At 39.8% G+C, this 50,546-nt stretch overlaps 3 protein-coding genes across 3 annotated transcripts; all 3 read right to left on the bottom strand.

Moving 5' to 3' along the window:
• Positions 1 to 18,881: 18,881 nt before the first annotated feature.
• Positions 18,882 to 24,177, bottom strand: ccsapa (centriole, cilia and spindle-associated protein a). The gene is made up of 4 exons (XM_053477540.1): positions 23,841 to 24,177; positions 21,635 to 21,933; positions 19,664 to 19,839; positions 18,882 to 19,464 (listed from the first exon to the last, which is right to left on the bottom strand). Exons 1-4 carry the CDS (start codon positions 24,160 to 24,162, stop codon positions 19,404 to 19,406), a joined length of 858 nt encoding a protein of 285 aa, XP_053333515.1. The 5' UTR covers positions 24,163 to 24,177; the 3' UTR covers positions 18,882 to 19,403.
• A 2,245-nt stretch (positions 24,178 to 26,422) lies between these two features.
• Positions 26,423 to 30,311, bottom strand: acta1a (actin alpha 1, skeletal muscle a). Its single transcript, XM_053477744.1, has 7 exons — positions 30,233 to 30,311; positions 29,758 to 29,899; positions 28,721 to 29,045; positions 28,099 to 28,260; positions 27,812 to 28,003; positions 27,546 to 27,727; positions 26,423 to 27,046 (listed from the first exon to the last, which is right to left on the bottom strand). Exons 2-7 carry the CDS (start codon positions 29,884 to 29,886, stop codon positions 26,903 to 26,905), a joined length of 1,134 nt encoding a protein of 377 aa, XP_053333719.1. The 5' UTR covers positions 29,887 to 29,899; positions 30,233 to 30,311; the 3' UTR covers positions 26,423 to 26,902.
• A 4,632-nt stretch (positions 30,312 to 34,943) lies between these two features.
• Positions 34,944 to 50,300, bottom strand: nup133 (nucleoporin 133). Its single transcript, XM_053476438.1, has 26 exons — positions 50,039 to 50,300; positions 49,590 to 49,708; positions 49,382 to 49,491; positions 48,821 to 48,925; positions 47,883 to 48,014; positions 47,478 to 47,648; positions 47,216 to 47,371; positions 46,081 to 46,151; positions 44,597 to 44,744; positions 44,092 to 44,242; positions 43,831 to 43,988; positions 42,961 to 43,052; positions 42,698 to 42,861; positions 42,491 to 42,585; positions 42,179 to 42,403; positions 41,894 to 42,016; positions 40,805 to 40,904; positions 40,133 to 40,384; positions 39,293 to 39,426; positions 38,934 to 39,092; positions 37,572 to 37,707; positions 37,307 to 37,425; positions 37,097 to 37,177; positions 36,941 to 37,014; positions 35,257 to 35,345; positions 34,944 to 35,177 (listed from the first exon to the last, which is right to left on the bottom strand). The coding sequence occupies exons 1-26, from the start codon at positions 50,167 to 50,169 to the stop codon at positions 35,041 to 35,043; spliced, it is 3,432 nt and encodes a 1,143-aa protein (XP_053332413.1). The 5' UTR covers positions 50,170 to 50,300; the 3' UTR covers positions 34,944 to 35,040.
• Between the last annotated feature and the right edge of the window lie 246 nt (positions 50,301 to 50,546).

Below are 50,546 nucleotides of genomic sequence, written 5' to 3'. Positions count from 1 at the left end.
CTCTCACACACACACACACACACACACACACACACACAGCCTGATATCTATTTGTTGGTAATCAGTTTTGGATTACTGTGAATAAATATCGGATAAAATTTATATTGTGCATAAACTAAGTACACAGTTATGAACTAGGATGCTTCTTTAATACATTAGTGTGTGCATGTGTTTGTGCATGTGTGTGTGCGTGTGTGTGTGTTTGTGCGCGCACGGGCGTGTGCGCGCATGTGTGTTAGAGCGACGGCTGCCGGGGTCAACCCTGTCCTGGGAAAGTTGGGCTCTCCATTTAAATCAGCACATGCTGTGGCCTTCTGGTGGCTGCACGGGCCTGGAGAACGGCAGATGGCACCAGCCCATAACTATAGACTCACCACCATCACACCATCCCTCAGGGAGAGAGAGAGAGAGATAGAGAGATGGGGGGATAACAAAGGATGTGTGTGAACACAAAACAGGAGAAGCGTTTGTTTCTTTTCTCATTCCTTATCTGTCAGAGATTGAGTCGATACGCTACATGAGGCATGTTTACACGGGAATATTAAAGTCTCCTGTAGCGTGGTATTTGTGTGGCTGCGTCGCCTTGCACGTGTCCGGCTCCTGTTGTTTTCTCTGACACGTGCATCATGAAATTTTGCTTTCTTAGAAATCGTTGAAAGAAGCTACAAAAAAGTAAAAAAAATACAATGTTGCAAAAGTTACAATGTTGCTGTTTAAGTAACATAAACAAAAAAAAAAAAAACTTTGATGTTCAACTGTTAAAAATACTCACAATATTCCAGACTAACAATGAAAAAATATAATAGCCTACTAGTGTCACATTAGTGACATCATGTCATATTAGTGATTTTTATGTCAGGGGCGGTTGTTTAAAACATTTCAGTGCGTATCACGAATAAAATTTGAATTAAAATTTGTGTATTGTTCTGGTGTTTTGCCAAATTACACTGCCTTATCAAAAAATGCTACCATAGTGTGAATTGATTAGGTATAACAATACGTTTTAATAATTTATTCTAATTGGAGAATTCAGGGGTAGCATATTCTGATCCATCAAATAATGCTCCTGGTACATAATCAACAAACATTTCCCAAGATGGTTGGTCTTTGCATGCAAAAAACGTTAAGTAGCATAAAATGATATGTAGCCTGAATCAATCTTTTCTACTGTTGTTATAAGTGCTACTAATATTTATTAATATTTCTCAATAAAACCACAATAAACAGTTTATACACTCAAAATGTCCAAATGTAGCCTGTGTAACCTAAGTAACTGACTATCATATACCGCCCCACCTAAATAATAAACCCCATCATCAGACTTGTTTTTCAGGGTGACACTGAAGCCAACGAGCGTCCATGTCACGTCCCGGTCTCCCGGAGCAACAGGGCCTCTCAGCTGTCAGCGGCTCCCTCGCATCTCCACTCCGTCTGACACCGTTTATCATTTGACCCCTCATAATTTAATCCGGGATGGAGTCTGACTCCCTTCGCACATGTCTGTCTGAGATGCGTGGGAGGCTCCGGATCATTCCGGCAGATTGATATCGCGATGCTGTGTTCTCTACAGGCGTCTTTCGCCACATGCTAATGCATTCTCGAACACTAGCTGGCGTACCCACGAGTAAAAAAACAACAATACAAAAAATTTTTTAAATGACTATCAAAATGAGAAAAAACTTAAGTCATTAGATTCAGACTAGACACTACAGCTAATCGTCTGTGGGCTTTGCTATGTTAAACAAAACGCCTTCACTTGATTAAAGCTACTGTTGTAAATATACAACAAAAAGACTACATCATCACGTCACAATTTCTCCGTGACAACATGACTAGCTGAGTTAGCTTGTAAGGCATGATTGTAGCTGGCTAGCATAAACAAGTTTTTTTTCAACTTATAGCAATGGATTAGTGCTGATGCTAGCATATTAGCATTACACAGTTAAAGCTTAGTTAGCTAAGCTAATGATAGTGATTTTTCCCATCATTTCTGCAACAAATATAATTTTCTTTGTTTGTTTTTAATGTTTTTCATCACGCAATGCAATGGAAATTTGGCTTAATGGCCAATGAGGGAATCTAACATGACCTTCTTTTATGAGTGATGATGAGCAGCAGAGTAACATGAAATAAGCCACCAGAAACAATTAGGAGTGACACATCCCATTAAGCTATCATTACAGACCACTGGAGACACATTAAAACCCATTAGGAAACATCTATTATAACCTAGATGCTTGGGATTATTACCCTACATTCACAGTTGAACATGAGGACATGAGCTGCTTGTCACTGTAGTCGCATGTACTCAAGGCCTAGGCCTTTTTTCTTTGTTACGATGAGAAGTGGTATACGTACGGATCAACCACAATATTATGGCCATTAACGGGTGACATTAGCAACATTGATCGCCAACTACACAGCAGCAAACTAATGAAAGGATCATGTTCTCACCCATGCCCAAAGGCCAGCCTCTCTTGAACGATCCCACAGAAAAACTAGCATGTAGCATGAAAAATGTAAATGCTGCAAATTGAACACAAATTTAATTTTGCTACATTCCCTTATTTTAGAAGCTTTACGCTTCCAGGTTTCGAGCACTGCATGGCACGTAGCCACCTGGTTTTCGAAGCAAAAGCCGGCGCATTGTGATGAGCCAATTCCATCTCTTCCTTCTGTCACATGATCAGTGAAGCGAAGATACAGTACTTCGTGTGCAATACAGTGGCTGCGGTGAGTGGTTTAAATGTCTTCAAGGGTTTTTGGAGAATGGTGACAATGTTAACACATTAGCGGTAATGAATTACATATATGTGTCGCTTAACGTCCGCGATACATACAACAAAACAATGTGGGATTCTGTAGTGTAAGCATTGTGGTGAAGCTGAGAAATACCATAACATAACTAAAAACATGCACAAATGATTTGTTTAGACATAAGAGACATAAGATGCAGACTTTGTGTGTGGGAAGCTGTTGGTTAGCCTGGGCATACCTGTACCCTGATAATGAGCTGTCGTCATGTACTGAAGTAAAACTAAAACTGGTAGAGGAGTACGATAATGCTGTTTTTTCACATATGTCATTTCTCATGATCTTCAACAATCTTTGTAATTAAAAATGTTTTGTGTAAAACAAAACTTAAACACTTTTTTTGCCTAATTTGCTGCCACTACTTTCTGTTTGACTCACTACAAAAATCATAAATCAAAGCATTAATTTTCTATATTTTATATTAAATCTCAATGAACATATTCAATCTATCCATCTAGGAGCCTCTGTAGTCCACCTAGGGACCATGGAGGCCAGTGATGATTACCATTCTATTTATTCCCATTTGTACGACTCTGATAGGACCTCTGGTTAACATTCACACACTACTGGCAATTTAGTAAAGCCAATTAGCTTAATCTTCGTGTCTTTGAACTGTGGGAGGAAATCAGAATACCCGGAGGAAACCAACCAAGCGCAGGGAGAAAATACAAACTCCATGCACACAGACCTGAATCGAACACGGGACCTGAGCCATTCAATGAGCATATTACTGATACTGAACTGCAATCTTACATAAAAACAAGCAGAACTATTGATTTATCTATTGTGCCAAAACTGTGGGGGGTGGACGTTAATAGCGTTTTTAAAAATCTGACATAATTCACACTAATATAACCTAAACAATTTTGACAAAATATTTTGTGCTTTGTTACATCCGTGCTTTGTTACACCAGTGTGGCTTTATATATGATGAAATGTTTTTTTGGCGTGCATCTGTAGGGTTGGGGTTTGAATTTTGCATCAGGTCTATGTGTGTGGAGTTTATATGTTTCCCTGTGTTTTGTTGGTTTTCTCCAGGTTTGCTAGTTTGATTGGCCTTTCCCTTATTGCCCAGTTCGATTCAATTCCCACCTCAGGTCTGTGTGCATGGAGTTTGCATGTTCTCCCTGTGCTTGGTGGGTTTCCTCTGGGGACTCTGGTTTTCTCCCACAGTCCAGAGACATGCAGATTAGGCAAATTGGCATTCTCAAATTGCCTATAGTGTGTGAATGACAACCAGGCAAGCTGGCAACCTGACCCCTTAAGTAACTGCCATAGAAACGATAGCTACTGTATATCTTCAGGTTGTTGGATGGCATGTAGACAAACCAATATACCAAAAAAAAAAAAAAAAGAGAACGATTGGGTGTGTTTCTGTGTGCTTGCATAATAAGCAGTAAAGTCAGGGAGAGCTACATGTAACATGCTTGGGTTCATATTAGTTTGGTTTGGTACCCAACTTCATCAGTCATTCCCAAAGATGTTTACTCTTAGATGTTCTTATTTCCTTCTTTTATTTTTCTTCCTAATATCTCTATTCCTATTTAATGAGATGTCACATGTGATTCATTTAGTTGTTTACTTACGACATCAGAAGCTTTTTTTGTTGTTGTTGTATGTTTTTCAGCGTGAGGAACCAAGCGTGCCAGTTTTACCAAAGCGTCATACCAAATGTGCATAGATTTAAAGAATTCAGATGTTAATCGTGGCTGGAATCAGGCCTCCGTGTCAGACTGGTGGTGAGAATGAGTCTTGACCTGTCATTTTGTCGCTTGTAGTGTGAATAAAATATAAGGCTATTTAAGATCACAGGAAGACATGTGGGCGGTTCCCATTTGCATTTTCATGTTTATTCATAGTGCTTAGCCTGTTGGTCTGTTGCATTAATAAGAAGTGTTTATTAGTCTACATGGATTAATGGTAACGCTTTAAAATTACACTTTTAGAGCTACTTACAAAAAAAACCATACATAAACCTCATATGGTGGCACAGTGGCGTGGTGGGTAGCACTTCAGCCTTGCGCCTCCAGGTTGCATGTTCGACTCCTGCCATTGGTCTGTGTGCATGGAGTTTTCAAGGAGAGAAGAAGATATTTTGTGATAATACGTTTCAGCTCTGTGACATGGCTGGACAGGTGGGACATCCTCAAATCAGTCGCTCTCAATTGTTCTTTCTGTCTGTTGTTTTTGTACTTAAATTTCTGGACTAGTGTTGTGAAAAGACTTTGGATAAATGTGTATAATGGTAGATAACAAAAATAGATCTGCAAGTCTAAGCAAGAATAAGCAACGATAATATTTCAGGAATGGGCTGAGGTTGTAGGTAACTTGACCTTTAACTTCTCCCTGTCTCAGAGCATGACCTAAAGGGGTGTACTATTATTATTATTATTATTATTATTATTATTATTTACAACAACAACAACAACAATAATAATAATAAATTGAATTTTTATTTAAAATTATAGAAGTAAGTTTTGGAAGATTTGAGGAAATATGTAAAATTATACCTAATATACTGTGTGTTAAGAGGCTGAAAGTTCAGTGTAATAAAAAATGTGTTCAAGTTCATATGGAGTCCACTGTCATTGTTGGAGGCTCAGGGAAATAACCTGATTTGTTTGTTGGAATTTCAGTCCTAATCTATTGAGCGACTATAGTCACAAGTCATCAGAGAAAGTCCAAAACTTAGAGCACAAGGCGGGGTACAACCTTGACGGGGTGCCAATCCATCACAGGGCACACACACACACACTACGGGCAATTTGGGAATGACAGCCTAATCTGCATGTCTGTGGGAGGAAACCGGGGCACCCGGAGGAAACCCACCAAGCACGGGGAGAACATGCAAACTCCATGCACACACAGATCACAGGACGGGAATCGAACCCGGAACCAGGATGTGCAATGCAACAGTGCTAACCACTAAGCCACCGTGCTACCTGAGGCTAAGACCATCTTCATAATAAAGATACATTAACAATTTAAAACAATTTATAGTTTTAGCAACTGTAACTTCACATCACAGGCAGCAGAGGTCGCTAAAATTACCTACTGCTTCTTTTACATTGTAGCTTAAATACTGTTAAATGTTTGCACTTTGTTTTTTTTTTTACTTGAAACAAACTATAGTTCCACAACTTATTTTAATCTCTCTGGCGCCCCCTACAGGATGCCCTGGAGTGTCTGTGACTGCTCTGTTACCATTACCCTGACGCATCGTAAAGATCGTGCTCCTTCCAATGTGTGAAAGTACGATACAGGGCTGAGAATAAGTGAGATCACAGAGTGCTCAGGTTTAACGCAGATGAATCTGAAGAGGGTCCTTAGAGCAAAAGGAGGAGCTGAGGCAGAGGAGGAGGCTGATACCGATGGAGAAGACGTCTAATAAGATCTGACAACTCTCAGAGACCTGGTGAAGGAAGCTCAGTTGTTTTATGTGGGACTGTTTTTTTTTTCTTTAAAAAAGAAGTTTCACACACAAAGTTTCACACACAAACACTAAAGTGTTTAAAAATGGAAAAAAAAAACATCAATTCACTATTCAACACCATAAATATAGATTTATTTTGGTGAACGTGGTGAACTTGCAGAAGGACACAAAACGTTAAATATTACTTCACCTAAAATTGGCTAAAAAAAAACAGGTATGTGTGTCAGAGTAGCAGCACATTGGCGTAGGGTTCGATTCCCGCCTCGGGACTTACTTTCCTCCGCTTACTCCTCCCACAGTTCAACGACATGCAGATTAGGCGACCTGGCATCCCCAAATTTCCCGTAGTGTGTAAATGAGCGTGAGAATCTTGACTGGACGTCCTACCACAGTTGTACAACATGGGAATTAATAAAAAGGTCACCATTGGCCTCCACAGTCCCTAGTTGGACTACAGAGGTTTCTTGATGGATGAAGATTAAACCCCCTTGTGATTTATTGGTGGCTCAGTGTGTTAAGACTCTAAGTTACTGATTGGAAGGTCAACGGTTTGAGCCTCAGCCCCGCCAGGTTGCTGCTGTTGGGCCCTTGATCAAGGCCCTTAAACCTATCTGCTTCAGGGACGCCGTATAATGCGTCTAATATGAGATCAGCCTAATAGCAAAGCTGGTGTCAGACTGCATTATACAGCACCCCTGAAGCAGACAGGTTTAAGGGCCTTGATCAAGAACAAAGAACAAAGAATTTCAAAGAAGAACAAGGAATTTCACTATGCTGTAATGTATCTGTGACGAATAACGGCTGAACTTATTTATGTACTTATTTCGCTAAATTATTTAAATCATTCATTTAATTTAAGAGGAAATTGATGTCAGATTAATGATGTTGAGCAATTTCCCTCTGGGATTAATAAAGTTCTTTAAATCTTGAATTTTGAATTGAGATTCAAGAGAAGGTGCTTGTGAACCATTGGTACTGTGTTGTTTTCTAAATTTCAGTGTGTTTTTTTTTATTGCCGTTGAATTATGTAATAAAATAAAAATCAAGGCACTGACTCATTAAATTGACTTGATCTTCTAGATTGCCTTAGAGTGGTGGAACAGCTGATTTAGTCCAACACAGATCCAGACATTAGTCTTCAAACTTGATGAGACACTAATCAGATCCTGTTACATGAACCTATTAGAGCAGAGCAGGTTTGGAGCCTGACTTGGAAAATCAGTGTCGAGGACAAACACACTGTGGCTGTATAGTCGAGTTGTGTTTCTCAGATGTGACCCTGACTCAGGAAAGCGTCACCCGCTGCTGCTACTGCTGCTGTACGCTTCGTCCTGTAATGGAAGCAGACAGGGGCCACCTGGTGGGAATTAACAGACAGATGGTGGTTTGGTTTTCCTCTGGAAGGATCTGTTAACCTCGCTCTCCACCTGTTCCCTGCACATTAAGTCTGACTCCAGCGTAAAGTCAACAAAGAAGACTTTTTAACCTACATCGAAAAGGCAAAGCTTAACAAGTCGCCAGGTGTTTAGTGATACAGATATTCACCAAGACTAAAGGTTTAGGGTCTCGATGATGTAATTGTCTAAGGACAGGTTTTCAGCTACAGGTCACCTCTGGTAGAGATTACGAACACCAGGCTTTCATGAGGGTTCAAAAATTGATAGAGCACAAAAATATACCTAACTTTAATCCTCTTTATAATCCCCTGAAACACTAATGCATTTATCCCTGGATTTCACTAGCGTTTGGTTCCATCAAGAGAGAAACTTTTCTCAGCTCATCAGACTGTCTGCTTCACATGACCTCCCAAGAACTCCTTTGCTGGCTGAGATAAAGTGCATTAGTGTAGCAGGGGATTATAAACAGCAATAACTCTCAACATTCTGCTTTGCAATTGATAAACAAGTCAAGAACACATAACGAGGACCCGAGGAGAACATATCTCTTCTGGGTGGTTTGGTTAATAAGCTTGTGACGAATTAGCCTACAGTGTAACAGCGCACACATTTGTTAAACATGTTGAGAATACACAGGGCTGTATCTCCGACACCGATGTGAGTCAGTCTCTCTTATGGGATTTCATAATGGCAGCAGCTGTTCTTGGAAAGGTCCAGAGCATATCACTTACTGTTGACTAATTGTGACAACTGAATCCAAATGTATCAGTGAAGTTTTACTAAACGTCTGAATAAGGACATTAAAAAATAAAAAAACTATTCCTGGTGCAGGATTTATAAAACAGGGTTGTGTACTTTTATTCGATTTATTTGAGAAAAAAAAAACATAAAAGGTGAAAATGAAAATTATAATTCTGTAATATTTGGAGAACAATATTATTAATGGCTAAAACCATCTTCTTAAGGTCTCTTAATGTCTTTTAAAGACATTTTACAGTACAAGTGCATCAAATATCGAACAGCTCATATTTACTTTAACATTCATGCAATAGATAAAAATAATAATGTTCCATATCCTCTCCATTCTCTCGATATTATGATATTGTGCAGTACAGGGGTGGCTAACCCAGGTCCTTGAAAGCATGTATTGCAGTTATCCCTGCACTACTCACTGCTTATTACCTGGATAAGGTGTGTACAGCTGCCGCTATAGTCAATCAAATCAAAAGCTAGAAGATACCATCCGCTTTTTCTTCCCCCACACCGCCCTCATCTACAATAAGCTTTTAAAGCTTTTAACTGACTGAACACACCTGATGCAGGTAATCAGCAGTGAGCAGTGCGGGAATAACTGGATAATATGCAAAGCTGCAGCAAAATATGTTTTTTAAAAGATGAAAATGGCTTATAACATAGTTTCTCACAGTGAGCTTTAGAGGCCCTCAGGGGTCCATGAATCATAGCTACAGGATATATGTTTGTTTGTTTGTTTGTTTGTTTGTTTTTTACGGTAAACAGCACATTCAAGATTCAAAGATTCAAAGAACTTTATTAATCCCAGAGGGAAATTGCTTTTTTTTTTTTTTTTTAAGATAAAGCACATCTTACTTAATTAACATTATTATATTTAGGGGTCCAAGCACCAATGACTAAATATGTACAGTATGTGTTTAACTGGAATGGAAAGCTGCATGTTGTTTGGATTTTTTAAGAATACTGTTAATTAAAAGTTAAAAGTTACCCACACAACTCTCTTATTACCCTTTTAATTAACTTTATTAACTTTTGTCAGACCATACATTATCCTGTGTATACTGACGATATGTGAGATATACAGTGTATAATCACATCTACAACCTATCTTGTTAATGTTACTGTCTCTTATGCTGCTGGATATCTGGAATTTCATTTATGATTAAAGTATCTAAAGTAGCTAAAGTATAGGGTAAGTATAAGATCTATCTATCTATCTATCTATCTATCTATCTATCTATCTATCTATCTATCTATCTATCTAATTTAATGAGTATATACTGAATGAGTGTGTATTTTATGTATTCTTTCTAGTGGAAACCAATAATATGTAAAATTAAATACACAATAATAAAAGGTGCATATTGTGTGTGTGGTGATGTTTTACCTCTAGAGGCTGCTGATGTGTTGTTCTTCAATATCAAGCTAAAACACTACAGCAGTGTTTCCCAGTGTGGGTCTAAGGGGCCCTAGTGGAGCATAAGAGTACTGCAGGGGGACCAGGAAAGGTCCCTCCTAACAAATACATAAAAGGGTTTTAATTTTCAGTTCTGTGTTGTGTGTTAGTAAGAGGTGAGACAAAAATCTTTAACAAGTTTTCTTGTTTTAAGAAGATAAACCCAAAGATTGTTTACAACAAACTCAAAATTATTTCTGCCTTTATATGTGCATTGTGGATGGGGCAGTGGATACCAGATAATCTTATAGAAAATGGAACTGAAATGACTTTAGGAATAATATTTGAAAACACACAGGTTGGTAAGAATTTTTCTTTGTGCTTTATATAGTATCATAGTTACAGTACATATTCACATCTTCCTTATACAGTCTCTCATTGTTCATGAATCACTTTATCCTTGTCATGATCTTGTCAGGATCTGGAGGCTATTTCTGAAACAGCCAGGAGTACACTGATTCTTCAGGAACAGGGTTGAGAACCTCTGCTCTACACTCTGCCCCTACACCGCCTGGTTAAAAATAGTCACCACTCGGATTTAACTAAGAAAATAATTAAGAGCCTTCCATTGGATAATTAGTGCAGTGATTAATATGGCTCAGCTGGCAATAAGTTAGTTATCCCTAACTGATGCAAACAGAATCCGAAGACATATCCTGTGGCCATATAAAGAGGTTACTTTGTTGAAACTAAGACAAATAAATGTTCTGCATCAAGCAAAGAAAACAACATCTGAAAGGCTACTAAGAGGTAAGGTTACTAAAATTGGGTTAAGAACAGTAAAACCTATTATTAAAACATGGGAGAATAGTGGTGAGCCATCACCTTTGAGGAAGAAATGTTTCGGAAAATGATCTTTGTAAAACGTTTTGTAAAAAAAAAAAACAGCCCATGGCTATGCTTATTAGTGAAAGTAAAAGCATTTCCACAATTACTGTGCAAAAGAACTCCAGGGAGTGAGACTAAACAGCGGTGTAGCCTTAAGAAAACCACATATCACTGAGGCTAATCGGACAAAAAGAATGGACTATGGTGCACTGAAAAAGGTCATGTGGTCTGATGATTCCATATTTACCCTGTTCCAGAGTGATGATCAGGATGTGGATCAGGATACGAAGAGAGCCGGATGATGCACCCATAATGCCTAGTGCCTATTATATAAGCCTCTGGAGGAAGTGTTATAATCTGGGGTTGCTTCAGTTGCTCAGGTCTTCACTCAGCAACATGATGTGGCCAAAAAATGAAGTCAGCTGACGACCTGAATGTATTGAATGACCAGGTTGTTCCATCAATTGATTTTTTCTTCCCTGACGTATAACAAGATGACGATCCCAGGATTCATCGAGCTCAAACTGTGTCAGAGTGGTTCAGGATGCATGACATCATTTTCACACATGGATTGGTCACCGCACAGTCTGGACCTTAACGCCATTGAGAATCTTTGCGATGTGCTGGAGAAGGCTTTACGCTGGGATCTGAACCTCCCATCATCAATTAAAGATCTTGGAAAGAAATTAATGCAACTCTGGATGGAAATAAATGCTGTGATATTGCATAAGGTTATCGAAACGATGCCATGGCCATAATCAAAGCAAAATGTTGTCTAACAAAGAATATTTGACTGTGCTCTAAACTATATATTTTTCTCCTTTGAGGCACCTGACCCATTTTAGAATGTGCAGGACAGTGAAATAAACGAAAAAGGAAAAATACTCACTACATTCCAACACATCCCAATAATCTGAGCCTCCTCAGTGTCTGACAGGTGTATGCTTGAAATTGAACAGATTCTACATAATCCGTTCAATTCTGTTGCACTCACGGCATCTGAAATGCAAATCGTCAGGTGAGAGATACAGCACTGACGCTAGTTTATACAACAAAGACCTGTGGAAATGTTCGTTAGCCACTGATGCTAAGGATAACAGTTTTTTTGTTGTTGTTGTTTTAGTCTTTTTATTTTGTAATGTATCAATAACTGAGGAAAATGTTGATATTTTTTATAAGAGGGAAAGAAGCAGCGGTGGGCTTGCTAGCTAAACAGTTATTTTTTTGTTATTTTTATCTCACTCATTAGCTAGCAAACATTTGGCCCCCATATTTCTCAGTTGCTTAGCAACAGTGTAGTCATGTGCTCATGAATTAAACTTAAGAAGTCATGTGTTTATCATGCTCTTGGTAGTCTCTGGAATGTTCTGGAATGCTACAGAATTCCTAAAATCTTTCTTTTATTTCTGAATCTAGAACTGGAATAAGGGTTAACATGACCTCTCACACACACACACACACACACAAACAGAAATACACAAATTCATATGTTTACACATAATTTCAGAAGTAACCCAGGAGACACACAAACTGCAGAAACATAATATAATGTGTTTAAACACTAAAACGCCTGACAGCTGGTGGCAGTGAATCCCGGCTGAGAGGAACAGGTGGAGATCCGCTGGCCAGCACGGCTCCATTCAGACCAGCCTCATGATGTATACCCTAGATCTCTCTCTCTCTCTCACACACACACACACACACACACACACACACAAGGGATTAACATAATGAATACAGTGCTGGCGTGTGTGTAGCGTGTGGTGAACAGCTGGACGGCCGCTCTCCATAATCCAGAGGTTTAAGCTATCAGCAGCTGTGTGCTTTCTGACCTCCTCAGTGATGAAACACCACACGCACACACACACACACACATATATAAATACCCGTTTAGTTCCAGAATTATTGGCATCCTTTATGTGAGCTAAAAAAAAAAGACGATATAAAACAAATAACAGCAGATGCGATGAGTGTTACTTCACGCTTCGAGCACCATCTGTCGCTTTTGTGTTGGTGATGGATGACCAAGAGAATTTATAACCCAGGGAAACATAAAGTTGGTCAATGGAAACAATGGAATTTCTGCATTCTGACAGGTTCTTCTTCTTCTTCTTCTACTTCTTGTTTTCAAAAAAGATCATTTTTGTGATTTTTTTGGGGGGATATCTTTTTTTTCTTATCCTTATAAGAATAAGAATGGCTCCACATGTATACGGGCAACTCCATTACCCATAGTTATTTGCACCCTGAATTGAAATGAGAAATGTAAGAAATGTACCAAAAGTATTTTTTTTTATGTAAGAATAAAAGTCTAGTAAAAATACACCCAACAACATACTGACTATATCTGGGTCAGGGCAAAAGTAATTTTATATACATAACAAATCCTTCCTGTGTTAAACTTGTTACAACAATTCTATCTCATCTATGATTGGTTGGATTCTTTTTTTTAAAGAGCATGAAAATGTGATCCAATCCTACAGCAGGAAGGGGGGACTTATATAGGTGGGAATATATATATATATATATATATATATATATATATATATATATATATATATATATATGTAAGATTTTTATTAAGGTGTAACTGCTTGTTCCGCAATAAATGACCCAGACATATTATATATGAGTATTATTAGGACTGTATCTAGGTCAATCAGGTTTTATGTGCTCCCCTACAAAACCAAAAAATCTTTTCAACCATGTCCCTAAAATGTTATGGTATATTATAATCTTTCTTTTTGCCTTACTTCTGATGGACACCAGTTATTACTCTGCATTTATTATTTTTCTTACTTACTTTTTCTTTTTTTTAACATTTTTTTTCTTTCTTTCTTTTACTCTTTCTCATCATAGGTTTCCACACAAAAGGAACTTAAAAGTGTCCTAAATGCTAATAAATATTAGTAAAAAAAAAAAAAATCCAATTCAAAATTCTGATTTCCAAAAATACATAATGTTCATACTCTTGTATGTCATGTATGAGGCTTGTTTTTTCTTTTTCTTTTTTGCATTCCTTCATCAGAGGGATTTTTCTTTTCTTGTGTGAAGAGATGAGAGCATCTGTTCTTATCAGTTTCCACCCCCTCACACAACACAGTTTCGGCCAATCAGAGTGCAGTAGGCTTAGCCGGTGTCCAATCAGGTGTGAGCCGTGCAAATCAGCTTCACTGAGCCAACAACCCCTTGCAGAGCGCGCATGTGTGTGTTGGGGGGGGGGGGGGGGGGGGGGGGGGGGTTAGGAGGGGGGGGGGGGATTTTAATCTATGTGGTAAATTTTAAACTAGGCCATATTAGATACATGTGAACTATTGTAAATAATAAATATAATAAAACAACCAATAAACTAATAAATATGGCTTTGCACATCATGTACTCTGTTCATTTGATCTAAATGTAATAAATCAGCTATTTATATAAGTTTTAGTGAGCGACAAAGTTGCTTCACTCCAAATCTGCATTGTGAACAGTTATAATTCTCATTATGAAATACGTATCCATTGTAATATACCTCCATGGTGACATCAATTATTTAAAGATGCATTCAGCAGATAAGATTTTCATGTCTATGGGTGTTCAAGTCAAACCGGGACTTTTGATTAAATTTGTTCTGAAGGCGAGTTCATGAGTGAAAAATTCATATTGCATAATAAATTTTCCATATGATAATATGTAAATGTAGAGAAACATTCCTCTACAGAGGAAAAACAGAGAACGGAAAAAAAAACAGAGAAAATATTACAAAAACATCATTTTTAAGTAATTTTTAAGCAATTACACATTTATTGTGATTTTTATTAATGTACAGTATAATCAGAATGCATCTATAACATATAAAGTCACATGGTACAATATTACAATCTACATACTGTATAATTACATTTTAGATTCAGATTTTTGGAAGGAATGGCTTTGGGGCGCAGTGAAACCAAACATGCCATGCTACTTTAGGACTTGACAAAGCATCAGGCTAGCAGTCCGTTTTTATCTACTGTACGTGTGTGACACGAGGAAGTAGTGAAGAGACAGTGAGTCTGCTAACGGAACAAGAATGGTAGTGCTAACTCTAATGTGTACCATGTCAATTAAGCAACTCAATTTTCACACTAATTAGCGCATAACTTTACTGAGGACGTTAGCATGAGAAAAACTTACATTGCTTGTTAGTTACATAAGCTTTGATTTAAAAAACAAACATCTGAAAAGAAATGCGTCTTGGCTGATTAGTTATATTTAAGTTAAGAGGAGAAGATTTTTCATTTGAACTACTTAAAACCAGTTGAGCGAACACAAAATTCAAAATCAACTATTTCAACAGCTTTTTGGCGCATGCACACACAAACACAGACACACACACACAGAGAAAAAAAGGCAGCTGTCTCTGTCGACAGACAGGTGACAGGTGTGCACTGACAGCTGTGCTTAAAAGTCCAGCTGTGCTAAAAGGTCTAAAAGTCTCCACCTTCATGTCATGATCAAACCAAACGATGCATTGCCCGCTGTTCAACCACCTAACAACAGATTTGCCCACATATCTTTCACTGTGTGTACATTTACAGCTCTTTTACAGAGTCTCTGGTTACAAACTGAGATATGATGGAAGCCATCTTGTCTTTGCTGTGATTAGCAGTTAGCTACTGACACAGCTAGCGCACCAGCATCATTACTGGATATGTGAGAAATGCTACACTCATACACAGAAGAATATTCGCATAGAAAGCAGTAAGTAGGACAAAGTTACGAGAAGATCGCTGGCATATTATCTAGCACACTCAGTAAGACCTGTTGTTTAACTGTACACTGCTGTAAAAACTGCTGTTGTTGACTGTCTTTATTTTATTAATCTGTAGTTCTCTTTATAGAAGTTTCTTTTTGTCAGGGTTAATGTACAGTTAGACGCAAGTGCAGGCAAACAAGACTAGATTTATTTCTCCAATTACCAAAACAAACATGGGCAGTCGATGGGTCGGTCGATCTGCAATACATGTACCTGTACACTAGGGCAATCAAAACTCGGACTGAAAATCTAACTTAAATAAACATGGCTTGGTAACGTCTGAAAACACTCATGGGAGCAAATACTTCGCAATGTTTCTCCATACCTGGGTCCTATTTAAGCACCCAGGTCATTGGGTGCAGGTGTGCTTAGAATTCAAGTGACATGGAATATTCTTCTGGAATGTTACTTATTAATTCATTTTTAAGTTATGTTTGGAAATATTGAATGGTTATGTCCACAATAATGCAGACTCTTTAAACAGCTATAACAACATTTCTACTAAAGACGATATGGTGCTTAAGACGTTTGCGCACAGTACAGTATATATTTACTAACAAAAGTCTTCAGGTTGCCATGTCTTGCAAAATAATAATAATAATAAAATGTCAACCATTCATAAAAACACGAGACAGAAGTTGCTTGATCATGATTTATTAACACCAATGCTCCAAAGTGAGTTTATTCACAGACAAAAAATAGATCTAGTTTTGCATGTTTCATTTAGAGTTTTAAAAATGTAAACATTGTTGCAAAATAAACAAGTCAATCATGAGAATAGATTTCATTCATTTTACAAATAACATTCTCGATAGTATTATCTTATACAATAATAGATTTTCTTTATTTTTCTTAATTTTTTTAAACCTTTTTTTTTTTTTTTTAAGTACAAGAAAACAAACCTCTAACAAGCAAACTCCAAATCCAAACCAGTTATCAGGAAAATAAAAAAAAATGATGAAATCTTGCTGTGTATATTAATTAGTTTGCTGTTTGTTGTGTAGGGATGGGCAATATAATTATATATTATTAATATCATGATGAATCATTCTAAAATATAATGTTACAATATATCAAAAGGATAATATAGCTTTGTACTATACTTTAGGTGTACGAATGTTTATAAGAAATTCGGTCATGAGATTAAAATATAATTACATTACTTTTTATTTTCTTATTTATTACAAGTTTTTAGATACAATGTTGCTAATTTTCAATTAAATTTTATTTCAAAATTGCTTTAATGGTCGCATAGTAGCTTTACAGGAATACAAATTTCTAGCTATAATTTTTTTTTAAGAAATAAAAAAAATATATTTATAGTTTAAGTATATTTTCTGTATGTGTACATTTATTATAGAAATTTATAGAATTATCAGGATATTGATGCTTTTCTTATTTCGCCCACCCCTATCACTGTTGGTCTGATGGTCTATCAAAATCTTAATAATAATTATAACCAAACTTAACACATTACACTGTGAATGACAAAAGAAAGCTTAAATAATTAGCTTTTTATACTAATATTGTTGCATTTTGTTTGCATTGTGGCTGGTGATCTCTTCATCTAACACTGCATGCAATCCATGAGATGAAAACATTTAACATTGTCGGCTTTCCATCGAAAAAGGTTTCATTTCAATCACACATTTAAATAAGATTGAAGTATAATGAATCCGTGAAGAAATACAGTCCATTTACAGTAGTGTAGCCATGCAGAGTGAAAGTGAGAAGGCTTGCACCAAAAATTAAAATAGATGAATGAAAAAACAATTTCACAATTTTTACAATTTCAGAGTTAATTGATTGTTGGGGGTAACATTAGCTAACTCGACAAGTTTCCGGGAGGGAATGTTACATTCCCTTCCTGATCAGTAAATTCCATGAGTACAAACAACTTTCTCCCATCTGTGCTTACTTTCACTCAGGCTCTCTAATTAAGGAAGAAGTGCTGGTTGGCTCACCAATACATATGTACTAAAGCATCTAACCAATCATAGATGAAAATGAATTCTTCTAATCAATCAGTCTGTCTAACAAAGGGTGTTGTGCCTTGTTTCTAACCAAAAAGCTAGAAGCAGCCAGAAAACACAACTGATTTAAAAAAAATGATAACTGAAATAAAAAGTATTTTTAAAGGAAATGAATTAAAAAGTTAAATAGACATCAGCTTTGCTAGCTATGAGTCATTCCTATATTTATTAACATTAACTTTCAATATTAGTAGTTGATCCGGGTATGATCTTGTGCTAATTTTTGATGGCTTTTTCAGTACCTCATTACATTGAGTAATCAGAGCCTAGTTTCAAGTGGTCAGTTTTATTAAACAAAAATTCAATAGGACATGAGTTAACTCTTATTTCACCTATAGTTTTCAGGTAATTCTGCACCCAAGTGACTTACTTTAACTTCACTTACTTCATTTACTTAGTTAAGTAAGTAGAATTAGGCAGATTTGGCCATCAATTGGAAACATTTCCTTATGTAAAAAAGATTTAGTTAGGATTAAAAATGCTTAATATTAATGCTGATCCCTATACAACATTAGTCCACGAACTTGTATTCAAACCCGTGTAACTAGTATTACAAATGTAGACTATTTGGAGCAAAAAGAAAGATGAAGAAAAAAATAACACCTCACCCTTTGCAGTATGCTGGCTACACCCTGCTACATCTGTGGACTGCGATCCAAAATCTGTCTGTCGAGAACACTGTGCACACCTAGTATATTTTAAAACATATATTTTAAGTGGTACATATTTCTTTCCTATATTCAGTTCAACCCAACACTACATCACTGCAAGAAACTCACAATGCTGGTGTGTAAAACTCAAGGTTAAAAACAAAAATTACAACAAACACACTATTTTGAATCATTCAAAACCACTAGATTTGACATTCAAGAACTTGAACTTGACCAAGCTCCAGAGGCTGAGAGCTGTCCAGTGGGAAATAACATCAAGAGACAAATTTAACAAAGTGAAGAAGTCATTTTGGTCCACACAAATATTTAGCAGCAAATCTTCGAATGTTGAGATTCTATATGTTACGCATTTAAATAATCCACCGATACAGAACACTGAACAAACCACCAAAAATCTCAGTAAATATAATATTTATATTAATTATTTTATGTTGGAATTTTCTGTTTAATTGTATCTTGGTTATCCCTGAAATGTAGCTTTTAATGAGTGTATGCTGATAGCATGATTCACACACTGTTAGTCACAAATTCTGTTAAAACAATCAAAAGAATACAAAACATTAAAACTGCAATATCTTGTAATAAAATACAAGACAATATTTATTGAATATGTTTTTGTTATTTCTTACCTTCCAATGGAATGATTTTGAAATGGAATATAAAATAAAAAGCTCAAGGATTAAGTTTTGTTAAAAAAAAGTTTGAAACATTTCCTGATGCTGGTTTTTGATCTGATCCTGCAACCCGTAAAAGTGTCCTCATGTTTTATCTTAAAAGCGGTCTTCTTGAGTTATTCTTGCAAAGACGTTGAAACTGAGAGTCTGAGGCATGCCGTGTAACTGACTGTAGAGTTAGCAGCTTCCAAGTCATGCCACAGGAAATTCCCTTATGAGGTTATTCCTAGCTAGCTAACTTAGCTAACCAGGACTTGTTGCAAATGAGCAAAATCCATGGCTGTAATATCCATTTCTCAACAACCAGAATTTTGCAATCTGATTTCTTCAACTACTGTAAATCAATGGAAAACATAAACAAATTAATAATTTTGTCCAATAGTGATATGTCATTCAGGATAGATCGAAGGTTTTGGGTGGGATCAACACCTCTTCTGGGTATTTGAAGCATTCGTTTTTTTACATTCTTCCACATTTTACCTGGACTTGGCCAGTAAAAGGTGATGCCAAGACGCAAGATTTTACGAGAACGTCTACTGAAAAAAATGTGTCCTGAGTTTCAAGCTATAAGCACAATGGAAGTCTTTTGGTTGCATCATGGTCCAGTCCGTTCTGGCCGCAACAACTGAAACAGAAAATCCTTCATCACATAATATACAGTTGGAGAAACATTTATCATTGAATTTGCTTGATTCAATATTGATGAATCAGTCTAAAATCTGAACGCGATTTTATATATATATATATATATATATATATATATATATATATATATATATACATTATATATATATATTTTTTTTTTTTTTTTTTTTTTTTTTTACCTTAGCCTGGACGAGAAACAGCGCATGTATTCAGTAATCCAGCGATCGTCCGCTGCCGAAAAATCTGACCGTCGCAACTTCTCCAGATCAGCTGATCTCGCTCTCCGGCGCTCTGAGAGCTTCCCGCGCTTTTCAGAGTCACGGTATGTCTGGACCCCGACATCAGCCCGGTGGATCTGAATGGGAATGAGAAATACCAGAAACACAACTACACTAGAAAAAAATTTACTTTAAAGTTTATACATGGAATAAACCTATCCTATAAACACATCTATGACATTTTTCACTTTCACTTTGCAGTCACTTTGGGTGAGTTTGTGCACAGAAACCTGTCTAGAAAGCTGGTTTTTGAGACGACCACAGCTCTAACATTATTCTTTTTTTTTTTAAACATGTATAGTATTAAAAAAAATCAGGGACCAACTCATTATCCATCATGCCAAATATATGAATTATTCAAGTTATAACTGTGATGTATAACCAATACATTTTCAGCTTGGCACATCTTTCTCTTTAAGGTCCGGTGCTAGTGATGAAGATCTGGGGAGTTAGTTAGCAGCAACTGCTAGTTAGCATGGCTACTGCTAGTTTCAGTTGTAATAGTATGGCTGCTGTTAAATTAATTAATTGCTAATAACATGACAATCCAGATGCAAACTTAGACTCTGATGCTGAAATTCCAATCTTGTCAACCTGAGACAAGCACAAGCAGGTTTACTAACAGTTAGCTAGCTGGTTTGTTAAAATCAATGAAAAGCAATGGACTGGTATAAACCAATCAGCCACAACATGAACACTGGGTATCAATTTTATTCCAGTAAAATGGTGTCAGATTATGGGCACCCGATGCTCACCCATGCCCACAGGAACCAAAAGCTAGGCTATCCAGTCCGATCCCACAAAAAAAGCCAATGCAGCACAAACCGCAGAAGAAATTATGATAGAAAGGCACCAAATGTACAATGTACAATGTATATTGCCCACCGTGCACTGGGCCCAGCAAGGAAAGAGCCCAAAGCCATTGACCTGGCCTCCAAACCCCAGATCCCAATCCGATCAAGCACCTACGAGATGGCCCCATCCCACATGACCCAAAATATCCACTTCCAATGTCCTGGCACCAGACACTACAGCATACCTCATGGGGCTGTTCTGGTGGCAAAAGGGAAACCAAAAACCGTGGCTTTAACTGTAACGTTATTTAATGTTATAGCTAATCGTGAATATATTCAAGCAAGACTTTTAACTCATGTTCAAGAAAAAACGATCATATTATGCCTTACTTTTTAAATTTTTAACACTTTAAAAAAAAAACATTATTTTTTTTATTAAGTTGCTATTAGAGTTGTGTTCATCTGTGAAGATACAGTCGATAGTTAAAGGAGGAGTCAGTTATACAGAAGAAATATCGTTGATATTTGAATTCAACTATTATTAACCCAACCAATGAAATGAATCCCTCCCTATAGTACTCCTTCAGAAACTCAGAAAATACACACAATGCCAGGGCAGCAACACTAGCTGATCTAGCTAACCAATGGTAATACAAATGCCCCTTGTTGTTGACCGGCTGGAATAGTGTTGTGTGTGCATCTATCTCTGCAGCTCTAGTCAGGACTTTCTGCAGTAACAAGTGAAACTTCTTTCTGTTCCTGCTGCTAATTAAATGAATGGAACACCTTAGATACCCAACTCGACCTCAGCTCAGGCTGAATAATTTACAAGCATGTGGCCTGTAGAGCTGTGACAGTATCCAGTGTGTCTGGCGTCCCTGGATGCTTCACTGAACAGAGATTTTTAAAGGTACACTTCACTCTGGAGTGCTAGTTCTGCTCAGAATGTATGAAAGGAGAACTGATGTGATCCCTGCTGGAGTCTGGATGTTCACAGAGCGTTATGGTACTTCGATTTAAGTCACAGTTTTAAATTCTCACCCCTTTGCGTATCCGACTGCTCAGACTTGGTGCTCACCTCTCCAGCGGACGCCGAGCCTTTCATGTTGAGCCTCCTCCTCTCCCTGGCCTCCATGTTCCTCTCGGCCCAGTCGCAGCGGATATTCGAGCGTCTGTTGTCTGTTGTTGAGGTTCTCGCTGCTGCACTGGCCGGCGGCTGGCTTTTGGCCCGAGTCGGTTTTCTCAGTACGGAGTCAGTGGAGTCGTCCGTGTCGAGCTCACGCTGAGGGAAACTGGGTTCAGATCGAGGAGCTCTGTGTCTCTGTCTCACTGTGAGCTCAGATGGCCCGTTAGCTGCGACATGCTGGTATCCGTTCTCTGAGATTCATAAAAAGAAAAGACTGAGTAGTTATTTTGGACCAAGGTCATACAGTTGGAGAAAATAATGGAAAATATGTGACGATAATATACAGACTGGTGAAAAATGTTGCACACTTCATTCAATCAACTTTAGCTTTGATTACGGCCAACAATGTGCGAAAATGATTCCTTATGCTCAATCTTAATTTTGGAAAACACTCGTACCATCAGGAAAGAAAAACTCCATAGATGTGATAACCTGGTCATTCAGTACATTCAGATCGTCAGCTGACTTCATTTTATTGGCACATAACATTGCTGAGTCTAGACCTGAGCGACTGGAGCAACCCCAGATCATAACACTGTCTCCAGAGGCTTGTACAGTGGACACTATGCATGATCGCTTAATGCGCTTCCCTTCTTACTCTGACACGCCCATCACTCTGGAATAGACTCAGTCTGGCCTCGTCAGGTCACATGATCTTTTTCCACCGTTCTTTTAGGGAATGTTTCCATCTTTATGCTCTCTAGCAAACTAAACCTGTTTTCTGATCAGTCTGAATAATATGTGATTTTTATGAACATGCAGCTGTTTATTTCCAGTCCTGTAAGTTCTCGTCACCTTGTGTGCATACTGTATGTAAACGCTATTAAAAATTTCTACTGTTGATTTTTTACCATGCAACTTCACCAAATATGTATGAGATATTTATATATTATTAAATATTTATATATTTATATCTCCATTCATGTTTTTTTTTCCTGCCACATTTCTTCCACAAAGTTGATGGTTCAGCACTATTCTTTCGAGTTTTGATAACGTATTGAAGGGTTACAGTAATTTAAAATCTACTGAGTTGTTTTCTTTAATTGAAGAAGCCTAATAATTGGTGAGTTTTTTTTTTTGCTAGGCAGTATAGATTAAGCCATATTTCCATGTGAATTCCATGTATGAAACAAACAAAGCATAACATCCAAATGCTAAATATTTGTCTTATTTTTAAATGCATGATATAACCGCTTGATTAAAAAGTCACAGATAACTGAGTATAAAATCAATCCTTCTTCTTGCACATATATACTGTATGCTCAACAATCAACAATCAATTAATATCATAACCCTGATGCATCCAGGTTACAGCTCCACTGTCTTTCAGTGGTAACCAGGACAAAGCTCAGCTGAGGACCGGATGCCTGGACACCTTCAAAACTGCACCGCTCATTTTTAGTCCCAAAGCGACACAAGGCTTATTTTTAAAGAACTACTGTACAAAATATGGCTTCTTTGGAACTTAGGTCACACTGAAAAGGGGACGTTATCTATTTATAATTTGAGTCCAATTTTATTTTTAACTGTTCTGGTGTAAAAACTGTTCTGTATAATTAATCCATGCCCATGTCCAAGTCCAAGTGGAATTATATTAAATTGAGTATTATTAGTCTTGAAATCAGTTTAATTAGTCTTCTGCTTGACCATATTAATTAGATTAGAAATAAAGTTGGAAACATTTACAAGCTCATTTGGCACATTGGGAGATGTACCTTTTAAATTTCAACAAAAGTATTTTTCAATTTTAAAGAATTGAGCAATTGATTTCGTACGCTTTTTTTTTGTTAAACTGTAATTAAATTGTACTTTTGTCACGGCAGTGATATCACCAAGTATAAACCTTTTAGTAACTCTTTGAGTAAAAGTTCTAAAGCTCTTGTTATGTCTTTTAACATATCGTTTAAAGGTTTCTAGGTATGAGATTCATACTGTAAGTCCAAACCCACACTATCCTGGAGTCAAAGAAAGCTAGCCTCTTTCTAAAACTGTGAGCATTTCTCAATCAGTCATGTTAATATCACAAACACAATCTATTCTTTCTAGGTTAAAAAGATTTCATGCTCCAGGTGAGCCGGGATTGAGGTACAGTACGTACCTACAGGTAGTGAGTTGTGCACCGCGTTGTCCGTGTCCTGTTCCGCGGTCACCTCTGCACTCTCGGAGGAGGACTGAGGTGGGTTCGAGGACTCTGTCACCCTTCTGACCCTGGGGCTGGACCTCCCGCTGGAGTCTGATCCGCTGTCCCATCCCTCCCCGAACAGCGGCCGGTGCATCTGCTCCATCAGCCGGCGGCTGAGCCTGTACTTCACAGAGTCCTGGTAGCATTTGGAAAACATCTCCCATTTCGGCTCACGGTACTTCTTCATGTACTCCGTGCGGATCTTCTTAGTGGCCGCGTTGCTGGTGCTGCTGGTCATTTGGGCTGGATTTGAAGGCGGCGAGCACCTTGAACAGGTATGAAAGATAAAGTAAAAGGTAAAAGGGAGCTGGACACTGATGGACAGGAAAGGAACAGGAATCCGGCTTCTCTGCAGCAGCAGAACCCGGCGTGCTTCTAGCAATTATTTATTTATTATGTCTTACATAATACATACACAGCCTTTCCATGCTCAGTGACAGTATGTAGGCTCGTGTTACACTGCTCTCGTAGTGATTGGATTTTATTTCTGTATGGATCCTAATACAGTATATAGGAATTCCCAACCACCTTGTAAAGTATATTTTATGTATTCTATTCTATTCTATTCTAAATTATATATGATAGTATTTGTTCATATTTCATATGCATGAATACTTCATAGCTTGCTTATATAAGTTTATATAAGTATATACTGTATATATATAAGCAGGTGTATACATATGCATGAACAGAAATAAAATGTACACATACAAATGTGTATATATATATATATATATATATATATATATATATATATATATATATATAGTTTATTAGTTTATGTATATAAATATTTTAGTATATATTTTTTATATATTAGTTTATTTCTATTATATATATATAACACTTGATGCTGAACCTGTGTCCATTCTGCACCACCTGTGCTGTGTTTGAGGATGTAAACAGCTGAGCTCTTACCTCTTTGGCCTCTTTAAGCTCCGAGATTAAAGCTTAAACCAAACACTCCTCTCCGCGTCATATCCTCTCACTCTGCTCGGGGATCCTTACAGAAATCACTCCGGTATTTTTGCCCCAGGCGAACAGGTAGGAGAAGCAGCTCAGGGGGTGTTTACAGCATCACCAGCAGCATCAGCACCAGCAGCAAAGGATGATGTCGCGCCCCGACTACTACGCCGTGCGCATGCGCGAGAGTAGAGCGCGCGCGCGCTCGTGCGCGTGTTGTGGTTCTTGTTCTTTTTTTTTTTTTTCTAAATACGAGCCTCGCGTGAGCGCGCGCACCTGATGATGTAACTGATGATGAGGAATGAGCTTCTGAATGACGTAATGATCAACTGGTGTTAGTATGTCGTGTCGTTGACGGTTAAAGTGTTTGTAGAAATGTTCAAAAGGTTTTAAAGCTAAGAATAATCTGATCAGCTTTAATGTAATCAGTGATATTATTATTTAAGGTTGAAGCCCACGTACATGTCTGTCCACAACAAAGATAAAACTCTTAATTTTTTAACACTGTAATTTTACGACATTGTATTTGGTACAAGAAAATTATATGCTATTGATTTCCACTGGATCGGTGGATAAATATTGGGAAATTGTACAATATGTACCATGTTCACAGCAAAATTTTTTTATCTTCTGTCAATTCAACTTATTACAGTCAACGATATAGAAAAGTTTATGGTTACGCCTTGTTTTTGGACTTATAGTTGTACTTCATTCAACATCAGCCAAATACACTCCCTGTATGAGAAACTGAGATGAGAAATTGACAAATGTACATTTTTTTATCTTAAAACAGCTCCACCATGTTAAAATTCACTTATACCACTACAGCGCTGGTATTTCAGCCAAAGTGAAAATATGAACTAATCCCAGTACAAATATTCAGTTTATCTTTTCTAATTAATATCTATTGGTGCAGGTGTTTGTTTACATTGAGACAGTAGCGTATTAGTAGCTTATTGTAAAGTAGATTATTAAGTCCGGCACATAACTGTTCCTAACATCACTTTTAGTTAACATTTTGATTTCATCTATGGTGCAGGTTAAACTTCAGGCAGATATCTAATGACTGCAAAAGTTTCATGAAATTCTGTCCAGCCAGTTTTATGTGAAGCTGTGACAAAATCTAGCTCAACGGACACACAGACAGACAGATTTTTTAGGCAATTAATTAAAACAGTTAGTCTTGGGGTTTTCTGTATACCTTTTGATAACATACTCATAACATTACTGTAAATACATCTAGTCACAAAGGCAGGAGACACCCAGTGCGGGGTATCAAACATACTCTAATACACCCGGTCATATTTTATGGGCAATTTGGAAACACCGATCAGCATGTCTGAGTTTAAGGGGCGAACCAGAGTACTCAGAGGAAACCCACAAAGTATATGGAGAACAAGCAAACTCCACCTATACTCACAGGAGAGGAGATTCTAACCCTCAACTTAAAGGTGCGAGGCAAAAGAGCTAACCTTTTTTTTTTTTTTTGCAAACTTATTACAAGCTAGGAATCAGCAACCACAAAAACAACGATGTTCAAAAATAGATAATTTATTGTTCTTATTTGTTGCATTATTTTCTTGATCATTGGACTGAAAAGAAAAAAAAACATGGACAGAAACAGAAAAACGACTTGAGGCAATCAGATGGACAGTAGAGCTATTTTAAAAGGAAGCTTTGCATTGTTGAAGCATGGCAAGTTTGTTCCCCCGGGCCTTATTGTGCCCCATCCAACCCCGTAAATGTCAGTTTCACACTGCTTTAATAGCTTACTGACACTGATGGTTGGTGCCAATAATGCGGTGACCTGGTTCTTTCACATAAAATCAACATTACAGTCTTTGGTAAATCATCTCCACACAACAGAGTCAGCATGATTCCTTGATTTTAACCCCCTGACGTTGGTGTGTTTGTAAACTAGGAGGAAGGAAACAGCTGTTATAAAATAATAACAGCTCAGAAACTGGCGATGGTGAATTCCTGAGCGAAAGCTTGGTCCAGTAGAGGCTGAGAACTTAGAAGCACTTGCGGTGGACGATGCTGGGACCGGCCTCATCGTACTCCTGCTTGCTGATCCACATCTGCTGGAAGGTGGACAGGGAAGCCAGGATGGAGCCACCGATCCAGACGGAGTACTTACGCTCAGGGGGAGCGATGATCTGCAAAGGGAAGAGGAACAAGATCAATTTCTGGCACGAAACACAGTAACATGTTTGTGAAAGCTGGATATGTTGGTTAGACAAAGTATTTAAATTTACCAGGTATAATTCCATTTTTATCTCTTTATACACCTGAGCAGTTGAGGGCCTTACTCAAGCACCCAACAGTGGCAACTTGCTGGTATTGGGGTTAAACCTGGGACCTTCTGATCACTAGTCCAATGCCGTAACCACTGCGTTACCCCTGCCTTGCTCATCCTACGTAAGGATTATTTGTAAAGCCCTAAAAATTAAACATGAATCCTTTAATCCTCTAAGGAACTTTTGAGGAATCGTTCTGCAAATACGTTGGATTTTGGAGGAAAACTTAGGTTGTGAGTTTTCGGATTGTTTCACATTTGGTACAATGGTAAAGAACAGGCATAGTCACCTATACTTTCGATTTAATGATTGAATCTACTACAGTGGATTAGAAAAAATATATCCTTTTGTCTGGTACCTTGATCTTCATGGTGCTGGGAGCCAGGGCGGTGATCTCCTTCTGCATACGGTCAGCGATACCAGGGTACATGGTGGTGCCACCAGACAGGACGTTGTTGGCGTACAGGTCCTTCCTGATGTCAATGTCGCACTTCATGATGCTGTTATAGGCGGTCTCATGGATGCCAGCGGACTCCATACCTGCACGCAGTGAATAAGTTAGCAGGGTTTACTTTTAACTCTATTATAAAGAAGAAGGTTTAAAAAACTTGTTATGGAACGTACCAATGAAGGATGGCTGGAAGAGAGTTTCTGGACAGCGGAAACGTTCATTGCCAATGGTGATCACCTGACCGTCGGGAAGCTCGTAGCTCTTCTCGAGGGAGGATGAGGAGGCAGCGGTGGCCATCTCATTCTCAAAGTCCAGGGCGACGTAGCATAGCTTCTCCTTGATGTCGCGCACGATCTCACGCTCAGCTGTAACAGAAGAAATACATTAATAATTTGTGAATTATGAAGTCTCAGTATTTCAGCTTCACCCAGGAGACTTTTATCAGATGACACACACACACCTGTGGTGACGAAAGAGTAGCCACGCTCAGTCAGGATCTTCATCAGGTAGTCGGTGAGATCACGACCGGCCAGATCCAGACGCATGATGGCGTGGGGCAAAGCGTAACCCTCATAGATGGGCACGTTGTGTGTCACACCATCACCAGAGTCCAGCACGATACCTAAACAGGGTGGACAAGCATAGGGTCAGTGTGTATCCATTAACTCTCACAGTCAAATTGACTCATTTTAAAGAGTGATTTTCAACTTCTAAGCACCATTTGGCTCCCTCTACTGCCTGCAAGGCAAACTACAGGGGAAAGGTAACAAGCTTTTATTAACCCCCCAAACAGACTTTACTCAAACACTCCTGTAGTTATTGGTTCTTATTTGTTTTCGGCTTATCATTTAGAAGAACTTTCAAGTATTTCCTTTAAAACTGTGGTTTTCTTCTTAGAGAAATCCAAGTAGATCCCAAGAACCCTTAACTGTCTTTGATATTAATTTCTAATAAATGAGATTTGTACATATTTTTCTGGTACATCCATTGCTCACTAAGAACATCACATAAGAGTCGAAAGTTTCCTTATGAATGTTTGTAACACAAGTGAATCCTAAACCCATGGCGGTTGTGACACTCACCGGTGGTACGGCCGGAGGCGTACAGGGACAGCACGGCCTGGATGGCCACGTACATGGCGGGGACGTTGAAGGTCTCAAACATGATCTGGGTCATCTTTTCACGGTTGGCCTTGGGGTTCAGGGGGGCCTCTGTGAGAAGGGTGGGGTGCTCCTCAGGGGCCACACGCAGCTCGTTGTAGAAGGTGTGGTGCCAGATCTTCTCCATATCATCCCAGTTGGTGATGATGCCATGCTCGATGGGGTATTTCAGGGTCAGGATACCTCTCTTGCTCTGGGCCTCATCTCCCACGTAGGAGTCTTTCTGACCCATACCGACCATGACACCCTGGACAGAGACAAGAAACACAGTCAGATTTATAGACACTACTGTCAAAATGAAAGCCGATAAACTGGAAAGCATGATGCATTTGTGTCTCTGGTGGAAAAACTGTCAATGACAGATAGTAATGGAATGCATTATTTAATTAAAAAATAATTCAGTTGTTTGTCGCATGTACTTTATAGCACAATGTTATTATTGTATTTCGCATATCTGGGGTCAGAGAGGATACAGCACCCCTGGAGCAGATAGGACTACAGGCCTTGCTCAAAGGTGGAAGCCTGGCAGTGCTGGAGCTTAAACCCCCAACCAGTATCCCAGTAACCCTCAGCCTTAACCAATTAACCCACCAATTAGGACATATTCATACAAAAGTATTTTATGCACAGCACATTAATCTGCATGTCTACGTTGTACTAGATTCATTAATAGTGGAACATGATCAACCAGACAACCAGAATGCATCCCATTATCTCCATTGGAAACTTGTATCAAAGGATTATAAATGGTTATACTAGATGTATTAAATGGATGTAAATTTTCCTGTTTTACACTCTTAAATAAAAGCATGTTCTGTTTGTATCCTTTAAAGGTTCCTTGTAGAACCCTACAAACTATACACATGCAACCTTTAATCATCTAAAGAACGTTTGAGGAACGGGTCTGCCATTCTGCCCATTGTCTGCACTGGAAATCTGTATAACATTCCAGGACCTACCTGATGGCGAGGGCGACCGACAATGGAGGGGAAGACAGCTCTGGGGGCGTCATCACCGGCGAACCCAGCCTTCACCAGACCGGAACCGTTATCACACACCAGTGCGGTAGTCTCTTCGTCATCACACATGTTGAATGGATTTCTGAAATAAAAGCACATTATGAGAAATAAAGCACTCACATACCACTTAAATCTAACCCTAGCCTTAAATTCAGTAACCAGTAAAGTATCAATTTGGCTCTTAGTCAGTTTTTTTTTTTTTTTGGTCCAAATGTCCTAAGAAGCCTGTTAGCTCCATTAAAATATAAAAAGATATGGATTTGAAGACTGGCTTCTTTCCATTGCTAAAGAAGAAAAGTAGCCTAGAGAGAAAGAAAGTATCCTAGATTTCTTTTAAAATCCTTTTCACGAAGAAATCCTATTGAGAGAGTAGTCCTTCTGATTGGCTGAGCTTGCACACACTCCCGGTTCTTACCCGTGCTCGTCCCCGCTGCAGAGAGAATCTGGATGGCGCTTTGGACACTGGTTCCAGCTACAGACAAACAGTGAGCAGTGGCTGCTCTTATACCCCTGTGCTCCCCCGTTGTCCCCGCCTCCAGGCGTCAGGAATGTGTGCGTACCCCGCAGGAATCCCGGCGTCCATATTTGGGGACTTTGCGGGGGCCACATGCTCGGGACAGCCACCCGGTGCCTATAGACGCTCACGCCGGGCCATATATGGAGCTCCAGAGCCCGATACCAAGTGTGTGAGTGAGTGAGTATGTGTGTGTGGTGAACTGTAACCGTGTATGGACGAGTCGGGGGTCTGGAGTGTCACACAGGGGCAGTGTTCATGATCTGATCAATGAAGGTTAACTTTAGTTAAGGACAAGAGACAGGATCAGATTGCGGCTCTGGACATTCCAGCGCAAATGTCTTTCATACAAACTCTACACATGAGTATTGTTTATTTAAAAGACAATGTACAGTGTGAGGATAAAGACTTTCAAACCGAAGTATGAACATGCAGTTGATTGCAATGTATATATATATTATTAATGTAATGTCACAGCATTAATATTTTCACCAAGATTTGGTTGTATTTATTTAAGGACGGACTTTATCCTCGTCCTGTATGTGACTTAAAATGATGTGAAATAAGGATTAAAGCTCTTATAAAAATGCATTAAACACGCTTCCTCCTCATTTTGAAATGCTTTCCCTGAAATTCTTTATTCTTCTTACATCACAGCAATTTATTGTTTATAATAATTTTTAAAAACAGTTTAGAAACTTTTTAATTGATTATAGTTACATATAACAACAACAAAGAGACAGTCCTTTACTGTCATATCTTTGAAGTTAACTAAAACAATAACAATTAAAAAAGCTACAAACTACAAAGAACAAACTTCACCAAATCCAGTGTTTAAAATATTTGTGCTAAAACTTTATTATTATTATTATTATTATTATTATTATTTGAAGATGTGTGTATATGTATAGACACAAACGCAGTACACCCAAATAAGGACGGGTTCCAGGTTTCTTCCTATTGTCATCTCCGGGAGTTTTTCTTTGTCACCCTTTCTTTGCTCCTCAGGGGCATTCTGATAGTTCGAGTCTATATGTTTTCTAATTTATTATCATCGTTTTTTAATTCTGTAAAGTTACTTTGCAACAATGACCACAGTTAAACACGCTATCGGCCAAAACACAATATGGGTGCTTTAAAAAAAAAAAAATAAGGTTAAACATATAATACAGAAAATGTGTGTGGCCAAAGAAGCTACTTCTAAAGTTTATGTAACATTAAAGTGACTAATCTCGCTTCGCTAAAGATTTCAAGTTGCTAACGTCAGCCGTTTTGGAGAGATAATTTTATATGGCCCCCAATATGGCCATTTTTCAGCGTCATACTTTTTTACTTCAAACAATAATCTTTTAAAATGCTCATTATTTATATTGCTTATAAGCATTGTTAATAAAATCGCTCTAAGATTCCATAAGCACACGACCTGTTCAAATGTGTAGTGTCCGTAACCATGTCAAATTCTTGTTGCAATATCTTTATCATTTTAGAATAATACACCTTTTTTCAGGTTTATGTCTTTTTATGTGAAATCTAAATTGGCCAAGTTTCATCTGGATGGCAGTTAAGATCATTAAAAGATTACACTACACCTAGGTGAGAAACATTTTAGCACCAATTCCATGTTTTGCCGTTTACAAATACAACTGAATTCGATTCTCCAACAGAAACAACGCTCAATAGATGAAAAAAAAAGTTGCTTCAAGCTTTCTAAAAACCATTCTACTTGGAACTGTTTCGTATGAGGACACACTGTGTTCCTTCGGGTTCGGGATAGAACCTGCAGCCTTGACGGTGGTGTAGTGGTTGGCACTGTCGCCTTGCACCTCCAGGGTCCAGGTGTGAGTCTCGCCTCAGGGTCTGTGCTCATGGAGTTCGCATGTTCTTGCTGTGCTTTGTGGGTTTCCTCCCACAGTCCAAAGACATGCAGATTAGACGAATTGGTGTTCCCAAATTGTGGTAGTGTGAGAATGAGCTTGTGAATGTTGATTGCAGGTCCTACCATGGTCGTAAAAATAGGAATAAATACAATGGTCACCATTGGCCTCCATGGGCCTTAGTTGGGGACTACAGAGTTTCCTAGATGGATGGATGGATGAATAAAGCATGTAAAGATCAAACTTCCCTTAGAGAGATCCAAGCGGATATATTTTAATTCATAAAACATTCTTTCATTGTTCAGTGTTCAACATGGCAGAACCATCACGCCAAAGCCTCACAGGTTGGATGGTAACGATTTATTTTATTACTAGAAATAAAATGTGAGTAAACAAGCTGACATACATGACAAGCAGGTAATGTGTGTATAAGACAAAGAGTGATGCACAGGATCCTCTATACCTACCGGATTGCAGGATTATAACATGGATAACATCCCAAAACCATAAACGTATCTTAAACATGGTGTGGTTCCAGACATACTGTACTGTCAGACTCGGGTTCTATGTTGTTCGCCTTTTATGGCTGTTACAGCATTTATTATTTGACACTGAGTTGATGTACATCGATTCAGCTGAGCCAAGTTTACTTCCAGAAACGACAGTATGGAAATGTGATGCATCGCTGTGGATCTGCTTTTTAGGATGAAGTATTTGCGGGTAGAAACAAGCGATGAGTGCAGTGTACAGTACGCTCTTCATCTGTGGTGTGTGTCCCATGTACAGGGTGAGCCAAACGTCCGGACCCATAGGCAGCTGTCTGTAAGATGGTTTCATATCTAACAGTATAGGAGATGGAACACAATCAGACTGAACACCACACAAAGTCAAGAACAATCTAAAGCACTAGAGGAGGAATCAGTGCTGCCAAGTCAGGGGCCGTCAGGGTAAAATGTCGGGGTAAAACATTTTGACACCGGTAACCATTAACATTGCATCCACATAGATGTTGGGTTCCCCTTGTGCCACCTTGTGAAGTGACTTCCAGGGAGGGAATGGTGCTGTTGGTGATGTTTGGTGCCAGTGGGTTTTGGAACCTTTGAGTTCTGGCCCCTGTGGATTGGACTTGTTTGCCTGGTGCATCCCATGGGTTCCTCAATCGAACTGGGATCTGGGGGGTTTGGAGGCTGGGTTGCTGGCTTTTGGCACTTAGCATGCTGGGCCCAGTGTGTGATGGGCAGGGATGCACTGGGTATTCTGGTGACGTTCCGTCATGGCTAGATTTGACCTTTCAGTGGGATCAGACTGGACTTTGATTCCCTTTGAGACATGGGTGTCCATGATCCTGTTCCCAGTATAATTAATAATCAATTTTATTCACTCCACCTGGCATGGTTATTTTTTTTAGTACTGTTACACTGAACAAACCCTTTAACACTCATTGGTGGCTCTTTGGTGCCATGCAGAGATTTGATACCAAAAGTCCGCCATCCTGAATGCTCGTCCCAATCCTGGATAGAACAGGAGGGTTGTTTTAAAACTCGATACTGACATAGAGACTGTATGCTGTATATCATAAACTAGTAATCTAAGTGTAATAATGGACCCATGAGGCTGTTTTAGATTGTAAATTGTTATTTAAAAACGGAGAACGTCGCTATGGTGAGGAGATCATTTCTTTACTATTTATGGAAGGATTCTCCAATTTTTCTTCAAAAGTACAGTAGAAGAGTGTATGCTTTGTAGTCTCTCTGTAACATGACTGTGTTTATTAGGCTGGCGAGAGAACAGCTGGTTCCAGCTGCTATAACACAAGTGAGAACAGGAACCAACTTCTCTCACCTTAACTTCCAAAAAAAAAACCAAACACAGAATGGCGTCGTGAGTTGTAAACCTCGGGCAGCTGCTGTTGTTTGTGAGGAATAAAGCACTTCAGGATGTGTCGATATAACTAGATAATCTACTAGATTTGGCCACATTGTGGATTATTTTCCTAGAACAGCATGCCATGTGGTGCATCATTCTATAATATGCACAGTACAGAGTAACATATATATAAAATATTCCTAAAAATAATTCATGTAATAATGTCATGTCCCACAGTAAAACCAGCTTTATTTAGACGTCCTTCAGGACAATACCTGCATTCTTTTCTTTAAAACTGGTTCGATTGGGCTCGGGGCAGGAATTCCAGCTTTTTAAAGAAGTCTGTTCACTTCCTGCAAAGAGAGAAAGAGAGAAAGAGAGAGAGAGAGGGCAGACCGGACCTCCCTGTGTGACAGAGCACGACACACCCATATAGGGTGACCACAGAACTCAGGGTTATCACACAGGCGCCTGATTTAAACCCTCCTCCGCACTATTTTTAGGGACGGACAGAGACACAGGGGTGTGAAGACATCTGCTGTCCTTTACCTACTGAGAGGAGATCAGCTGTCGCCAGAAAAACAAGTGTGTGTATGTGTGTGTGATGGGGGTTATGGGGGAGTGAGTAAGCACAGGGGAACGTTACAGAGCAGAGAAACTACTAAATTAAATACATGTGTTTTATAGGTATGTGGGGGGTGGGGGGTGTTATTTTTATTTAGAAATCATCACACAACTTTATTTAAACCTTCCAAGTACACTTATTACATAGTGCACTTCGTGCTACCTGGACGTGCTGGCTACAGAACTGGTGACAACCTGTGACATCATCGTGACCGAATACCACTGAGCTCAGAGAAGACAAACCAGAGTGATAGACAAATACATTATTTATTCGAAAAAATAAACAACGAGAACAAAAAAAAAGTGGAGAGTGGAGGACAGAAAGTGGAGAAGAGGAGCGGCAGGTCACATCTGCGACTGGACGAAGTGCTCGTAGTTTGCTCTCAGTAAGAACTCGAAGAAGGGTTTGGATTTCAGAGCGTCCAGCTCGTCCACCTGCAGCAGCTCCTTCACATCGGGGAGATAGTCCTTCAGAGGGACACCTGGTAACATATACAACACACACACGCGCTTTAGAGACTAAAATAAAACGAAAACGTTAACAGACACTCGGACTCTTACCTTCTTGAATGAGTTTCTGGAGAATTTTAACGAAGATGCTGTCTCGAGCCGCCTCCAGAGGATCGTCTGTGCTGTCTGACGCTGACCAGCTGGAGTTCAGACAGAAACACACACCACGATTAATCAATTCATATATATACACACACACACACAGCTGTAAGAGAGTGAGAGAGAGAGAGCACGAGAGACAGAGTGTGTGTAAGTGAGAGAGATTATTATTAATAATAATATTATTTCTACCCTTGCTTTGCTCCCCCCCCCCGCAAGTTTTTATAAGTGTCACTTTGTCATTGACTGCAAAAATACCGTAAATGTCTTTATTTTGTTGTAAATATCTATACATCTAATAAAACTGTTACATGAGCGTGTCTGTACATTGAAGATATCTGCAAAAAAATAAAAAATCATTTTTAGAGACACATCAAGATGTTTTTTTGAATTTTTGTCCGTCTGTCTGTCTGTTTGTGCATGCATCACGTAAAAACTACTGAATCGATTTTAATGTGGTTTTCACAGGTGTATTTGTCCGAGCTTGAGGTAACATACAGGCTTTGTTTTATGGAAATTAATTCATTATAAAATTTAACAGATGGCGCTGTATATTTTTTAAAAAGTGCTCATGTGTGTGCAATTAAATTCCATGCGAATACATCTAAATGAATGTTTTTTTTTTGGCAATTCAATTTTAACAATCGTCATCGTCACAAAGCAGCTTTACGCAATCAAAGGAAATTATGTAAATTTGTAGGAAACGTGAAAAAATGTGTATGAATCAAAATGATTAGAAATAGTAGTCAACATCACAGGCAGTCTTACAGTTTAAGGTTGTACACAGGGCTCATTTCTCCAAACTTAAGCTTTCCTATTTCTACCCAGACGTCCATCCTTGTTGTGATAGATGTTAAACCGGAGAGGCGTCTCTTATTCATATGTACTGGACATGCCCGAATTGGGAAACCGTCTGGAGAGATGTTTTTAAAACCTTGTCGTACATATTGAAATGTAACCTTGAACCAGACCCTCTGATCGCTCTTTTTGGTATCACTGGAGAGGAAGATAGGTGTCTAACTCCAGCTAAACAGTTTATTATCCTTTGCGACACTCCTGGCCAGGCGTTCTCTTTTATTCAAGTGACGAGGATGCTGCGTCACCCACTCTCGGCCAGTGGCTCAGAGATGTTATGTCCTGTTTGTCCCTGGAGAAGATCCACTACTCAATCCGTTATTCAGACTCGAGATTTCAACAGGTGTGGGGGCCCTTCCTTCAATTTCTTCATATACATTTATAGTTTGATTCCCTTTCTATTTAATTGGTTGTTTTTTTCTTTTCCCTTTTTTTTGCACGCAGAACCAAAAAACTTCCAGCTTCTTTTTTTTCATTTCTCTCCTTTTTTTTTTAAAATAAGCCTGGCGTCTAGCCTTTTTTACACATGTAAAGCCGGTTTGGAGTAAGGGAGAGGCGGGGTGGGTGCTATAGGGGTTTATAAGGGGTTTATAAAATCTGTGTATTTATACAATTATTATTATTATTTTTTAAATTATTTTTAACTTTGATAATGTAAATGTGCACATTTGTCACGCCTATAAAGCAACTTTGAAATCTCAAATCTTAAGTGAGAAAGAAACAGGGACACAAGTGTGTGTGTGTGTGTGTGTGTGTGTGTGAGAGAGAGAGAGAGACTTACTTTTCGTTCCAGTCTTTCTTCAAAGCTTTGCTGAAAATCGCACACTTCAGGTCCTTATTGTCCACTGCGTCTTCCTACAGACATGAAGAACTACAGCTTATACAGGGAATCTCTCTCTCTCTCTCACACACACACACACACACACGAATCTGTTACCTTGTCTATGTACTCCAGCAGGTCGAGGGCTTTCTTGAAGTCGTACTCATTAGCACTGCGGTTTGCATCACATATATACAGCTACACACACACACACACACACACACACAGGAAGAAACAAGTTTCACCAAGCTGAGTAAGAAGACAAGACAAGAGTGTGTATGGAAATACGCTAAACTGGATTGTGTGTGTGTGTGTGTGTGTGTTTACATCAATGAGGTTATGTGCACTCAGTAGAGGCATGGTGTCTGGGTTCAGCTGCTTGTCCTCCAGCAGCTGTTTCGGAAGAGTCTCCTGATGGAGGAGAAAGCGCTCCTGCTCCACAATGTCTACACACACACACACACACACACACACACACACACACACACACACACACACATCAGCGAAAACAGCACAGGGAAACCTCATGATCTTAAATCCAGAGTGCATGTTCCACTGTACACGAGGGTGCACAAACTTTCGAGACTCTGACCGTCTACGTGTTTGCGCTGCAGGGGTTCGGGCATGTTCGAGGCCAGAGCTGTGAGTTTGCTGAGCGCTAGGAGTGTTTTCTTCTTGCTGAAGTAGCGCGTCTCTGTGTTGGCCTGACTGTACAGGGTGTGGTGGGCCTGCAGGGGGAAAACACACACACACACACACACACACACACACACACACACTTCACTGGTTTATCCCTCAAAAAAAAACAAACAAAAAAAAACATCCGCATTTTAAAAAGCTACCTCCTTTAAAACACGATGTTCAGCAGAGAGATGTTTGATACAAGGGACGTTCGAGTCAAACCGGGACTTTTGATTGTACAGAGCACATTCCTAAGAGTTAAAAAACTCCTATTATTCCTCCATATATGATCCCCCTGATACACTAATACACTTCTCAGTAGTGCCGGGACACCACCGTGAAGCCATGATCGGACCGCCTGTCTGATTCACGTCTAAAACCCCGGCCTCCCAGGAACTCCTTAGATGTGAAAAGGTCTTAGAGTGAGATCAGGACTGTATGTGGCGAGACTCCCAGCTGAGCTCCTGTAATGATTGTAAGCGGTGCCGGTGAATGATTGTGTGTACAGGTCACACACAGACAGATGTGGCGTCTCTTCCACAAATTGGTGACGTCCATCTTTCGCGGGTTTGACTCTCCTCATTCGCAGACGTACGTCCTTATTTAAAACCTTTAAGCACCGAGGACATTTTACTGAGTCTCACCACCGCACCGGGTTTTTTAAAGTCCCGGTTTGACTCGAACGCCACTTGTAACACTGATTGGTCTAAAAGTTTCCGTTTGAAAAGCTGTAAGGTTTGTAACTAAAACATTTTCTAATACGCTGGATGATGCTTTAAGCTCCGCCCACTCCACGTCATACCTTCAGTAAGGTGTTTCCTGATATACTGTACGTAACTCATATGTACTGTAGGTCACTATATGATATGATGTAATAGATATACAGACGTATAAATATAAAGGATTTCATTGTCTTTAAAAACCTTAGAACAAAATAATGCCTAATTAAAAATAATTTCTCATCTTTTATGATTAGAACAATTTTTTTCACAGCATTTCTGTCCTTGTTTAGACTAATATTGATAAACTTTCATTAATATGTTATTAATTGTTATAATCACGAGGTCATATAGTTTTCTGAAAACATCATGAAGTGTGTTGTTTTAACAAACACATGGAATTTCTTTGAAATAAAAATAAAAAATAAATATTTTCCAATAACTGGATGGAATGTTTCTCCTGCTAAGAGCGCTTTTAAGTTAAAATCTAAAGTGTAATTCTAAGTGTAAAACTTTAGAACAGGTGTGTGTGTGTGTGTGAGTGTGTGTCGTACACTCTGGAAGTCCTGGACGTGGATGTGGTGCAGCCAGCTCAGGTGTTCGTGGGCCTGCAGGAAGCTGGCGAGCTGCTGATGCTGCGCGATGGGCTGAGACAGCAGCTTCCCTCGCTTCCCCTTCTCCATGTACCAGCGGAACAGGAAGTCCGCAAAGTTCTACAGGAAACACACACGAGACACCGGACCTTACACCCTGTTCTGATCAGTCCTTTATAAACATTAAGAACAAATGTGCTGTATGTGATGAAGAGAGTTGAGGGAGATGGTGATGTGACGGAGGGTGACGGGACGAGGGGGAGAGATGGAGGGGGTGTGACAGTGGTGGGGTGGGAGGGGGAGAACCTCGTCAGCGTTACCTGGTCAGCGAATTTGGTCATGTAGTTCTGCAGGCGGGTCTGATTGTCCGTCTGCTCGCACATCTGCACCAGGATGTCGAAATCGCAGTACTTTTCAGCCAGAGCTGCCACCCACTGATACTGACCCAGCTCCACTAAAAATCACACACACATACACACACATATATATATATAGTGAAACAGAAATGACACACGTGGAATGTTCAGCTTCATCGCTTTAGAGCTACTCTACATTTTTAGGATTATTTTTATTTTTTTTTAGGATTTGTCACCATGCAGAACTGTTTTTTTTTTCTTCTCACTTTCGACTATATAACTGTACAAATGCAAACCGATGATGTAAACCCATGTGCATCATCATAAAATCATTATTTCTTATAGAGAAATATACAGTAGATTCATTCATTCTTATATAGAATGAATGAGTAACAAGCACATGTGCTAAAAGCTAATAAGGTAGGCCTTGTTCACACACAGATTTGGTTTCTCTATGCGTTTAAAAACGCTTCTTCTATCCTGCGCATGCGCTGTGTCTCCTGTGTACGACATCAGTGTGTGTGTGACTTTTATCACAGGCGTCTGATTGGCCTGCATGGATTTACTGTTACGGTTTTATCGCCACCTGCTGGTTCATCAGCATGTTTTGGAAATCGAGGGTCAAATTCTAGGGTCAGTCAAATTGAGTCATGTCAGTTCATTTCATATCGACTGTTATTATAATGAAATTTCCACAGCTGTAAAATTCTGTTCCAGGGTAAGAGAAAGATAATCGTCTGGCGCGCGCTCGTCCCCTTAGACAGGCTTTACACGTGAAAGTCGCTCTATAACCTGAGAACTCACGTAGCGGCGAGAGCAGTTCGGAGCGGCGCTGCGTGTACTCCATCTCCAGGGCGTCGTAGCGGTCCTGTCGCCCGGGGCGACGCAGGGAGTTGAGCTGGGCCACGTAGCCGCCGAGCAGCGAGTCCAGGAGCGCCACGAGCTGTTCACTCAGAGCGTTACGGAGCCCCGAGTCGGCGTGAGGATACACGCTGCGCAGGATCACGTCGTGCTGTCGGGAGATGACGGTACGGACTCCGCCCACTCCACCCGACGCTGCGGCACAGACCAGAGAGAGAGAGAGAGAGCAAAGATTTAACTTCATTTACATCTCCTTTTAATCCACATTACACGCCAGTAAGCTACCAAAGCGCACTGGTTGCTATGGTTACGTCTCATTTTTCATTTAAATTCATTTCCAAACACGTTAGCGTGTAAACATCTTTCGGTGTAAAATTAAATAAATAATCTGATGGCAGGATTAATAGAACAACCATGCACCATTAAAACCATCATTCGTGATCGTTGTCATGGTTACACAGCTGCAGCCTTTGCTTCACATCACACTTTTAAACACTAACGTACAAAAAAACTAAGAGTCAGGCTAACGCTAACATGCTAGGATGTTCAAAGTCAGAGAAGCTATTGGAAAAGAATTAAGTCAGAGTGTGTGTGTGTGTGTGTGTGTGTGTGTACCTGTCCAGGGGATGTACTCAGGCTCCGCAGCTGCGCCTTCTGCTGCTCTGTAGAGTGACGCTTTACTCTCTCTGTACTGCACTGCTGCTTGGAGCATGTCCTGAAACACACACACACACACACACGCAAATGGTCAAAATCTACACAAAATAATAATAAGTCTACACACACACACACACACACATAAAACAAAGCCCAAAATTCTGCAGAAAAGGAATAATTTTTTTAAATAAATAAATAAATAAATAAATAACGATGATGTCAATCTGGACACGTTAAGTGTGATGCACTGTGTGTCGAATGTGAGCGTGTGCACGTGTTTGTGTTCTGTTACTAATCACGCTCGTTTATCGTCAGGGCGCACTAACTTGTGGGGCGTGTCCGGGTAAAGCCTCGGAGAGTCACGTGAGCAACAAGAAATGACGCCTCATTATCATGTGACAATCATTTCAGTAGAGACTTTTGTTCAAGTTTCAGGAAAACTCATTGTTTTTGTTTCGCCTTTTTATAATGCACACACAATCTTTTGGTTTATAATAACGACCTCAATTTATCTAATAAATTCTAATGTTTTTTTTCCATCTCTTGTTTTTTTCTTTCCCTCCTCTATTGTGTTTTTTTTTAATCATTGATCTGTGTATCGAATCCTTAACACTGACTGGCGAATTTATATAATCTATACAAATATTCCACACTGTGGCTTGCTCATTGTATTCATGCTCATGTTTATAAAAATAAAAAAAAGGACTTTGACATTTGTTCTTCACATTTCCATTCTCTCCTAGATCTTTAGTTACTCCTCTGGGATTCAGAGACGGTGATTACGTGCAGAACAGGAACAGTGGATCTTCACACTCGACGTAACACTACGTTACTTGCAGCTGCATGTTTGTATTATTTGTGCCGCTTACGACGTTACGATCTAGTCGCTACACAAAAGTTGTCCACTAGATGGCAGCAATGCAACGCGTCCTTAAAATGAAAGTAAAAAATAAAATGAATGTTTTGGTGAAACTATTGGCTGATGAGGCTAAACGAGGCTTCACCTCACATGCTCACTGGAGCCAACGCTAGACGACTCCGCCTCACCTTGACGATGAGGTTGACATTGAGGACGACCTCGGCCCACTTCACAGAGGTCACGGCGTTCTCCTTCAGACACCTCTCCTCCTCGTCCAGCAGGGGCTCGAAGATCGACGAGATCTGAGACACCTACACACACACACACACACACACACACATACACAGACAAGAGAGAAACAATACTGAAAAAAATTATACTGCAATTATTCTAATGTATAATTATAATAATACACCCCCCTCCTCCCCCTTTCCAACAGGTGTGAATCTTCAATCTTCACGTAACATCGTTACCTCTCTAAAGAAGACATCCGCGGGCGTGAGGCTGGAGGGCACCCTGGCGCCGTTCCTCCTCAGCGTGGCGGCAATGGCGGCGTTCACCAGCTCTGGCTGTTTGCTGTGGTGGTTCTTCAGCGCGATGGCCGCCGACAGCTTCTCCGCATGCTCGCATAGCAACAGCCGGGTCGCCATGGGAGACGAGCGCACCGTCGTCGAGGAGAGCCGGTCCAGGAGCCCGGTCTGAGAGACAAGAGGAGAGAAGTTTGTTTACAAAGTCTGCGTTTTTTTTCCATGTCTCCAGGAGAGACCAGAACGCTGAAGAGTCACCTGCAGCAGGAAGTCCATGAAGCAGTGGTGAGCCTTCATTTTGTCCTCCAGCTGGTGCAGCAGGATCAGCGAAGTCAGAGAGAAGCCGGCGTTCTCTGGAAGGCGGAGTATATAAACACACGTGAGCGTAAGGCATGACGGAAAATACATACAGAGAACGCAACTCAGGAGGAAGATCTCGCAACAGCTCAGGTTCTTGTCCCTCACCGTCAGGCACGGACTCGGCCCAGCGGGGATCCGACGCAGGGTAATCGTCCACCAGGTCCAAGTCGATCTGAGTCACCAGCACGTCTAGCTCTGCTCCTGCCCCGCCCTCTCCATCATCGGGGAAGAGCTCGTCCGTCATCTTCTGGGCTTCCATTACACGATTGCTGCGGACAAACAACAAATACAGTAAGTGACAGTAAGCTGGGATCTAGAGCGGACATTACATGCCTGTGTGTGTGTGTGTGTGTGTGAGAGCTGCTCACCGGCAGAACTCCAGAAAGGCTTGTTTCAGCAGCTTGGTTTTGTCCTCTTGTGCCACCGCGTCCATTTTAGGCAGCGTCTCCAGTAGAGTCCCCTACAGCAAAGAAGCACGTTTGCATTATCGATAACAACCAAGCCTGCAGTCTGAACAGAATGTCTCAGTAATAGTCTGGTGTAATTCCTTCTACCCTGATCAGATCTTCGAACTGCAATTCATCTAATCCATGCTGGATAATCATTCGCAAAATGCTAGTCGGAAGTCAGATCTAATTCTCATCAGTGAATTCTAGTTGGATTTTACGGCTTCTTTACTTGATGTATTAGACTGATCCTCATTTTCACATTGTAGTTAAGATTAGAATCTGATCTTGATTCAAGTAATTCAGGTCAGATTCCCGTCCTCAGAGCCTGGCGTGTATTGTATTCTGATATAATCAGAATTGTGTTGTATTCTGATTATTTAAAGCCTGGCGTGAGCCCCGTCCCCAAGGTCTAATGGGTCTCCAATTGTCTTCTGATTATTCTACTTAATTTCTGGTCTGATTCTCGTACTTCAGTTGAAACACGGATCTAATCCTCAAAGTCTAACCAGAACCTCTAGCGTGAGCCCCATTCTCACACTCGGGTCTAATTCTAATCCTTAAATTCAAATCATCCACTCTAGTCTGAACCTTATCCTCACATTTAAGAAGGAAATCAATTATGATGCTAATTTTTTTACCAGTTAAGCTTTGATCTACTATACTCCTGTCTAGTATTTGAAAACCGATCCTCTTCCTGACATTGAAATCAGATCCTAAGTCTATAAATTTCAATTCAGTATAAATATTCCTGTGCGAGTCTTTTTCAGTCAGAGTACTGCTGATCCTCACCTCAGGTCCAGGTCCGGCCAGCGAGGTGCAGAGGGAGTCCTCCATGGTCTCTGGCAGGATGGAGGCGCTCTCTCTGGGTACCACGGCGACCAGGCCGTTCATCTGGGAGAAAAAAACGGGCAAGTTGGCGCAAACGCCGCCACCTCGGATACGGTCACCTAGAAGGGTCAAAAAGAATCAAAAACGTGGAGAGTTACCGTGTGTGTGTGTTTTAAAAAGAAATAGAATGAGAGAGAAATACAGTCTTTGTGGTGGTCGTACCCGAGGCATTGAAGGCGAGTTTCTCTTCTGGAAGGCCGCTGCGGACGGTGCCGGTGGTGCACGTGTACACCAGCTCCTCGTTATAGAGATACGCTGCAGGACTCTTCATCTGAGGCAACACCAATCGCATCTTATGGAGCTCCTCCTCGCTCTGACCAGAGACAGAAAGAGAGACAGAGACAGAGACGGACACAAGGTGAGGTGGAAAATGGAGGAAGTCAATCATCTGGTATTATTATATCTTCTTTGTCTTATGATCAGGATCTGAATTTCAGGCTTGGGCCGGACATGCTAACGCTAATGTAGCTAATAACCCGCGGAAGCTTTCACATTTGTACATGAAACAGTTTAAGGAAACAGTAAGATAATTTTAAACACATTAATCAGATGTTAGTGGAATTGATTCGAAGAATCATGCAAACTGACTCCACCTCCAAAATCCAGGAGAGAACTCGAGAGAAATGATGATAAAGATTCTGCTGTAATTAGTCAGTTGGGAGTTTACCTGAAACGGTGGGTTGTACCTGGTGACCTCTACAGAGAGTTCGTCTGATGCGGGTAGTGCGGTGTCCGGGAGCGTGGCCAGGCAGAAATACGCCAAACACGGAGTATCGTCAGGATGCCACGCTGCAGCCAACACCACCAGGCCAGCACTGAAAAAATCATTAAAAAAACAGCTCAACAACACCTCAGACAGAGTACACGCTTGAAAAGACTAAATCGCCATGACTACAGGGAAGTGGTTCTGTGGAAAATCATAAAAAGAGTTGCTGAATCCAGGGACTTAAAGTACTAAAAGATTTTTTCTGAAAGTCTGAGGCTTATCCAAATAAATCTGTTTCACTAATAGGTTCTTTACAAGTTTACTGAATAACTAAATGGTTCTTAGCTTTTGAAACAGTCCGCTTAGAACCATTTCTGACAGAACACTCGCTCTACCTCTTACAGACGCTATTCTAGAACCCTTTGATCTCTTAAACATTTACATCAAAGCGTTCTCTGTTAGACCATTTCTATGAAAGCTGATTCGTTAATTATCAAACGTTCCCTTAAAATCCTTTGAAGAATCAAGAACCCTCTTCCCAGTGGTTTCCAAGGCAACTATGAAGTTTTTATTTATTTATTTATTTATTTATTTAACCTTTAATGAATATCAGGATTATAACACAACATTTTTTTGATTTGGTAGTTTTCTCCCCTGCCTCGGCAAACTAGCACGAGGATCGAGACTCCAAAGCTCTTTTACAAGTCGCTCTAGATCAGAGCGTCTTTTTCCCGCACAAATAAACGCTATAGAGCATGAATGCTTTTCAATAAACAAACAAAGAAACCTCAGTAAACAGTAATTAATGACACACGGTCAGTATTTGGTGTAACGACGCTTTGAAGACCCTTCAGTCACAGATAAAAATTGTGTGTGTTTAAAAAAAAAAAAGAGAGACTGAGGGAAGTACGTGCAATACCACACACACAGTACCTTGTACTACTACAGTACCATGTACATACTTTTTTTTTTGTGATGGAATACTAATGTTTAAAAATTAGAAATGCTTTTGTACTGAATCAATAATAAAGTCTTAAAAAATAATAATTTATTTAAAAATCGATATTTACAAAAAAAATTACAGGGTGACTAAAACGTTTTAAACCACACTCTACTGTACATAAATGTGCGCTAATCCATGATCTGAAATCGATTGAGGTGAGGTTTGCTCTGGTAAGCCGTCTTGTGCGTAAATAATTGCACCCTCCGGAGCACAAGTAGGATGTTAACGTTTTTTTCTGAATTAAAAAGTTTTCCAGGAATACCAGATTTCTTGTCTAAAGACTTTCGGATAAACACGTCAGTCAGTGTATTATGTATAGCTCATCATATAGTGTGCTGTTATAAATGCCTGTTATTGTTTTTATAGCGACATGAATTCCTGTATTAACACCAGGTGTGTTTGAATTGAGAGACAGAGGGTGAGGCGCCAGCGAGTTACTTACTGACTGAGTTTCATGTCCAGATACGCAACGTTTACTCCCTCCCTCATCTCAGCGTAGTTACTCTCCGAACCCTGAAACACACAAGCACACCACAGTTTTATAATTCACAATACGCATCATGACCCGAGGTAGGCAAAGTACAAAGTCCTGTACTCCAGTAAAAGTAAAGATTCTCTAGGGCAAATATTATTCAAGTAAAGGTTATCCACTTAAATGTAAGTGCTCAGCTTAAAGTATCAAAAGTACTTAAAGGGCTCGTGTTGGCCCATATTTTTCATATTAAACACCTGGTACATTGTTAGATTGCGTTTCAAAAAGAAGAGGTAAATCACGTAGTTACGCAGAATCGTCAGCAGGTGGCGACATTCCGACAACACCATGCGGAAATGCAGTTAAGTAAAAGTACAGATATTTGCTAAACTTTTGACTGGAGTAAAAGTAAAACGTATCATCTAAAAGGCATCCAAGAGTTTCTATATTTTTATACATTTGTAATAATACATAACAATATTTTGTTATCTTCTATAGCTATATTTTCTATAGCTAATTTTTTTATTCCATAAATACTTTTTTTATTGATAATCTTGTTTTTTTTTTAGGTAACAGGCAGTCATATAAGTATTTCACTTTATATCGTACTGTGTATAAGTGTGTGAAAAATTTGAATATAAAAAAAAAATACAATTTGAATTTGAAGTTTTAATTTAATAAAATTAATAAAATTAATAATTTAATAAAATTTACTTGTACTTCGTTACAGTAACGAAGTACAAGTATTCAGTTCCACCCACCTCTGATCACGACATACAGGGCTGCTGACACACTGAGCATATTTTAATAAAAATAAATTAAATGTCATATCAGTTCAGGATCACTGTTTAAAACAAAGGTGTCTTTGTTATTATTATTATTATTTTAAACCATTATGCCTGATATCGCTCAGTTATCTGTGTGAGAGTTAATAATAATATATAAAATATTGTATTTGACTACATTCATGCTACTTTAACCTTATTTTTTTAATCTTATCATCATTATCCCTGAGCTGGTATCTCACACAGTATAATAACATTTTGTCAGATCGATACCATTGAGGTGCCAAAATTTTTACACAAGATGAGATCAGGTGTCTCACCCAGATGGCATCGGCGATGCTGTCGGAGAGGACGGGGCAGGCGTTCCAGCTCAGGACCTGGACCTCCATGGTGTCCCCGACCTCCCATTTGTTCAGCCCACACGAGGTGAGTGTGTAGAGACACCCTGAGTGCGGCGTCCACAACACACTATGGACCTGAAAAACACCCGGAACACGACAGGTCACATGATGGATCACTATGGCAACACCTGTGCCACACCCGAGAGCTTATTATTATTATCATTATTATTATTATTATTACGGTCGTGTCGGCTGGAGGGCTGCGGAGACCGAAAAGACTGGAGACGCGGCGTCCGATCCCAGACAGCACGCCCTGTCCCTGCTGCACTGGCCGCTGATAGAGCCTCCCGGACGCATCCGCTCCCACCCGCAGTAACTGTCCACGGTCTGAGGACACGATGAAGCTGGATCCCTGAGGACAGAGGACGGTGGGGATTAGAACTGCAGCTCAGAGTTTCCCTAAAGAGTGTGTAAAGAGTGTTTCCCTAATGTGTGGTCAATAAAATCACTGCAGGTGGACCGTGAGACTTTATTTATATTTGTCTAAATGAAAATAGGTTAAAAAAACTTTTTTTAAAGGTTGAAAAATTCTCATGAAATACCTCTGATTAAGTTTTTACATTTGGGCTTGTGAGGACTGACTCACCCTGACTGCTGTCACGTAGTTACACAGGTGTCCTCCCAGGTCAGCCTGCGTCTCTGTGTACGTCCCCTCGTGGGCCAGACTGGGCCAGAACCGGGCCAAACCATCTGGAGACACCGCCAGCACACACACCGACTGGAACAGTGACGTGAACGAGAGAGAGAGAAGATGAACACACTCAAACACTATAAGACATGTTTACCACTCAGCATGCAGACAAAAAAATAAAATAAAATAAACAAAGTACAGTCGCCCCCTGCAAAGACTGACTATGTTTGCGGAAACCCGAACTAAACCGCAAATATCCTCTGAATTTTTTTTATGCCTTTTTCCGTGGCAATATATTTTTATTCATGCGTTATAACCCTGAACTATTAGGAACAATATAATTGACTAATTCTGTAACAGAAATAATAATGTAAATTCAGTTAAATTGACTCTGAGTGACAGTACATATAGAGGGGGATAACATCTGTATTGTACATTCTAGCACTGCGGGAGACACAGCAGGACAATACAGTACAGTATACGGGTTTACCTTCACATTCTTTTGTTTGTTTTAAAGCGTAATGTATTAAGCTGAATTTGTAATGAAATAAAAAAGTTTTGGGGTTTAAACTATAAAAACACCCAACTCAAGGGAGCTTTAGGAACGTAAACACTGCCACACATTTTGGGAGTCGACTGTAATAATTTCCATATCTTCTTATATGAGCAGAGTGTAGATACAGTATAAGCGTCTGTTTAATGGTGAGTCAAACTGCCCCTAATGCTGTAAGTTACTGGGTTTCTGATGGGAGACTCGAGGGTTCGAGCTGTGCTGTAAGGTACGAGGGGGAGGGAAAGAGAAAGAAAAAGAGAGGGAGAGAGAGAAAGAGAGAGGGAGGGAGACAGAGAGAAAGGGTGAGCGAGACAGAGAGGGAGAGAGAGAGAGAGGTTACCTGTACTGACGCTGACTCCAGTGAAGAGGACGAGCTGATAGAGATGAGATCAGCGCTGTAGGCGTACTCACTGGGGGACAACTGGAGGTCCTTACACACAGACAGCTACACACACACACACACACAAACACACACACACTCTGGTTCAGTGTTATTTAGAGATATACTGTAATGAAAAAAAAAACATCTTTTCAGGTAACTGAATAAAAGGTTCTAAATTATTTATTACTATGTTCACTTACATTTTGTAGAAACACCTTAATTAACCACATATTTACTGAATAACTGCAGCAGAGACACTTTTGAAAATGTCAAAGCCTTTAATTAATGGCGCTCGTTAATTAACTACATTGAAGGCAACAATACTAACAATAAATAAACGAACCCATAAGACTTCTTCACATTTTACCATTGACATTTTCACGATTCGCGCTGTCCTTCTGCTTCATCGCTGGTCTATCTGAGATCACTTTTGCCCACCCGGCCTCCCTCCAGGGAACAAAAACAACAACAACACCAGAAAGCCCCGCCCACCAGCTCTAAACATCCTCGTTGACGTACCTTCGCCACTGCGGTCTGACAGATCTTCCAAATGATCAGCCTCTCTCCACACACCATCCACGCCCAGCCAGACTCCTCCACCCTCACCCTCACCGAGATCTGGTCATCCACTACACGGCCAACACACACACACACACACACACGCTCTTAGGTTATGACATCATTAGAAGCCGATCAAAGACCTGGCAGCCTAGCCGAGCTCTCGTACCTTGTGCCTCGGTCAGAGCCTCCATCACTTTGACGGGCAGAGTCGACCCGAACGTCTGCACGTCGAAATGGTCCGAGTCCACCGTGGCACAGCTCTGTACACGTGTGGGAGTCGCTCGGCTTAAAGAGAGAGAGAGAGAGAGAGAGAGATGAGGAAACAGAACAGACAGAAAGCTTGAGAGAAAGATTTATATTCAGGTTTGTAATTATAACTCAGGATTAATGAGAGAATGCTGTGCTCTCGAGCTCCCCCTAGTGACCATGTACAGTATAACCGGGACAGAGAATGAGTGAGAAATAAACACACAGTATTTTTACAGGCTCGGTGTGTTTGATCTTGTCCTGCCCCTCTCTCTCTCTCTCTCTCTCTCTCTCTCTCTCTCTCTCTCTCTGTGTGTGTGTGTGTGTGTGTGTGTGTGTGTGTGTGTGTGTGTGTGTGTGTGTGTTTACTTGGGAGTGAGAGCGGACCCTCTGCGCGGGGAGAACAGCAGTCCGGCCCCCGGCGTGTTGACACTCTTCCTGCCGCCGCCCCTCGCCGTGTGCCGGCGTCCCGATGCTGCGGCTCCGCGGGGACTAAACATCCTGACCCTCTGACTGATCACTAAACTCCGGGTCTGAACACAAAACTCCTCTTAACGCCGATAATCAACAACCGAGTTACTACTACACTTCATGCAGCGCGCGCGTAAACTGAGAAAAAACGCGCGCACGATTTGCGTCACTCTAGAGAACACAGACTGTCGCAGGAAATATGCGTCACTCGCCGGCGAAGCGGAAATGGAAGCTGAGGATAATATATATATATATATATAAAAAAAGCTGAGGATAATAAATAACAACAACAATAATATTTTACTTAGTTCATTTTTTAAATTTGTTTCTCTTATTTATTTATTTGTTTGTATGTATCTTTGTCTATTGTTCTTATATAATTATATATTCTTTAGTTTGCCTCAGC

This window comes from Clarias gariepinus, chromosome 18 (assembly GCF_024256425.1).
Source record: "Clarias gariepinus isolate MV-2021 ecotype Netherlands chromosome 18, CGAR_prim_01v2, whole genome shotgun sequence".
Classification (NCBI taxonomy): Eukaryota; Metazoa; Chordata; class Actinopteri; order Siluriformes; family Clariidae; genus Clarias; species Clarias gariepinus.
The sequence above is the reverse complement of the archived record's forward strand: the minus strand, read 5'-3'. Positions and strand labels throughout refer to the sequence as shown.

Coding starts and splice junctions, on each gene's coding strand:
- nup133 (XM_053476438.1), bottom strand. CDS start 50,169: ATGTTTAGTCCCCGCGGAGCCGCAGCATCGGGACGCCGGCACACGGCG. Junction 44,243..44,596: donor GGTACAACCCACCGTTTCAG/GTAAACTCCCAA, acceptor GTCTCTGGTCAG/AGCGAGGAGGAGCTCCATAA. Junction 42,017..42,178: donor CGGATGTCTTCTTTAGAGAG/GTAACGATGTTA, acceptor GTGTGTGTGTAG/GTGTCTCAGATCTCGTCGAT.
- acta1a (XM_053477744.1), bottom strand. CDS start 29,886: ATGTGTGATGACGAAGAGACTACCGCACTGGTGTGTGATAACGGTTCC. Junction 28,261..28,720: donor CGCCTCCGGCCGTACCACCG/GTGAGTGTCACA, acceptor CACCCTGTTTAG/GTATCGTGCTGGACTCTGGT. Junction 28,004..28,098: donor CTACTCTTTCGTCACCACAG/GTGTGTGTGTGT, acceptor CTTCTGTTACAG/CTGAGCGTGAGATCGTGCGC.
- ccsapa (XM_053477540.1), bottom strand. CDS start 24,162: ATGACCAGCAGCACCAGCAACGCGGCCACTAAGAAGATCCGCACGGAG. Junction 19,840..21,634: donor GCTCGGCGTCCGCTGGAGAG/GTGAGCACCAAG, acceptor ATTCCCATTCAG/ATCCACCGGGCTGATGTCGG. Junction 19,465..19,663: donor TGTTTCTCGTCCAGGCTAAG/GTAAAAAAAAAA, acceptor TTTCTGTTTCAG/TTGTTGCGGCCAGAACGGAC.